The sequence below is a fragment of the Macadamia integrifolia genome, chromosome 5 (genome assembly GCF_013358625.1).
Source record: "Macadamia integrifolia cultivar HAES 741 chromosome 5, SCU_Mint_v3, whole genome shotgun sequence".
In the NCBI taxonomy this organism is placed as follows: Eukaryota; Viridiplantae; Streptophyta; class Magnoliopsida; order Proteales; family Proteaceae; genus Macadamia; species Macadamia integrifolia.
In genome coordinates this window covers 16,398,161-16,459,354 of record NC_056561.1, presented here as the reverse complement: position 1 = coordinate 16,459,354, position 61,194 = coordinate 16,398,161, and the positions used below count along the sequence as shown (strand labels likewise).

The following is a 61,194-nucleotide window of genomic DNA, read 5'->3' as shown; positions in this document are numbered from 1 at the left end:
GGATTGAGTCAGAAAAATACGAACAGCTTAAGAAAGGCTTAAAGGCAACAAAGGAAACTTCTCTTAAGAAAAATAAGAAAAACTATTTTGTCTGTGGCAAACCCGGGCATTACAAGAAAAATTACTGAAAAAGGAAGGCAAGACCAAGGTTAACTTAACTGAAACCGATATTTTCGCTGCTATGGTGATAGAGGTAAACTTGCTTGAAAAACCAAAAGAATGGATCATTGACACAGGTGCTACTAAGCACATCTATGGGGATCAGAATGTCTTTTTCTACTATTCAATGGTTAGAATAGGTGAACAAGTTTTTATGAAAATTTTTCAATCATCTATGATCTTTCCTAAGGAGCAAGTTCAACTGAAATTAAAGGCAGAGTTTAAATTGTCATTTAAGTCAAACAAGGCTATTGTTACCAAAAAGAATATATTTATTGGAAAATGGTATAACTCAGGTGGGTTTTTTGTTCTAGATGTTGCTAATATTATCAATGAAAAGCCTAATAGTTCTATGTATTTGGTTGATTCTTATAATGTTTGGCGTGGTAGATTAGGACATTGCAATGCATCATACATAAAGAAATCATGCAGACTATGTTTGATATATGGCAACCATGAACCCCCTTAGTCAAATGTCCCATTTGTATTGAGGCTAAATTTACTAAAAGAAACCTCATATTTCAATGGAAATGAAGTCCGAGTTATTGAAATTAGTTCACAGTGACTTAGGTGATTTAAATCACATGAGTCAAGAGGTGGCACAAGATAATTCATTAACTTTATGGATGATTGTTCTATGTATACAAAGTTATAACTTTTTAGAACTAAGAATGAAGTAGAATAAACTTTCTTGTCCTACAAGGCTGAAAAATCAATTAGGAAAGATTTGATGTGAAAGATAGTACTCACCACAAAGAACAGGAGAATGAGTTATAAGACTCTTAATCAGCCAAGGCCCATGTAATATGAGGTTATGTTCGTTGCGGTGCATACTATGGGCTGACCTAAGTGAAAGTAGGCGGTGAAGCCATTTCCGATGAGAATTATGTGCGAATTCTCTAAACATTCATGAGTCCAAGAAAATGACAAAGCCAAAAATGTCCACAATACAAAAGGATGACTACAACGTCAGATTCAAATTATCTTTTGATTTCTTGTGTCTTTTTATTCAATGTATCCATCTTTCTATCTTTTTGTTTGATCTCCAGTATGTCTATCGCTTTGTATTCTCAAAGACCTTTAATGTATTTACAAAGGACACTTGATTTAGTCTCTTCATATTTAGGTCTTTGGGACTTTTTTACTCCCGTTTATAAGTCTTTTTCTCTTCAATTTGAGAGATTTTATATCTTCCTCTTCTTATGAGAAACTTGAGCTTTTCATTCCTTGGTTCCATGAACTTGTTGTTTCCCAAGACCTAAATTAGGTTGAACGATGCCAGGATGCGTAGCATACACTAGCACCTTTCGGTGTCTATCTCTCTCCTCCCTCTTATGAAGTGACCTATTTACCCCTTAATATAACAATAATCATAACATTATCCCAACTAAAAGGGGTTGACAACCCAAATCCAAAATGAAAAAAGATAAACATAAGAAAACGTTAGATTTAGAACAATTCTGTAAGAGATCAATCCCCTCAAGCGTTCTACCAAAAAACATAAAAAATCCCCTCAGTGGATTGGTCTTCTAATGAGTGGTCCTAGTTATGCATTCATAGACAGTAGATCGCAGTCTGGAGATATTTGGTGCATCCATTGCATACTAAAGATCAATTGTGTAAAGATCTATTAAGGTAGACCCCTATTTGGTTGTGAGCTTCCTTTCAGTTAGGGCGATCCTACCCACGTTTTGTTGCTCATTCTCTTTGCTTTGGGCCTCTGTTTGATTCGTTGGGTCATGCCTTTGAGGCTGAAGTGAGAATCCCTTATTTCTTTGTTTATATATTTTTCTTTCTTCGCATAAAAGGATTCATCTATTATAATAATAATAATAATAATAATAATAATAATAATAATAATAATAATCACCGTCTCCAATGGTAATAAATTAGCAATAGCAATATATCAAAAAACTGAGAGAGCGGATCAAGTCCTCATACGAGAACCATTCTTGTACGGGGTTGATCCGTACAAATGGAATCCATCCAACAACCAACTCTATGGTGGATTCTATCTGTGCAGATCAACTCGTACAAGAATGATTCTCCTACGAGAACTTGATCCACACTCGAAAAATGATCTAGGATTCATAGTAAATGTCATGCCTCTAAAAGCACTCGTCTTTTCTTCAAAATCCTTACTAACCAAATGAGTTACACCACTATCACTAGGGGTGTTAGTTTGGCCATAACAGCCTGAACCCGCCCAGCCCAGCCCAACCCTGACCAGGACTGGGTTGGGCCTGGGTTGAGACTTAGGCCCAGCCCGGCCCAACCCGGCTCGATTAAAACCCCGATCTATTATTGTGTTTAGTAGTAATGTTTCCTTCTCCTAGGCCCACATCATGTGTTACACAAGCGTTACACAAACTATCTATGACTTCAACCTACATCATCACAAGTCATATACTCTTACCTATTGAGCCAAGAAAACAAATGGCCAAACTATCTCCCCTGCTTTTTTTGTTTTTTTTTATTTTTTTTTTATTTTTTTTTTTTTTGCTATCATGTATTGATATGAACTGTAGATACAGTAGCAATTATGAAGTTTGGCCTATCCAATTTCTGAAAGATGTGGTGATGTCAGGCGATTAAAATGTCTATCTTATAACCACATTCACAACCTTGCTTGCTACAAATTTATGGGTTAGGGGTGAAAAATGGCTGGTTATAATCCTAACATCTCCCCACCCCCCACCCCTTTGGTAAGTATTGGCTTAACATTTATGACCCTTCGTGGGAAAAAAAAAATACATGACCAGCTAGGGTCAACCAGGCCCAATCCAACTCAACCCTAAGCCCTGTAGGTTTCAGCCTGAGCATGAACCCAGTAGGGTTGGGTTGGGCCTAGGTTGAGTTTTGGGGAACTAGGGTTGGATTGGGGTATTAAGGAGCCCAGCCCAACCCAACATGTAAATATCACTATTCAGATTCTCTAACCACGTGGGGTGCCTCCCCTCATGGATAGTTACCAATTAATTAAATGAAATCTCCATCTTTTCTGACACACAGTTATAAATAAGAGATTCCATTCCATTGATCACCGTTGGGTGCCTCCCCATCACCAAGGCACTCAACGTGGGCAGAGAATCCAGACCCGTATAAGTAACCCCCTTTTCCCATGCTTGTAACCATTGAACCGAATTTCAATCCTTGGAAATATAATCTCTTGAGCTCTTGTTGCTGTGGAATCTAAAACTAAAAGGCATTCAATAGGCTAGTGTGCAGTGTTCACAGGTGCAGCATTTTGTTGGTATTTTGACAGAGACGCAATTGGGACAATGGGATTATATTTCCACTGGTTCATCATGTTAGAGTCCGGTTTGGTGTTGCACGTATGCTCCTTCCCAAACACGTCCCATCCTACTACCATTTAGAGCACAAAAACGAAATATTATCACAACCCTACTTGTATATAATGACATATCAACATTTTGAAATCTTTTTATCATTTCCTTTAATTAGTACTGTCATGGTCACTCCATTTTGTTTACCGGTTCATCCCTGCTTGTACTGTTGGTGGCGTTGCAACTCCTCGATTCTGTCTTTCCACATTCCCATGCCACCCTACACGTTCACAAGTAACATGTTGAGCACCTCCTAACCACACTGTGAGTGTTAAGGCTTCTATCTTAAAACCAATTGGTTTCGTGGGATGGTCTCTAATAGTTGAATTTTATCCACACCCGATGTGAGCTTATCTCAATACTGTGTGTGCGTGAGTGAGAGAAAGAGAGAGGAAGGGTATATACCAATTGACAAGTCAAAGCCACGGTTCTTAAGCTCTGTGTACTCTTGACATAAAGCACATTCCTCGCAACAACAGTGAATGCAGAAATCTGTGCAGGGACTCTCCTCTAAGAAATATTGTCCTCTAAGTTTTGATCGGTAGAAGCAGGAATAAATACATGAACAACCAGTCATGCACAGTATCAACATATAAATTGCTCCACTTACTCCACATGCTGCACAAAAATTACCCACAAGTTAAGAACCAATCTCCCACTTAGTCCTGTGTGTATATATATATATATATATATATATATAGAGAGAGAGAGAGAGAGAGAGAGAGAGAGAGAGAGAGAGAGAGACTTACAAGTTGATCCTCTATCCACGATTTCTGCAATCCGGCCAAATGTAACACAAGGGCACCAGAAAGTTAAACAGCCTGAGAGGGGGAACCCTAATTAGGAAGAGACATATATATAGGTGACCAGTGAGGATTGAATTGTATATGTGACGACTACTTACAGGTGCTAATGTCGCTGAAGCAATTGCAGAGGCCGGTGGACCATGGGACTGGAGATTGGGATGGAATGTGAATAGTGGGTTGGGGAACTGGGTGATGATCAAATTGGTGTATTGAATTCACCGGAATTCCTGTGGCCGCCGGAGGAGGATATTCGAATTGAGGTGGTTGTGGTGGTGCCGAGGGCACCGGAGAAGATGATGGCTCCTTCTCCTTGTGTGCGTCATTTGTGTTCGTAAAATACATGGTTACAGTGAAAGGAAAAGAGAGAGAGAGAGAGAGAGAGAGAGTCTACATTTCTGCATTTTATGGGGAAGGAAATGGTTTTGAAAAGAAACGGGAAGGGGTGCAACGGTCTGTGCCCTCCGGCTTTAAAGTTGTGGGCGGTTAAGGAACTGATCATGGTTTTAGTACACAGTATGGGATTGGATATGGGTCATCTCAATTGATACAGTATCAACATGGATCAGTATTGAATCATTGGACAGAAATATCCATGATTTTCTTAAAGAAAATAGGTTTAATACTCATGATTTTCTTAAAGAAAATAGGTTTTTCTGATATTTTACCCCTGATTTGTATATAATATAGGTATTGAGAACCGGTAACATGCAAAACCAATGTGGATCAGCCGCTAAGGGCGATCTGGTGTCCATGAACCTACCAGGGCTGCTACGTTGGTGTAAAGGTTACACAATCAGGCAATGATATGTTGCCCTAATATGTATTTGGATTAACCTCAACCACGTTGTACGCCCTTCCTTTCATTTTTATTTATGGGAAAAGGTTGGGTATGCCGCCAATATCAAGTATGCTAGCACCCCTTGTGTCTATCTCTCTCTTCCTTTTTTCTGAAATGACCCTCATATCCTTATTGAATGATACTCCATCATATGTTCCTATTGGTGCTATCCGCTAGCATACTTGATATCGGCGGCATACCTATCCCTCTTCCTTTATTTATTTATCAAACTAGCATCTCATTTGCCAAAAAAAAAGGGTCATCATCGAGTGAGAAGTCACAAGATTACCCCTGTTTTTGGGTATAATTTCATTATAATGGGATCTTTGTTTCTAAGTAAAAAAGGCAGAGAAGGATTGTTTTCCTGTAAATTAATATTTTCAGTTGCTTAATTTGATCTAAATGCATAAATAATAATAATAATAATAATAATAATAATAATAATAATAATAATAATAATAACAACATTAGAAAATAAAGAAATATATATCATTTGTAAGGAAGTTACATAACAAATAAAAAATAGTTGGAAAAAAAATTTTACCAGACAATCCAAATTTTACTTTTTTTTTTTTTTTCTTGTAAAATTTTTACTATTCCGTTGTAAATGTATAAAATTTTCTATTGTGAGACCACATGTTTTCCCTTTTTAGCTCTGGAAAACCATACGCATAATTTTAAAGGTAAAATCTTCCCCGCATATTTTTTTCAATTCTTTGAGGGCAATCTGTTGCCTTAATGGATCACATGTGGCCTATGTGTCTATAGGACCTACCATATATGGTTTTCACAATCACACGGTAGAGGTTGTATGATTCAAATTCAGTTATTATGGTATTTTACGTTAAGGGAGAAAGAATCCAGCCCCCTTGTGTGGCTCTACACCCAGACACATGGGTTGGGCTGCCAAGGGCAGGGATGTCTTTCACATCTTTCCCCATGTGTCTAGGGCCCTAGGCATGGATAACATAAGCAGACAAGGTTCTTTTTCCCTTTGTATTTTTATTTCAGATGATTTTATCATGTAACATAATGACAATCAAGCATAGAAAATTTTATAATGATAATTTACAACATATTTTACTTCCCACAAACAAATATTAAAAAAAAAAAATTAACATGTACCCAAAAAAATTATACAAATTAAAAATAGAAAAATAATTTTTGCCTAGGAGTGTGACCTTATCAGCACTTCCATGTGTATTTCCCCCTCTTTCCTATTAAAACGAATTTTTCTACCTTCTCTGTATCTGGGCACAAGGGTCACACTGCCTTTCAAGTTTTTTTTTCCTAAAATGTTATATAAAATATCGGTGTTAATTTGGCCTAACATGGTATATATTTTTTCTTTCTTGGTGAAGAAAAATACAATGGCTACACACATTAAGGGCACATCCACCATGCAAGGCCTTTTTGCATTAGACTCAGCCATGTAGGGCTTATGATAATAACATAAGACATAATGATATGTTTCTTTTACATTATTTATGGAAACATTTTTATATCCAATCTTAAACAACTTTTGAAATAAGATAAGTGACAAATAAAAGTGAAAATTTCTAAATATACCTTTGCCAAAAGAAAATAAAAAAAAGTTCTTAGTACAAAATAATTAAGAAGAGCTTGAATGCACAACCAAGCATTCAAAGAGGGGCGATGTGATCGTTTCGTACCCTCCATGTTTGGTGCTGGGGCCACACAACTAGGGTAGCATTCTCTTGAGCAATAATTTATCACCAGCCCATGTTACTCACCGCACATGAGCCGTACATATGGATCTACCAGGGCCAATTGGATTTGGGCCATGTCATGGACCCAATTTACACCCATATTTAATTATTTCACATCACATAATGCAAAAGAAGTCACGTTATAATATTATAAATTAGTAAATAATATTACTTGGTGACCTCAAACTTCCAATAAATACAATTCTGCTCTTGGAAGTTGGAAATTGGGATTTTTTTTTTTTTTTTTCCTTCGCTAGAAGAAGTTGAAAGTCAAATGCGAGAATGACTGCAAGCTCTAAAGAAGCCAAGGTAATTATTTATTTATTTATTTGCACAGAAAACCTTCTATACTTTAAAACGAGAAAAACTCGTAGTTGTTGCATTATAGCTACAATGTTAATCTTCCTGGATACATACATGGAAAATTACATTCAAGAAAATATGTGGCTAAGTGTATAATATCCTCATCAATCACTGTCCATTTCCACCTTCAATCACTCAACAATTTATGAAATTACTACCAACATTCTAAGTGTGCATTATGTGCCACCACTAATCATTATGACCTCAGAAGGTGATCACCATCGTTTATTGGAGAAGGCTAAGTCATTCCACCCTCCGTAGATATCATGTTATAAAGTCACAAAGGCCAGACTTTTCATCACGACTAATCTGCTTCCCCTGCCAATTGAAGTAATCCCAACCTTGAATCCATGCATGTATTGTGATCTCCCCTTAAACGTGCATTCAATGGGATAAAGAGCTGCCGAACCAAACTGCTTGAGAAAAAGAATAGTTTAACAAAATGTGATCAGCTAGATTCACCATGAAGAGAGCATTGATGAGATATGTTGTATTTATATAAGTATTTAATTTATATTATAAATTTCAAAATTGTGACATGTCCCCTTGTTTAAGTTTTACTTTTGGGAAAAGGCTGGATATGCTAGCGCATTACTTAGGAATAAGGCATGTTAGCATCTATAGGCCGTTAGATTAGATAGATCAAATCTATGCCATTGATTAAATATAATGTGTATGTACCTATCTATGCCGCTCTCTTGCAACTCATTTTCTTCCCCTTCTTCTTCCTCTCCGTCTTTGTCTCTAGCGTTACCTCCCTTACCCCGCAAGGCTTTGGCTCTGGCTCTGCTTCAGGTTCCGGTTCCCTCTCCCCCTCCCTCCTCTTTCCTTCCACCTACATCTTCCTGTGTCTCCCTCAGCCTCACCCCCCCTACGGCTCACTACCCTACCTCATCCCTGTTCTTTGCCGCCACTGCAACCTTCGCAATTTTACAAGAATCCAAGAGAAGATTGATAGACTTAAAACCAAGGTTGAGCAGGTGGCAAAAGGAAATTTATCGTTCCTCACAAGGTATCTGCAAAGTTACAAGAGAATGCTTATCAATTTAATTAGGAAAACAAAAATTGGAAACTATTTCCAAGTAAAGGGACCTCTCAATCGATTTAATGGACTTAAAGCATCGGATGATCCAAAAACATCCGAAACCCCATGAACGTTGCTTTTGGCGTGGCTTGAATCTTTAGACCATCATAGAACAATTGCTAAGGGGAGCATCGGATGATCCCAAAGACATCTGAAACCCTATGAACGTTGCTTCTGGTGTGGCTTGAATCATTAGACCTCATAGAACAATTGCAGAGGGGAGTAAGAGAGTGGAGATATCCGAAACCCTATGAACGCTGCTTCTGGCATGGCAGCGTTCCAGCGTGGCTTGAATCATTAGACCGAGGGTGGAGATAGAATTAGGGGAGAGATAAGGTGTAGCAGGGTTGGATTGAAGGTTTGGAGCTCTTCTCTAAATCTAACGGTTATATTTAAGATGATCAAATCTTAGGGTTAAAATCCTGCTAACTCATAAAATTCTAAAGTAACCCACTAGCATACCTATCCCCCTCCCCTTTACTTTTACTTTTACTTTTACTTTTACTTTTTGGTTTTGAGCTTAAAAGTGATGGAGGGAAGTTTTGAATGAAAAACATAAACAAAAATCAAAGATGTGTTTAGTCCTATATTGGTTTGAAAGGAGTGGAAATGTGGGCATAGACTTGTTATTTAAGGATGCAAGCCTTTTGGAGAGGAACTCTCCCACTTCTCATATGTGTTGGGGTTCTTAGGATTCTTTTGAGTTGCACTATACGTTGTTTTATGTTGGGCGTACTTAAATAAAAAAAAAAACCATGAGTCATATCGAACACCTGAGGAAAATATCTTCTAAGGTTAGGGTATGGTGACTTCCCCATGGTAGGAGCTTCCAACATAGACTATTGTACATGTTTTCCGTTTCACCATGCTTGAGAAACTATACAAATTGAGACGCTCCTTCCAAAAGCCACCACATGGCCCTGTTTTTTGCTGGATCAGAATCACCCATGCCAAAATCTCCCTTTGCCTCCTCCGATCCTTCTGGCCTTTTCTTTTACGCCCCTCCGATAATAGCAACCGACAGCCCTTCACCTTAAATTGCATGCCCTTGTTGAGTCTAACTTCTAATATTCACAAAATAAATCCCTGTCGCAACCTTTTGGATATGTTTGATAGCCAAGAGAAGAAAAGAAAAGAAAAAAGAATCTAGAAAATAAAATAAAAGAGAATAAAATAAATGAAACGATGAAAATATAAAAAATATATATATTTGGTTACTATTAGAACAGAAGAAAAGAAAATAAAAGTTTTTGTATTTTCTCATGTTTTCTTATGTTTTTGGCATTTTTTTTTTTTTAGGGTGAGCAAAAGAAAACTTCACAATTCCCAATGGAAATTTTGAAATTAAAAAACTGAATCTTCTCTTGGGTCAGAACATGCCAAGCATAAAGAGAAATTCTTAAACCAAGAAAAAAAAAATTTTTTTGTACTTTTTTTTCTTTTCTTTTCTTTTCATCTTTTGGCTACCAAACACATCCTTAGTTAGAGTGAGCTCGGATTTTCAAGTCTCTTAAGAGGCATTTTGTCAACCAGATTCTTATACTTAGTCGGTTAAGCATCCAAACCTCCTCCTTCAGTAAAAGCATAGTGGTGGTGTCTCAAAATTCAACGTATTTTGGAAGGAGAAACTCTAGCAATCCATAGGAGAATTTTAGTGGTCCTTTCCCTTGGATTGGAGGCTATCTTGTTCCCACAGAAAAGAGGCAATCTACCATATACAGAGACCTGACTCTTCAACTCTTTTATCAGTTCAGCCGCTAATCTCAGATATTATGCACCTCTCCTCCTATTTTAGTGATTGTAGATTTACTTTAATTGCTAAATCCTTCTATTTTATTGATTGTAGATTTACTTTTATTGCTAAGGAGTCCAACCATATTATGGATTCCTTGATCAGGAAGGTTGTGTTAGGTCGTGTATGACAGTCTAACCAAATTTCACTCCGTGACTCTTGAAAAATCGTAACTCCCCAACCCCACGTATTCTACACGTGAAAAAAAAAAAAAACTCATGAGCTTGGCTCCCATGCGCAAAGCCTCTACCTGTATGCCGCCACACGTGCTGGGGCCTTGCCCTTACATGTTCTGCCCACACAGGCCCACAGGTATGCGCTCATGGACTGCACCGGTGGGCTGCATTACTTGCCTGCGTTGTGCCAAGTGTTGTGGCTGTGCACGTGGGTTTTCATATGCGTGCCGTCGGCCTTGCTGTCTACCACCACATTTCCATTATGCCACATGGCACTCAGCCAAATCACCAAAGTACAGAATTCACAATGACACTGGACAAAGCCCCACTTGACATCGAAACACACGCGACACCTTATTTAAACATCCCACCAACATATTGACTAATTTGGAGCAACCATACGAAAGTGGGCATAAGACAATTTCAATTGTGTTGGATTCAGTTTCAATTGTATTGGATTCATGACTCAAAGCTTAAGCTTTATTACTTTTTAGAACAATCCATATAAGGAATCTTTCATTAAAAATACAAAAACATCTACAAATATAAACTTTGCTGAAACTACAGTAACAAACATTTAACCACTACCTATGCACAGCCACTGCCACATCAGCTATGTGATTCTAAACACTACACTAGAGCATCATCAAAACTAGCCACCTAATTACTAATGCATCAGCTATGTTGCCAATAATGACAATATACTCTAGCCCTAAAATGACAAAAATAAAGGTTGCCACAGTTGATCAATCAAGGCCGACTCAACCAACCCGATCCAATCAAGTTCAATCATTGTTGGGGCTGGGTTGGGCTACAATATCCCAGGCAGAGCTGGGCTGGGCCGGGCCTGGTTTAAGCTAAGGGGACATAGGGTTTTAAAGAATAGGCCCACTTATCTAGTTATACCCCTAGATAAAAAGAGATTGTCAACCTTCTCTTTTGGTTTTTTGGTAGAAGAAAATAACCTTCTCAATTCTCACCATTGTTGACTTTAGCGTCTTCCATTGAAAGGAAGAAATAGTTTTTTTCCATTTTTTTTTTTTTTTAATTCTATTCCAATGGTAAGTTAAACAGGGTTACAACGGTTCCGCAGAACCAGGAAAACCCGACCCACAGGCCAAATACATCGGGATCGAGCCTTCATAGAACTGTCAACGGTCAATCTCACACCCTAAATTAAACGATAACTCTCCACGTTCCCTCCATGAAACACAAACAAACACACACTCACCACCCTTCAACGTGCTTCCCTCTCTCTCTCTCTCTCTCTCTCTCTCTCTCTCTGTGTGCCTACATGCATACAGACACCGACGACCGTTTCAATCTCTCTCAATGTAATAAATTAGAAAAAATAAATAAATAATCGAATAACTGTCCTTCATTCGCGCTCGCGCCTTCCCAGTTCCCCATCTCTCTCTGTCTCTTCTTCATAGTTCAAACCCTCCAGTCCTTGAGGAAACTAAAAGAGAAAAAAACGAACAAAAACGAAGCATTAGAACACATTACACATACCTCTAAAACTAATGGAGAAAATCCCTCCTGAGAAATCCGACAGTTTTGCCAGCCGAGATGACGACAACAACAACAACAACAAGAAGCAGTCCGACCCTGACCTTCCTTCTTCCCCTCCTTCTTCGTTACCGGAGCTCTTAGCCGGTGATTCCCAATCTGATTCTCACGATACCTCTACAGAGCCCACCATCGAGGAAGCAGCAGCACCAGCAGAAGCAGAGAATCCTGAAACAACCACCGAAGACCCTTCCATTTCTGATCTCGATTCCAGTCTTCCAAAGATTTCCGAAGACATTGATCGCTTCCTCTCCCTCTTCGAATCAAACACAACCCCGGTAGAAATCCCCAATTCTGTTGATGAATTCGCGAAGCTTGTTGAAGCCCAGATCGCGAAATATAATTCAGATGAAGATCCAATCAAATGGCGTCAAGATTCCGATGCAGATGCTACCCTCCTTGAAGCTGTCGATAGATTATCAAAACTGACGACAGCTCTATCTAAGCTCCCGTCGGATGCGAAATACGTTTCCTCAATCAATCGTATCGGCAGTGTTCTGCAAAGCGCAATGTCGTATCTTGAAGAAGAGTTCCGGTCGATCCTTGAGAATGGTGAGTCGGAACCGACCAATCTCAAGGGGAGACAACAATCATTTAACTCTAATAGTGATTGCTGTGTCATATCTGAACCTGATTCGGCGAAGGCAACCAATTTTCCTGGTTACTCACCGGAGACGGTGTCGAATCTGAACAGGATTGCAGCGGCAATGATCGCCGCCGGGTATGAGACGGAGTGTTGCCAGGTTTACAGCATCTCGAGGAGGAATTCCTTTGAGGAGGCATTGAAAAATATTGGATTCGACAAGATCGGTATTGACGATGTGCTGAGGATGCAATGGGAATCGCTAGAGGGAGAGATCAGCAATTGGATCAAAGTCTTCAAGCGCAGCGTCACCGTCTACTTCGCCGGAGAACATAAATTCTGTGATGCGGTGTTTCAGGAAAATCCATCGGTCTCCGGCTCCCTCTTTGGAAACCTAGCTTGTGGAGTCGTCGCTCAGCTTCTCAATTTTGTGGAAGCCGTTGCAATGACGAAGCGATCGGCAGAGAAGCTATTCAAATTTCTGGACATGTACGAAGCAATGCGGGACATGATCCCTGAATTTGATAACATTTTCTCCGGGCAATCCTCGGAGGATATCAAAACAGAGATCTTCTCTGCCCAATGCCGGCTAGGCGAGGCTGCCGTCGGCATCTTCTACGATCTTGAGAACTCAATCAAGAGCGACACCAGTAAAACTCCCGTCCCTGGAGGTGCTGTTCATCCCTTAACACGTTACACAATGAATTACCTAAAATATGCATGCGAGTACAAAGACACATTGGAGCAGATCTTCCAAGAACACCAGAAGATCGATCATTCCGATGTGGTGGTCGGCGGCGGATCAGAAAAAGAGAGCAGCTTACCGACAAACCAGGCGGATAAGCTTTCGCCATTCTCAGTCCAATTGATGACGGTAATGGATATGTTAGGATCAAATCTAGAAGCGAAATCCAAGATCTACAGAGACCTCTCATTAAACCACATTTTCTTGATGAACAACGGAAGATACATAATGCAGAAGATCAAGGGTTCCAAGGAAATCTACGAATTAATTGGGGATCCATGGTGTCGGAAGAGATCATCTGATCTCAGGCAATACCATAAGAACTATCAGAGAGAGACATGGAATAAAGTATTGGGATGTCTCAAAGATGAAGGATTGCAGGTGCATGGGAAAGTATCAAAGCCAGTACTGAAAGAGAGGTTCAAAGCCTTCAACGCCATGTTTGAGGAGATTCATAAGACGCAATCCGCATGGATTGTGAGTGATGAACAGCTTCAATCTGAGCTTAGGGTTTCTATATCTGCAGTGGTGATACCGGCATACCGGTCATTCTTAGGGAGGTTCAGGCAGTACTTGGATTCAGGCCGGCAATCGGAGAAGTACATAAAGTATGGGCCGGAGGATATTGAGACTTCCATTGATGATCTGTTTGAAGGGAACCCAACATCCATGGCAAGGAGGAGAACATGATTTGCAGAAGAAGGAGAAGAAGAAGATGACACTGTTGAAGGAAAGACAGCCAGAGGAGAAATAGCGGCGGTGAGGTTTTGCTTTTGTTGTTAGTTACTCTTTTCATATCACTTCGTAACTCTTTTGCATCTAATTTTTTTTTTTTTTGGGTGTCCTTTTGTTGTTGAACTTTGTATGTTCTGCTTTTAACGCAGAGATGTAATCTAATGTAACCTTCATTTTGTTTACTCAAGTTATATATATAATATCACAGGTCATTTTTCCATATATCCATTTCATCATCTTATATGAGACATGTATGTATAAAATGGCGAGTCCGGATCAAGTCCTCGGATGAGATCATTTGTGTTCGATACTTGATCCGCATTTGAAATTCACTCAATCTCTCACTTCTTACAATAGACTAAAAGATTAAGTGGATTTCAAGCATGGATCAGACATTGTACGAGAATGGTTCTCATATGAGGACCTAATCCAAACTCTAAAATGGTCCACCCCATTAAGACTTCAATTGGTCTAAACCAATTATCATTTAGGATAAATTCCTTCTGATCGAGCCCAGACAAAGCTTGGGCTAAGTTTTTTAGCTCGCAAAGTGGACCTGGGTTGGAATTTTCATATTTATGACCAGGCCAAGCCTCGTTAAAGGCCTTGGGATAAACCTAGCTTGACCTAATTGGACCCTATATATTAATACTACTAAGTCTATGTGTATAAAAAAATCCAAATATATACCACCATCGACACATATATTTTTTAATGAACAGAATTATAATTTACATTACACATTCTATTTTTAAATCACCATTACACACCACTTCATATAAAACCCTAGCTAGTAAAGAAAAGAAGAAACTTTGTGCTCAAACTTAGGGGCGACAGGATTGATCAACGTCTGACAAAAAACAGATAGAATCACTCAAGGCCAACCTGGCCTAGCCCAGCCTAATCAAGGTCAATCAGAGCCTGATTGAACCTAATAGGGTTGGGCTAAGCTGAGATGACCATACTACCCTAGGGCTGGGCTGAGTTTGTTAAGAGACCTTATGATTGGCATGGGGTTTTAAAAAATCAGGCCCAACCTGGCCCATTGATACCCTTAGTTTAAGGATGCTTCTTCATTGGATTGGGCTCCTGAGGCTATTTTTAAGGACAATAGATCTCTTCCCCTTTGTTTTTCTGTCCAGAAATTTTGTTTCTTTAACGCTTAGCCACAGTGAGATGCATTTCATTTCTAAGGTAGTCTTTGTTTTGGGGATCTCCCAAGTTTGGTGGTTGCAACCACAACTAGTTCTTGTAAAATTTGTTTTACTAAGGTTGTGTTTGGTACGATTTTTAGAATAATGCATTCTAGATCATGAACACATTGTTAAGCTGTGTTTACCATCATCATGAACACATTCTACAATGAGAGAAATGTACTTGATATGGTTCTTGTTCTTGGATCACGGAATGCATTAGAGAATGCGGCCTAATCTAGAATGGGCTCTCACAAAACCTGATTTCTTAAACCAGTTTTCATCAAACCAAAGCCTATATTTAGTTTTTTTTTTTTTTTCCCTTTATTTTTTTTTAATCGAACTATAAGTATGAATTTAAAATTAATAAATTTGATGTGAAAACAGCCTTTCTCCATGATGAATTTGTGAAAATAAATTATATGAAGTAGCTAGATATCTCATAGTCGAGAGTAATGTATACATTATTTTCGCAAAAAGCATGAAAGATTTTGCATTAGTTAAAATATGTTGTATGGAAACAAGGCACAAAAATTTGATTCATTTACGATGGATTATGGGCACAAAAGAATGGTGCCCATCATTAAGAATTTATTAATTAATTATATTTTTATTTTTTTATTTTTCCAAAAAACGAAATATAAAGGTTGCAACATTTTCTAAAAAAATAAAAGAAATTGCCTAGATGTATATACGAACAAGATCCACAAATTCTTACATGACAAATTAAATCTCAAAAAACCCTACGATTCAGTTCAAAGATTCAACATGAAATTGAAGCTGGGTAGATTCTTCAATTGGAAGCCACTTTAAACTAAGCAATGAAATTCCCTCAAATAAGCAGAGAAGAATAGATATGAATATTCCATATGCATTGGCAGTACGAAATTTTAAGCTTTCAACATTCTCTAAAAGATCTAATACTAATTGCAAAATGAGTTGTTATTAGAACTTCTTGTTAGTCTTTGCAAAAAAAATTAGGAAATAGTTAATTAAACGGATTATGAGATATCTCAGAGGCTCATCCAATGCGTCTTAATTTTTAGAAGTGGTAAGCCTTTTAATTAAAAGATACACAGATACGCATAATTAATGTATAGCTAGTTTAGGTATGGTGGACCCTTTGTCCTAAGAGTGGGGGAATTTATTTGATTAGTCTTACATAGATGAAACTCCATTGTACTACGCTTAAAAGCTAAAACCATATTCAATTTGGTCACTCTCTCTCCCCACCCCACATCAATTACATATAATTATATAAAATCGAACCAATTTTGTGTAAAGATGATAAAGAAGAGTAAAATTATAAATAAATGTCTCATGTTCTCTTTGTCTCTCTCTATGATTTAACTCTTGCGTATTGGATTGGTATGGAAACTCAGTTCATATCAGTCTGATATCGATTCAGATCAGCATGTATTAGTTTGGATCCATCAATTTTACCTTTATTTTTTATTAAAGTTTTTTTTTTTTTTTACCACTTATCTGATACAGATACCTGATCTAAGATCGACTAGGTCTTGGTCAATATCGATGCAATCCGATCGATCACTTAGAGTCTATCTCTCTACCATATTTAGGTTGCAACATGATGTTTCTCTCTCTCTCTATCAAGGGAAAGAGGAAAGGTCAATTCTACGTCTTAGTCCAATCGGTTCGGGAGGTGAGGGCACTTTTTTTTTTTCTTGACCTTGGCTTTATCTACATTGGATTATAGTCCTACTACTTACACATTGAAATTTTTACTGAGACAAATTCTCAATGCCTTGAAGGGGTTTTTCCTGTTGAGTTTTATTAATTTGGGAAAGGGTTCCTTACACGTGAGCCGTTCCCTATGCCTTGAAATATGAGTTTTTTTTTTTTTTTTTTCTAAAGAGAGAAAATTTATAAACAATACTCATGTATGAAAGAGTATGTAACATCTCATGTTCAAAGAAATTTTTTTTTATTAATTTTGAGCAAGAGTTTCTTATGGCGGAGTGTAGTCCCTGTGCACGTGCAAGGACCAATAAGAACATATGAAAAAGTATCAATAGGAATGTTATGTTATTTCATGAGGCATAAGATGGTCATGTGACATGTCGACTCCCTATATGTTTTGACATAGGGGTTGCACTCTCCCCATAAAAACTATTTTCCCTTCATCTTTACACTTTTTTATGCTTTTTCTTATTTACATATTTTTTTTATTTTGATTATTGCATCGACTCACCCAAATACTATCTGAATTAGCCTCTGAAGGTTTGAAAACCCATTTTGATTGACTAACATGACAAACAATGAATTCAAAACATTGAGAAATATTTTCTCTCTACAGGCATTATTCAGCATTTTTTGTAAAATTGATATCCGTTTCTTCTTTTCAATATATATGATCCCCTCCCTTCCAAAAAAAAAAAAATTCTTTTAAGTTTTTTTTTTTTTTTTTGGCTAACGACGAGTATCCATACCTTTGGCCTGACTAGTCCCATGAGCCCATACTGACCCTACAACCGCATGAACCGAGTTATACCGGGTTTGAATGAGAACCGTTCAACTTTAACTGAAAACAGTGAAGAGCACTAAACACCCTTGTGTGAGTGGCCCAAGGTATACTTAGTGAGAGTGAAACTTAGGACGTCCAAGTTTACAACTCATACATGCACAGGGGCTACCAGTAGTTTCCTTATGGGCACTTGCGTTTGTTACCGCGTGTAGTCATGTTGGCATAGCAAGAACAGAACTCTTCGTTACCATATGTGCCTAGAGGAATACAGTTGCACCTACCACAGTACATCCCACATGAACCCTCTCGCAAAGCCGTGGCCTCAACGAAAGCTCAAGCTGCCTCACAATCTGAAATATTAGAAGAAGGAAGTTCTTTTTTTTTTGTAAATAAAAAGGATGCTGCATGCATGCTAGTGATTATAGCCTTTAAATTCAAGCTGTTGTACGGCAAATAATATTTTCATAAGACTAACGAATGATAGTGGGATATATCAATTCGAATACACAATCAATAGATTTGTGCGATGATAACAAAAGCTTTCTTCCACTAGACTACCAACCCTATCTACAAGACAAATTTTAATAGACATCAATGAAAAAGGTTAAAGAAAATATTTAGTGATGTTTGTTTGTGTGACCTATTTTAGTTGCGTCAGTGCTGCCCAACTGCAATTTATTAAGACCATGCATGGCACATATTAGTAAAAGAACACGAGTGAAAAAAGAAATAAACATCTTAAAAGCCAAAGCTTTGGTGAGATATATATACCAATGGGGTTGGTAGCCTAGTGGTGAAAATGCCCTCAATCTATCAACGCTCGAGTCGGCTGGTTGTGGGTTTGAGTCTTGGCATACCCACTATCGTCCATTGGTCTTGCGGAAGCTTTGCTTCTCGTAAGGGACTTGTCCTGAGAGCTATGATTACTACCATGGAACACCCTTTTTGGATTACCAAAAAAAATAAAAGGTTTTTGTTGAGCTTCAACCACTTGAGAACAATGATAGATAAGAGAAGCAAAGCAATTAGAGCCTTAGAGACAGCCATAATGGAGAGAGAGAGAGCTATGATCACTACCATGGAACACCTTTTTTCGATTACCAAAAAAAAAAAAAAGAAGGGTTTTGTTCAGTTGAACAATGATAGATAAGAGAAGCAAAGCAATTAGAGCCATAGAGACAGCCATAATGGAGAGAGAGAGAGAGAGAGAGAGAGAGAGAGAGAGAGAGAACTGAACATTCGAAATTGTTTTTCCTCATGACTTATCAAGATTGCAACTGACCGTGACTCGTCAAGATTGCATCTGATCTCCTTGCTATGTTTGGCTCACACAGTTACATACAAGATTGGCATGGCTGGACCTTTTGTGCACCAAGTTACATATCAGATTCCTTTTATATATTCCAACCTTAACAATAAATTAAAGCATTGTATGTCTTAGGCTATACAAACAACAAAGGAATAATAGGTGATTAGCTTAAATAATAAAGAAAATGGCTCATGACCACCAAGGTTACAAGATGTGAGTGTGGATCAGGTTCTTGAAAGAGAATCATTTTCATTCAGTCTGATTCACACATATGAAATCCACCACAGGGGTTTTCCATGTATGGATTCCATCTTTGTGAATCAATTCCATCCAAGAATGATTCTCATACGAGGACCTGATCTGCTTTCAGAAGATGTGGCCAATTGTAAATGATATAACTTAAAGTAATATGTTAACTATGATGATATTTTCCCTCTAATAATAAAATTTCCATCCACTTAGTTTGTTTTGGGTCGAACTACACATATGAATTTAGAAATTAAGAGTTTTTATTTTAAAATAGTCTTTCTCCATGGTGAATTTGTGGAAGTAGACTATATGGAGTAGCTAGATGGCAAATTGAGCAAATTTCTGATCTTTAACGGAAAAAAGATGGCGAATTGAGCAAAAGAAGTGGCCACCTTGAGTATAACGAGCCCCGCAATCTCGGCACACCCACACCCCCACGACCACGGTTGAAGTTACAATTTGAGGAAGACCTATATATAAGAAAAAGAATAATGCAGATGCGATTACAAAGACTTTACCATGAGGTAAAGCATGACTTAATGCATAAGCAATGTTTAGTAAGTTTAGGTAGAGTGGACCCTCTTGTCCTAAGTGGGTGAATTTATTTGGATTACTCCTACATGGATAGAACTCACATTGATAAGTTGAGTATCAATTACATATATGCATAAGGAAGAGGTTGAGTATCCCGCTAGCTCTTTTGAAGTTAGTTGCAATCAATGAAACGTAGGACACTCAAGTCTTTTCTTTTCGGTGGGGGTGGGGGAGAGAGCTACTTGGCAACCTGGCGTCTCTCTCTCTCTGGGTTGAAATCGTCTGCAATTCCGATCTCGTACAATTCCGTGAAATATCACCTTCCGGCGGTGACACGTGTATTGATACCAATACAATGGTCCAGATCTGGTACAACTAATAAAACATTAAATCAGTGAAGAGGCATTTAAATCAGATCTGGACCATTGCATTGGTATCAATATACGTGTCACCCCCTGAAGGTGATATTTCACGAAATTGTACGAGATCGAAATTGCAGACGATTTTTTTCCTCTCTCTCTAGGTTGTGAGATGGTGTTTCAATCAAGGGAATTAATTCAAAACATTGAAATATTATATTATCTATTTTATAATTCTTACATAGATTATAGAACAGTGATTAAACCATTGAACCACCAATGGTTTTACATAAAGAGGAAACACATTATTATATTATTCCATGCCAGCCTTCCCCTATGTACTACGTACCACTATTCTCCTTAATTTATGGGCACTTGCGTTTGTTGCCATGTGTGGTCATATTGGCATAGCAAGGACAGACTTCCTCGTTACCAGATGTGCCTGGAGGAACACAGTTGCACCTAGCACAGCAAGTCCCACAAGCCCTCTGGCAAAGCCTTGGCCTCGACGAAAGCCGGCACCTCGCTGAACAAGCTGCCCCACAATCTGAATTGAAAGACAGGAATTGAAGGAAGTAAGCATCAATGAAAAGGTTAATTAATTATGATATCACAAAGAAGAAAATGTTTAGAGATGTTTGTTTGTGTTACCTAATTTAGTTGCGTCAGAGCTGCCCAGCTGCAATTTATTAAGACCATGTATGGGCACGTATTAGTAGACTAGTAAAGGAACAAAATTAGAAAAGAGAAATAGAAAATCTTAAGCTAAAGCTTTGGTGAGATATATTAATTACCGTTTGTTCAGCTTCAACCATTTGGAGAACAAGGACAGAGAAGAGAAGGAAAGCAATTAGAGCCTTAGAGAGAGCCATAATGGAATGAAGGACCTGAAAAAAGAAGATTGATGAAACTTGAAAGCGCTCACGATTGCTTACGAGTTGTTGTGTGGAAACTTGGAGGACGAATGCTAATGTATATATACATATATATATATATATATATATATAGAGAGAGAGAGAGAGAGAGAGAGAGAGAGAGAGAGAGAGAGAGAGAGATGGAATGTTCTATCTAAATGTCTGGCACGCGTTAGGAAGGTTGCGTTGCGAGAAAGGAAAGTAAAAACATGAAAGTTAGCAAAGGCAAAAGGAATGTGTTGCCACTTTTCAGCCACGGCGGCCTTTACCAACCAAACACCCACCATTACGAAGCTTCGGCTTCAGCCGACTCGACGGGCAATTAAAGAACCGGCCAAGCATTTGGCCCAGTACTTTCTATTTAAAGAACCGGCAATATTTATGTTTTCAAATTTATATTTTAATTAAAAATATTTTTAGAGAGAGATTTTATGCACGATCATGTATAATGCATAATCATGCATATAGCCATCAGATGAGGGTGAGGGGCCGGGGGTGCACTGTAAACCTTCATCCCCCATTCAACGGTTGTATACATACATAGTTGCATGTCTATGCACAAAGCCTTTTGCTAAGATTTTTTGAGTTTATTTTTTTATAAAAGATACTTGTAAAATTAATCTGGTAAAAGAAGAATTGAAAGTATCATTTCTTTCTCTCTCATTTTCTCTTTCCCATTCACGTCACACTCACAATATCCCTCTCCCCCTTTTTTCTCATCTTTGGAATTTGAAAAAGATGGAGAAAAGAAATTTAGAGTTGAACTTGATGCACCATGAACTGAATTGCTCGCCATCACCACCAAGCCCAACACATAATTCAAAACCAATCTTCTCTTGATCTCTTAAGATCGACAAAGAGATCAACAAATAAGACAGTTTGCCTACATGATATGTACAAATAAGGTTGAATTTAGTTTCTCTTCACCGACAGTAAAGAGAGAATCCTTTTACTACAAGGGATCGATCTGATCCTTTAATAAACATTGAAAAAAATATATTTTTGACATATTCTTAAGATATGATAATTAAATATTACAAAGAAATCAAATCACAAGCTCACATCAACGGTGGTTAAAGAATCTCTAAACTTTCTCCCTAAAGTCTATCTCTACAAGCATTCTATTATTTTTCCTCTTAATGCATTTCATTTTATTAATTTTTAATCTCTTATCTGTTGTTTTGGGGAGGGCCTTGCTTAGAGCTCAATAAACAAAAGGGTAAAGTGTATGGGGAGCCATGCCATGCCAAATTGCCAAGCAAATGCAACATTACAACCAAACGCGAGGAGGGTCTTGTAGTATTGCCTGAGGAAGGCGAAACTTAGCATTTGGCTAACAAATGCCAAAGTTGGTTCTCGAAGCCCACAATTATTGTCCTCCACAGCTGTATTGGGAAAAGATGTCTTTCTGTAGTTAGTGCAGCACAGCTGTGCTTTACGAGTAGCTTAGGTTGACCATATAATAGGACTGAGGGAAAGGACCCCACAATCCTTTCCTCCTCAGAAGAGAACCAAAAGTGCGAGACAACTGGACTCTGATTGAAGGGCCAACAAGAAGAATAGCCACCGCGTAGGCATTGTGGACTTTTAACTGTTGAGTTAGAATAAATTAGAAAGAAAAACGAGAAAATTTTAAATTACCTAAAACGGAAGCTTGTCAGGGTAGTCTAACTTTTTGGACATTGTAGATTAGATGATGGGGTCATTAGTTTTGTGGATAAGTAGATTTTAAATCACTAATTTATGTAATTTTATATTAAAATTAGAGTTTATTAAGTGATAAAATAATTTAAAAATCTAAAGATTATAAAAGGAGCATCTATATTAATGCATGAGAGTATTTAATCAAAATAAATCTTAAAATTTGACATGTGATTAATCTAATTTTGGATCTATTCATTCAATGATCAAAATTATCACATCAACCCATATTATGATTAAAATTGTTAGTTATCGTGAATATATTAACACTCCATAGTTAAGGCACTCTAGGTCTATCCATCAATAAAATTTGGGTCTTGTTGCATCTATTACGTGATTAATATTTGAATTATTCAATTTAACTTATTGATAAGATTGTCCAAAAAACTTCTCATTTTCTTTATAAAAGAGACAAATTTTTTATGAAATAAAAGAGACAAATTTAGAGGCAATTGACTGTTAAAAATAAAGGATTTAGAGTTTAATCACCATATGTGGAAAGAAAGTCTCTTCACCCATGATTTGATGTTTGGGTGTCAAAGCAATAGAGATCGATCGGTTAAATCCCTACAATGGATCAATAACAATATGTGTTCATAGTCTAATGAGTACCTGGTTGGCACTTTTAACGGCTATTAATTTATCATCTAATTTTCTCATTTAAGTTACATGTTGATGGGAATATACTAATTCTATTTCTCTCCTCTTTCCCTTGAAAATTTTCTTTATACTCTTCATATTCCAGTTTTTCCATTAATTGGGCAGCTAACCCTAGAAGAGCTAATGGTATACCTCACTTCCTCCCCACTATTTTTTATAAAAGATGGGATAGGAAATGTAATTCCCTCCCGGCCATCATGTAAATGGCTTTACCCAAAAAACAATAATAAAACTGTTAAATTTGGAACATCAAATTACAAAAGAAAAGGAAGAGAGAGAGAGAGAGAGAGACCATCTCTTAGAATTGCCCAAAAGTACCGAGTAGCGTCCAGAAAGAACAGCTGTAACGCACCCTCAAAAGTATTAATGCATAGAGAGAGACGCCTACTGTCTTCTAATAACTTGCCCTTATCTAATGGCAACGCATTTTGTTTCACAAAACAGGGACCCCACCTGATCCCACCTGCCCAAATCCTAAACCCTTCCAGGCTTCCACCATCACAGAATTTCACGCACCTGTAATCAAAATTTTTTCTTTGTTTCGATTTCATTTCATGTCTATCTACTGCCAACCACTTCGTGCCATAGACTAGAATGTTCATGTTGAGATCTTCATGCCCTCGCATGTTACCTCCCTCTCTCTCTCTCTATAAAAATAGATTCTTTTCTTCCCATCTTCTGCTCTTCGATAAGAAGAAATAGATAGTCTTCTGTTTGGAAATTTTCGTTTCCCTCATGGCTGTTTCTAAAGTCTTTGTTGCTTCACTTGTCCTCTTTCTCCTTGTTCTCCATCTGGCTGAAGCTAACCAAATGGTAAACGATTAAGCAATCTCTCTCTCTCTCTCTCTCTCTCTAACATTTTCTTTGTTTTATCAAAACTGCAGTTGAGCAACAGTAAAGCTACTACAAATACCATAGGTAAGACAAATATAGGTAAGGCCAGGAGATTTTAAGGTTGTTTTTGGAAGTCTACTTATGAGTTGTTCTTGATTTGGTTGTTTGTGGGAGTTTCAGATTGCGCAGCAGCATGCACTGCTAGATGCCGGTTAGCTTCGAGGCAGCGGCTCTGCCATAGGGCTTGTGGGACATGCTGTGCTAGATGCAACTGTGTCCCTCCAGGCACGTCAGGCAATGAAGATGTGTGTCCCTGCTATGCCACCATGACAACCCATGGTGGCAGACACAAGTGTCCTTAATTATCATAACAAGTGTCCATATATTGAAGGGTTTCCATAAGGGAGGGTTATCTCGTTTGTATATATTGAATAAGAGAGGGTGGGTTCTCTAGCTGGTTTGTAAAATGATAGCTGACTTTGTTCTTAGCTACTGTTATTTACGTACGTGTGTATGATATTGGTGGTAAGTTAAATAGTAGGAGAATCTTCTAAGTACCTTTGAATCCCTATTGGTAGTCAAAGAAATAGAGTAATTTACTTTTCTTTTTTGATCCATAAATATCAATTTATCACATTCTTCTTCGAATTCACAAATATTTCTTTTATGTTTTAATATTTTCAAAAGTATTTTTCTTGATTCTAGATCTCTGCTACCAGTAGCAGCAGGGGTAGGTCTGTAGAATTATACACATCCTTTACTGTACGAGTAAAAAATGACACTGCTCAGATAAGTCACAGCCTTATATGTACAAAGAGCTAATCATTACTTCTACGTATGTAGAGGTATATTTATATTCTTGGAAGGGTATGAATATATATATATATATCTGTAAGTGTCAGAGACATGTTCAGTAGACACTGCATTTGACATATCTGGGGACTGATAAAGGCTCAAAACAGAGAACGATAGATGAAAAGGTAAATAAAGATGAAAAAAAGGAGGGGGAGGGGGAGGGGAGGGTGGAAATAGGGAAAAGTGTTAGTTTTAGCGACCAAGCTTGAGATTTGGCTTGTAGAGGAAAATTTACTTCCAACTCAAAGAGTTTTAATTGGATTCAGACACTTTCTTTATATTATCTTTTGGTATTTAAAGAAATATAATTAGTTAAAATAATTTATCTATTTAACATGTTTAACATAATTAAGGTTCTGTTTGGTTACAATAGAAATTTAGATGGAAGGAAAATAAAATTTTTATACTTTAAAAAGAAATATTTATAATCATTATTCCATGTGATTGTATAAATATTTAATTTTTTTAATCATGTATAGTAACGATATATTGTACATGGTGAAATAATTATTCATTATTTTTGTTAATTAATTTTCATATGAAGATAATTAGGAGGTAACTCCTAAGCTCACCTATCTAATGCTGTCAAGTGGCACATAACAGACATCTTCTCCAATAATGATTAGGGTTTCGTTAAACCCTTGTGGTGATCATGTGACGAAATGATTATTTTACCCTTTGGTATGATCTTAACATTCAAACCTTCTCAAAAAAACCAAAACTCTATGCCCTTATCATATGTAAAGTTTCTTTCAAATCCACTGCCAGTTGGCCGCATTTAATATGAAAATGACTGTTTTTCCTCTAATATTATTTCAGTATCCAAACCCATTGCCATTTGGCCACCTTTAATTTGAAGAGAATTTCATAAAAATATAAGACAGGACAAAATCGGTCTTGTAGATAAAAATATTAATATATTAAATTTAGACTCTCCAAAAGGAAAATAAAAAGACATGGGTAAAAGAATATGTCTGCATGGGCATTAGTTTTTATTTTTCAAAAACAATGCATTTTATGTGGAGTAAATTATATATTAACATGAAAAACTGGTGAGGCGGAGGCGGTAAGGTTATCCTAGCAGGGATGACAATGGTAAGGAACAATAGATGGACAATTGATGCAGTTTGGAGTGATGCGGTCTACCTAAAGATATTTTTTGATAAAAATTTGGGAAAACTTTTAACCCTAAGGTCTAGAACCTTAATTATCCTAACCGATGAGATGAATAACTAACCCATTTTTCCTAGGTTTTGTCTGTTAATTACTAATAGATTATTAGAAGTACTAAAATATATGGCCTATGAGGCTTTAGTTGGCAGGAAGGCCATATTTAAAAAGCACCTGGCATGTTATATAAGTTTTGCTATCCAATGGTATTTCTTTTGGCTGATCACCCCCCCCCCCATGGGTGAAAGTTTGCTGCGGTACCCAACCCCATCTAAAAAAAATTGGCCCAGATGTTGGCATAGAGCCCACAGAAATAGGTACTGATATCTGACCCAAAAATATATATAATTTGATGGTCCAAGGGTTAGCACGCATGCACGAGCACTTGCATATGACAGCACCCGTGCCTTGCCCCCAACCCACTAGATCAACTAACCCGTCCTGTGTTGAAACAGTCCCATCCACCCCACTTACCCCTGTACAACCCCAACCCATGCCCTAGCGTGCTCGAGGGCCTAGCAGGCTTTCTTACTCGTCGAGTTTACCCTGGTACATGCCAGCCCACGCCCATGTCCCTCAAGCAACCAAACAACTTTTTTACCTTTAAATTTTGCAATGAAATGGATCTAAATTGTAATATTGAATTAGCAATTGAAGTTGAAACTTTTTCGGGCAATAGCTCTCACTCCTTTCTTTCATTGATGTGTTTTTCATCATCAAATCCATACCCAATAGTTTTAAGGGTGTTAATTGATTCGGTTCTAGTGTAAATGGTTCGATTCGTTTTGATATAAGATTTTGTACGTGAAACCAAAATCGAACCATTTAGTAAATAGTTTCATAGATTAAAATCGAAACCATTTATAAACAGTTTCGATTTAAACGGTTTTCTTATATTTTTTTATTTTTTATCCAAACAGCTTATTTGCCTTTAAAATTTGTAGTAAAATGGATGTCAATTGCAACATTGAATTGAATTGTTTTTTGTTATATGCTTTTATTAATAGTTATTTGAAGTAAACATTTTTTTTATTATTAAAATGTATGTAAATTTAACATTGATTGACTTAAACTTACTATGTATATGTTAATCGGTTTAATGGTTTATTTAAACAGTTTATCAATGGTTTAAACTTTAAAACCAAAATTGAATTACGTTTCAATTTTAAAACTAAAACTGAACCGTTTAATAAACGGTTTTACGATTTCAGTATAAATTGTACGGTTTGATCTTGATAAATGATTTCGGTTTCAAATTCCTTAAATTGCTTAGGAAAATTCACTGAATAACCCTACTAGGCCATTTTTGTCACTCAGAGCATCTTCATTAAAAAAATGTTTCAATCGGCCTTCGCAGCAGAATCTTGCAAGCCGGAGGCGTATTTGCTGAGATGGAACCCCCCACTCATCTAGGGTAATTTTTCTATTCTCATGATTTATTCCTATATTTATGTTGTATTTTCTTCTTAGCATGTGTTAACATAGGTTTTTGCCTTAAATCCTTCAAAACAAAATCTATTTAGCTTTCTTTTAATAATATTAAAATAGGAGAATATGTATCACTGTGTTTATGAAGTGTTATGGAATCTGTGGAGTCTAAATATTCGTTTAGGACACTTTTTCCCGTAGGGGTAGTTTGGTAATTTGGATCTTAAACCCAAAAAATGTGAAATAAATTAGGGTTTTTGTGTTAATGTGAAAAAAGCATGTTTTTAACCACAATTTAGTGCTTTTTGTTAAAAAAAAAATTGGTTTTCAAAATCGGGCAAATGATTTTTTACCATTTTGACCCTTTTAGGGCATTTCCATCTTTTATGTTTGAAATACGTTCTTCCTTGTTTGCATGTCTATGTGAATTATTCTCACACTTTTATCCCTTAGGAGCATTTTAGTTATTTTACACTTTAAGTCCAAAAATGCATAAAAAATCTAAATAAATAAATAATGATAATAATAAGACATGCTCTATTTTCTGTTCACATCCATGTATTAAATTATTACTCACAGTTTTATGTATTAACATTTATTTAAATGGCAATATGTGATTTTTTTTTATTATTCAACGTAACTTCCCCTTTTTTCCATTTTAGGGTACATCTACTTCAAGGATAATCTATTTGTAACCAAGGTGGTTAGGACTTCTTGTTGTCACTATATTTGTATTCCTTTTTTCTTTTATTTTATTAATCTCTCTCACTACAAGTATAAACCTTTTGTAATTTACGCCTCCCTCTCCCTACGTCTCTGGCTCCCCCTCCCTAGCTGGCTCTGGCTCCGGCTCCGGCTCCATCTTCTCCTCTCCTCTTCCCTCTTCCTCTTCCTCTCCCTCCTCAGACGACTCCCCGAAGCTTAATAGCAGTGACATAAGAGTAGCAAAGGGAGTTAGACTACACAAATACTTAGCAAGTTTAATTTGCCATATTAGATGGATGTGAAGGTGATCAGTATTGTGTGCATGGTCAGCATAGCCACAAGGTTTAGCACCCAAAGCCTTAGTGACTACACCTTGTTGAAGCACGCAGGCTAAGCAGCAAGCCAAGTCCAGTCTACCAAAAATCTCAGTATTGGCCTTACCAATATGTTATATTTTGAACTTTTTGTTCAAAGGTGTCTAGGATGTTCTAAGGTGAGAATTACCTTACATGAATGCATAAGTACAAGTATAAGTTACAACACCAAATTCTAGCTAAACACATATGAAATTTCATGTATTAATTATTGGATGATAAAAGAAATTTCAAAAAAAAAATTAATAAAACTATATTAATAAATAATATTAGTTTTCAAAACAATTTGTAAACCGTTTACAAAAATGTTACCATATCCCAATTCTCTTTCTCGATATTCTCGATAGTGTAATAGATTTCATGTTGAGTGACTCTCGTTCACAATCAAACACAATGTATCTTGTACAACGATATATAGTAAAAGAAAAAGCAACAATTGGTGCACCATAAATCTCATTCACAATCAAACACAATATATCTTGTACAATGATATACAGTCAGAGAAAAAGCAACCATTGGTGCGCCAAAATCCATGGTGTTTAACCGTAATAACAAGAATGTCTAGGTCAAAAGACCAATCGAACAATTGAATTCCACTAACGAGAATCTTGTTCATCATCAACTAGTAGTAACCAATGCAAGATTCCCATATGATCATGTAATATGCACGTATTTTATGTGCAATCACACTTATGTCTTGGAATTATTATTCTAATTAAAGAATACATAATATGATGATCATATAAATAAAATGTCAAATCATATCCCTTGCTTAATACGATTTTAAGTAAAAAAAAAAAAACTAAGGACAACTATAGCCCATCAATTATCATGCATAATAAATAAATTTAAATATTAAAAAAAAAATCCGTCCGGGTTTGAAGAACACGTTTCCAAGAGACTTAAGTCCCCAACACACCTATCAAGTTTAATCCCAACTGGAGTTGGTCAAGTGATAAAAATCTTTGAAAATTCTGACTACAAGAAAACTATGGGAGGCGGATGCCAATATAAGAACGGCCAAAACATGGACATAGATTGGAGGTATTTTATTGCATTTGATTTTAGACTTCCTTGTCTGACCAGGAAAGCCTCCATGTCATATAATAAACTAGGAAGGCCATCCCACATGGTCGTACTTTCTGCCTTGTTTTGGTTTGGATTGAACGAAAGTTTGTAGATATAAATAGCTGAAGATCTCTTACTCTCATGTTAATTTTCAATTTGAATAAAATTGAAAAAATGGTAAAATATGATTTTTAAAATATACTTAAAAATTTGAACTTTTGAAATTTAAATAGCGAAAAACATCCAAATGGCTGGGAATACAAAGAAAAATGCTTTTAGTTAGGGAATGCATGTCATTGGATTTAGCTCCGAAATTTGACATGTCGTAAATCCAGACCATGCTCTATCTGTCCAATGGTAGGATCTATCACACCATCCTTCCACATGGCACAATTAGATGCACCCATATAAAAAACCTTTCGCCGTAATAAATATTAAACCTTTAATTAACTTCGAATCATGGTATTATCCAAGAATTTTCAAGAACAGAGACTTAGGGCTCGTTTGATTTTGTTTCTGTTGTTTCTGTGTCTAGAAACAACAGAATCAGAAAAAACTTGTTTCTGTGCTAAGAAATGATTTTGGAATTGCAAAAAAGTGTTCAATTTTTCTGTTTTCAAAACATTTTCAATAGTGTGGTAGGGGGTGTTCTGAGGTTCAAGACACGAGTGAATGCACGACGTTGTAGGTATGCAACTCACAAGTGAAGGCATGACGTTGGAGTTGCAAGTATGCTTCGTGGAAATGAGCTTCAAAAGGGTGAAGGTAGTCCGAAACTCTGAGCTTTGCACAACCAAGTTGAAGTCGTCACTTTTGGGTAGCGAGAAGTTTCAACAATGGGTTGTGGTTCGAGTAAGTCGAGTGAAGTATCGGGTTTTTCACAATTTTTGTCCCTCGCATTTGTTTCTAGAAACAGAAAAACAAGTCTGACATGTTTCTCCATTCTTGTTTCTAGACACAAAAATAGCATAAATTTTTATTTCTATTTCGAAAAACAAGTGAAATGAAACAGAAAAATCAAACGGTTTTTGGGGTGTTTTTTCTTTTCTGAACATAAAAAAATGGAAAAACACGTTTCTGGAAACAAAATCAAATGGACCCTTAGTCTTCCTGAAACTAAAATATAAGTAATTAACGATTAAAACATGATCTTCCCTTTAATCAACATATAGAAAGAAACCCTAATCTGCAAAGGAAGAACAAAGACAGAAAAGTAGTCCCAAGAAACAAGGAATGTAATAGTAAACCACAAATTAAAATTAATCACTCGTCCAACTAAATCAACTTTATGATCATCATCATCCCATCATGGTTTGATTCATTGGAGCAACCATAGGAATCTGCTGTTGTTGCTGCAAGTTTTGATTCCTAGACAGGTTTCCAATCCATCCTACAAATTTGAGACAGAAGGGGAGAAAGAAAGGAACATCAGATATGAGTTAAGTTTTAAATTGTATCCCATAGGTTGCTTAGATGAGATTTTAGGGTTTTACGTACCTAATGCAGGGTCAAACCCTCGGTTGCGAAGCTCCCTGTATTCTTGACTTAAAGCACAACATTCACAGAGGAAGTGGGTGAGCCAATCCGGTGCCGGAGCCTCCACCAGGTCATACTTGCTCCTCAGCTTCGTCCGGTACGAGCACGACATCAGGCACGGGATTCCGATCAGGAACCCGATTGCACCATAGAAAATACCACTCGTCCCACACGCTGTGCATTTAGTTCATAAGAATAGGAGAATTGTTTGATTCGTATCAGAATCAGCCAAGCCTGATCATAATTCCAGTTGATTTCTACAATTTTTTTTTTTTTAATTCATCTTATTAGTTTCGTGGTTTATTTTCATTTCTTGACATTGTTTCTTTCTTTTATTTGGAATAATATAAGTGAAACTTATCTACTGCTAGTAAGATACTTAAGTTTATTGAATCAAAAACTCCAAAACATTATAGGTTTTGGGATATTTTTGTTTCTTTCCATTCTAATTTTTCTGAATTTTAACATGGAATCTGACCAATCAAAGAGAACCTATTCCATCCTGATTCCATAGTATTGAGAGATAATACTCCCATGATTCTAATGTAGAGATTTTATGGATTGGGTTTTTTAAGCCCAACCCAACCCTAAGGTCTCTTAACTTAGCCCTACAGCCTTAGGTCTGACTGAGATATATCAGCTCAAGCCTAAGCCTTTCATGGCTGACCTCTCTACCCCCAAAGTTAAAATCTAAAATAAAACTTTAATTTTATACATTGTCTAAAATTTTTTAAAGCATTTGAAAAAAAAAAATGAGGTTATGTTCCATAATCAATGTAATAATTATAAATTTTTCTTTAAATCATATTAATAGTAAATATCTTTCTTATTGTTTTAACAATATTAACAGTAAATATCAAAGAAAGCATCCAGGCATATCAAGACAATCACAACAAATATAAAGAAATAGAAAGGACTTTAATTATGAACAGATTAATAAATTAACGGTTTCATTGATTTCAAAATATATATATAACACATGGATTGAAAAGGAAAGTATTGACTTAATGTAAGAGGTGGTTGGAAGTGGATGGTAGTGAATGAAAAATAGTGTATGTAATATAGTTGTGATTTTGTATATTAAATACGTGCTGGTGGTGGTATATATATATATATAGAGAGAGAGAGAGAGAGAGAGAGAGAGAGAGAGAGAGAGAGAGAGAGAGAGAGAGAGATGGTAATATGGTAAATGGTCAGGCCGAGCTGGGTTGAGGCCTTGGGCTTAAAAATCCCAACCCAAGGCTGCCCTGCGGGCTGAAAAGATCAGTCCAAGCCTATGACCTATGTAGATGGTAGGTTCAGGATAGACTCGGGCTGGCCGGGCTTTAATGAGTCAACCTCCAATTTGAATAGCTTAGTAATCGGTAAGACTCAGTCAGGCTTGGAAGCAGTCTTTGATGAAGTTTAATCTGAAATGAACTCAATTCGGTTAAGTCGCCCGAGTTAATTAAAACCTGTTTCTCCAAGAAAATCAAATCAAAGATAGAACATGAGAACTTACTGGTGTGGCCATTGTCAATGATTTCAGCAATCTGCCCGAATGTGACGCATGGGAAGAAAATTGTTATAAGAGCTGCATCAACCCGTCAAAATTTTAACTATCAGCGTTCGTTCTTTCCTAATTCAAGGAAACGTAGATCACAGAGAGAGAGAGAGAGAGAGAGAGAGAGTCTTTAGTTGGTCACCGTTTTGGGGATCTTCCATTAAGTCGAAGAGGCCGGTTGTCCAACCCTCGGTGCCGGCATTGGTACCGTAAGTCCCCACTGTCATTGCAGGTTGATTGTATGTCTGTGCTACTGGAATCCCCGGTGCCGCCGAAACGTTCTGCTGAAGCCCTGGATTGTTATTGGACGGGAACGTCTGAGGATAGGCCTGCGGCATTGCCTGCTGTGGGTAAACAGTAGCATTAGGATTAGATTGCTGCGGTGGAAACTGCACTGGCTGCTGCTGCTGCTGCTGCTGATGATGATGAGTAGTTTGATAACTGTTCTGATACATTTGTGGGTATTGTTGTGGAGGATAGTTTGCTGGCGCTGTCGGACTATGAGGTGGGTAGTTTGCTGCTTGGGGTGGTTGACTATGAGGAGGATAGTTTGCCACATGGGGTGTCTCACTCTGAGGAGGATAGTTTGCCGCCGGTGCCTTGGGAGGATAGCAGGCTTCTTGGGGTGGCTGTGGGTGTGCCGGTGCATCCCGTGGTTGGTACGAAGCCTGATTAGAAGGAGATGGTGATGCTTGTTGGTGCAACGGGAACTGGAATTGTTGTTGGTGGTGGTTTATTGGGTTATCCTGAGGTTGGGAAGATGGGCGAGGGCTATTTCTGGGCATTTTAGTTGGGTGAGGCTGGTTGCTCTCTTGTTGCAATTCTTGGCCATGTTGAGAGTTGTAGGTGGCCGGAGATATCTCTATGGTGGGGCCGATGATGTCTGGATTGACTTTGTGGTTCGATTGTGGGTCAGATTCCGGCACCATTTCGTATGTTGATGGTGGAGTATCTGCTGCATCGGCCGGCCGCCCCATTGGCCTCCTCTCTATAGATATATAAGGGTTGGGCCTTCGGTAGATTTGTTATGAACTCTGGTTTGATTTGACGATAGATTTATAGAGAAGGAATAATGTGACAATGGATCATTCTCCACTCTGGAGTCTAGAGCAATCAATTAAGTTGATCATAAGAAAAGGTTGACATGTTGACTTTTCATTTTGAACTGCCTGGCCTACGCCGTAGCTTTCTGTAACGTGCAAAGGCGTTGATGGAAAATTATTTTTAAAGGGATTCGCAGTCTTTTTTTTTTTTTTTAACCAAGGGTGTCAACGGTTAAGGGTCGAGTTCTAGTTGTTGGATTTACATTTTGATAATGAGAAAATCAAAATCCAAACAGAATCATTTTGTATTTGATTCAATTTTATTGGTTTGTATTTGGTTTACATGCATTTTGTAGTGTCGATTTTGGAAAACAGTTTGCAATTTCAGTTTACATGTAGTTTGTAGTGATGAATCACATTCGGTTACCTTTGTACCCTTTAATTTGATTCCTTTTACACCTAAATTGATAGCATGAATATAAGAATTTAAAATAACTAAAGTTTATCATGTCCATATATATTGCGAGCTTTTTTATTCTACATTCGAACATCGATCATAAAAAGCGATTTTAGAAATACAGAACTAGTCTTTGCTTGAAAATAAGGCAACACAAAAATTGAGTTTATTCGATCTGATTTTATCAGTTCTTATTTGTTTATGACTATCAGTTTTCTAGTGTAAAACAAAAATGAAAGGGGAAGAGGACCTATGAAATCAGAATCAAGTCAATTCTCTAAGGTTCGGTTCAATTCGACCTTAAATAGTCAGTTCTGATTCCTAATTCCAGGATTCGATTCTGGTTCCATTTTGACACACTTATGTATATCTTTTAGTATGTAGTTGTAGAACCCTTTCTTCATAGATAAGTTTCAGAATATTTTTAAGCATCAAGCATCATAATGGTTTTAATATTCAACAAAAAAAAAATATGATCCTATATGGTTTGGAAATCTTATCGAAGTTTGCTATATGAATATAATATAAAGGTCGTATGTAAGCATCTAAATAAATTAATGAATAAATAAACAATGTATGTGTACTATTAGGAATGTGTGCATCATTTTCCATAAATAATTAATGTACAATTTTTTGGGAGAAAAAAAAAATTGACAATTATTAAATAACCCAAAAATGGTGGTTATTAGGGTTACAGGGAATACTTTGTTAACATAGAGAGGCATGACAAAGAAAGACTGCAAACCCTTCTTTATTTCTAGTGAAACTACTCTCGTCACTATGTAGACGTAGGTACCTTGTTGAACCACATATATCCTTACATTGTGGTTGTGTAATTATTTCATCTTTTCGTTTCTTCTTCTTTCTTCTTTTGGCATCATGTATAGGTTTTCATTCTACATGAAAGAGCTTGCTCATGTCAAAACACTAGAGCTTTTATTTTTTATTTTCAAAGATTTGGTCCCTCTAAAGAATTTATCCTCTAGCATTTCACGTTAATTATCAAGTCCTAGCCAGCATTGGCAAGTTCAATTTCAAGCTCCGGTTGAGTCTAATATCTTTGCTTCTTTTATCCCTTCAAGGGAAAATGCCTCCCCCGCCAACTTTATTGACAAATCAATTGATCGGGAATAGATCTCTTCCTCTGGACAAAGGGGTATATAAATGAATAAACCAAGTATCTTTCCATCAACCTTCCCCTCTCCCTCCCTTCCTTGAGCTTTTCCTTTAGTGGTTAAAGGAAGCATTCCCTTATTTGAATTTGGGTGGCATTCTTTCAGAAGAAGTACTTGGAAAGAAACATTGCTCCCATTTCAAGCGCTAGTAAGTGGTATTGTTCCCATTCATTTAGAACACCAACTTGAGCTTGCAAATTTCTTCCATCATGACTCTGTTTCTATCCGGATTTTGAGGATGAGTCAATTGATCCTAACTTCATTTATGAAGAACCGAACGACAAAGCCTCCTTCTCAGATAACAATGACTCCGGCAAAAAAGACTTAAAAAATAAGATATGTTATTCCTACATTTAGATTTAAAACTTGTCATCCACTTCCAGGAAATGTTGGGAACAAAACAGCACTGGCTCTTAGAAGAAAATATGGTTAAAGAAACATCATTTTTTTATTTAAAAAAAAAAAAAATGTCTTCCTGACCTAACCGCTCGAGTTCAAGAGAATGACTTGCCAGAACTTGAAGATGGTGACACTTTCGTCATCTCGTATACTAATGAAAGGTGAAGCCATACAGATTGGTCGAATACAAAAGAACCAACATAGAACCTCTATCGCTCTAACTGAGAGTTTGGAGGATCCTTTGATCAGCGAAAGCATTTTGGTTCAAGAATATAATTTTCATTCTCAAGAAGATGAATCATCAAGGGCTGTCCAATTAGAAGTAGAAAACAAAACACTAAATAAGGAGTCCGAGAAATATGTGATTGGTATGAAACAAACTTCTTAATGGATACTTGTCTAAATGCCCAGAGAGCATATAACCATTTTGATCCCTATGAATGTTGCCTCATCCTTCTCTATTGGAAAGGCAGGTTGCATCTTCGGCCAGGACCCGGGTTGTGGAGAAGCAAGACCAGCTTGCTCTCATCTAGAAGTATTGTAAATCCCGAAAAAGAAACAACTCTCTAAAAGTCACCTTTGCCATCAGTCCCCGCAATCACAAAATGTGTTTTTTTTTTTTTTTTTTACCTACGCCTTGTCAATAGATAATCCAGAAAGGACTTCCATTTTATTAAAGACATGCAAGTGAAGGGACTCCTTGGAGGAACAGGCCCAAGCGAGTAGGAACAAGAGATTTAGAAGATTCATTAATATGAAATTTGGTTTTTATTTGGGTCAATTACCAATTAGAAGATTTAGTTTGTATGAATTGTCATTGGCTTGATACCAAAATGGTAATCGTTTCAATATGTCAAAGATAAATATATATATATATATATATTTTATTGGAAATTAGTTGATGGTACATTTCCCTATATATCTCATGGAGCCAACAAAGTTCATTTGAACAGTGTTAACGAATCTGATAGAAATCCAAGTCTTAGTTTTTCTAACCTTGAAGACCATGATGTCTTTATTCACATTAAGTGAAAGAGAATGATAGACACAACAAGTCGAAGAGAGGAAAAAAGAACTATAAAACCGATTTGATGCATATGATTAACAGTTACTTTCAGCAAAAACATACTTGGATGAGGATTTGTAAGTAGAACAAGCACTATTTATGGTTATGTAATAACACACATCTTTATTTTTGGATAATTTGATTAACCATAAAATTAAATGAATAATTTAATAAAAATGCATTCTTTTTTAGATAATCTAATAATTTTCTTTAAAAAAAAAAAAACATAAAACTATTAAGCAGTTTTTATTGACCTCGGGGAGAATATATAGTTGACTTCTAACCATTGGAGTTTGGAGGTGTGAACTCAAGCAAGCATATAATAAAAAAGATAAAAATAAAAGGAGAAGAAGAAGAAGAAGAAGAGAGAACTCAAGCAATCAAGTGGCCAAGTGGCATTGAGAAACAGTTGGCTGCCTATATAATTCAGATTGAAAAGAAGGGAAACCGTGTGCCTCCCCATTGTCTGCTCACCTTCAAGGCCACAACCAGAATAATAATATATAGTGGATCGAATATTATTTAAAATATTAAAAAAAAAAAACAACAGAAAAAAAACAAAAACAAAAACAAAAACAAAACAAAAATATCTTTGGGATGACAGCCCAAAAAACATAAAACAATTTATATAATTGTTGTTGTTCTTGTTGTGTAATCATCAAAATGATGTAATGTCTTATAAACTGTCATGCCAAGATTTGCGGTACTAACTCGGAGTTGGGAATCAAATCGCCCACTAAAAAGTCAACTCAGAATTAATTTGATAATTGCAGGTTTTAATTTATCCATTCTCTCTGGTCAGGTAGAGAAAATGATCTAATAACCTAAACTCATCCCAAGAATGCTTGAGGTCGGAGGATTATTCTTAGTCATTTCTTAATATTACCTGGGAAGATTCATATGATTTTGCCTCTCAAGGAGGGCCTTGATAGAAACATTTCATTTGAGCTAAGGTTGCATTTGGTAGTCATTCAGTTCCAAAAACGACATTTCGTGTCAAAAACAGAATTTTCAGTTTCTGTTTCAAAATATCATTTTAAAACAAAAAAAATTGTGTTTGGTGAATCTGTTTCAGGGACAATTACCTTAGTTTTTACATTTTTGTATTTGGAACGAAATGGAATTGACGGAACAAGATTTTTTCGTTTCATCATTTTGCGTTTCTAGGTTCTTCTTTTTTTTCTAGAAAATGAAAAAACACCAAATTGACACCAAACGTTTTTTTTTTTTTTTTTTTTTTTTTTTTTTTTTTTTTATTCCCATAAAACGAAAAAACGCCAGAAACATTTTTCTAGATGACTACCAAATGCAGCCTAAGTAGAATGGAAGACTAATGTGGCCATTGCAAACATTTGATGGATTGAGACTTGATAGGGCAGCACCCTATGGATTGGTAACCCATTAATATGTTGTATTTGGAATACATTCTATGTCGATAATATATTTTAAGAAATTATATTAAACGCAATCTTAATTTTAATAAGTTTACTATATAATTTCAATCGTTTTCATTTTTTTTTTTTTTTGGATAATCACTTTGTTAGAAAGAAAAAGGAAAAATCAATTAGACATCACACTAATTCCAGGGAAATGATCCAAAACTTAAAGCAGAGAGCATCACTAAGGGCCCGTTTGGTATTGTTCTAAAAAAACGTTTCTAGAGTTTTTTCGTTCTATTGGAACGAAAAAACAAAATCTTCTGTTTGGTGCACTTATGGTCCGTTTTTGTTTTTTTTGGAACAAAAAGTGAAAAAAGAGCTGAAAAAACGAGATTGGACTGGAGTTCCGTCTTCCCAGTTTCGTTCCGTTTTACAAAAAAAAAAAAAAAAAAATCCCGATAAAAATCTGAAATTTTGAAACACTATTTTTTCGTTTAAAAACTATGTTTTGACACAGAAGCTGAAATTTTCGTTTTTGACACGAAACGGCGTTTTTGGAACAGAAACGATACCAAACGGGCCCTAAGTCCATAAGTGTTCCAAGGAGATTTTTCCACTCAATAGTCATGCATCGATGTTGATCATCATCCTCTAATCAGATATTTCTAACAATGACGGGCCGCGTATTTATCACGAAATGTACATAAATTCCTCTACCTCCAAATATGATCAATGCTGCAACAGAACGTCAGCTTGACAATGCATCTTATAATGTCACCTTCAAGGTTTTACTGATCCACAAAGTCTCCGGGATGACTCTTTTTCCTGGTCTCCTTGATAGAGTACACAATCTAAGAATTTCCCCTCGACCATGGATCGTGAAAAAGCACTCGAAGAAAAGGTATAACTGTATAATTCATTCTCATTAACCATGATTTAGAATTGCGATCTTCGGGAGGTGGCCCAGAACCCATAAATTTTAATGCGGAGATTTTCCTATGGTAAAGATCACAAACTCACATCAATTATATTCCAGTTGTAATGAAGGAAGCACACCCATCCACTTGGATATTAAATATAGAGGGCATGCTTAATTAAGTTTGGAAAGTATTTAGTGTCCATCCAGCACTTTAGTGTAGAAACACAACCCTAAAACGATACAGAAGATAATGGAAAAACAAAACAAACAATACACACAGATTTTATAAGGTTCGGCAAAGTTGCCCACGTCCCCGGTGAGATGAGATCCTGCTTCACTATCAATGGAGAATAGGGTTATAGCGTTCGTCCTCACACCTCTCAGTATTGCTTGCATTACAGAGAAAGAAACCCTCGCTACAAATATATAGCGAAAAAAACCCTAATCAGGATTAAACTACAATTGCCCTCAAATAAAAAATTCGAGTGGGGGGCTGCGACCCCCTACACCCCCTGCTATGTAGGGGGGCCTCCTACCCCCCTTGCAACCTCCACGGCCCACTAACCGGCTAGCGAGACCGCCGTCCTGTCTGTCTAGGTGCTGCACCAGTGCTCCCTGGATTAAACTGCGATGGAATACAAGACATCATACACCAACAATCTCCACCTTGGCTTGAATTCTGTCGAGCCTCCTATAAAGATCACTTGTAGACGTCTTCATCATTGCACCTTATTAGAGGTACAAACCCGCACCTGTTTGGTGCGTCCCTCATCTTCAACAATGAGTAATATTAATCAAATCCAAACAGGACTCGAACTTCTCTGTAGTAACTGGTTTTGTAAACATATCTGCAGGATTGAGATCTGTATGAATTTTTCTCAAGTGAATACTGTCTTCTGACACAAGCTCCCTGATCTTGTGAAATCTAACATCAATATGCTTTGTTCTTGCATGAAACACCTGATTCTTTGCAAGATGTATGGCACTCTGACTGTCACAATGTAACACTGTACCTCCTTGCTCCAACCCCAACTCACGAACCAGTCTAGCCAACCAGACTCCTTCCTTGGCAGCCTCAACTGCTGCCATGTACTCTACCTCTGTAGTGGACAATGCAATTGTAGACTGAAGCATCGCCCTCCATGATATAGGTCCACCAGCTAATGTAAACACATACCCTGTAGTAGACCTCCTCTTGTCTAAATCACCAGCATAGTCAGAATCAACATAACCTGCCAATTCTGTAGAACTTCCCTTACCATTGAACATAACACCTATATCTTTAGTTTTGCTCAAATATCTAAAGATCCACTTAATTGCATTCCAATGCTCCTTCCCTGGATTACTCATGTATCTGCTAACATTGACTGCGTGAGACAAATCCGGCCTGCTACAAACCATAGTATACATGAGACTCCCAATTGTGCTAGTATAAGGGACTTGAGACATCTGCTCCACCTCCTCATGTGTTGTAAGGCATTCTCTTTCAGATAACTTGAAGTGGTCAGCTAACGGAGTGCTAACCGGCTTAGCCTTTTCCATATTGAAACGCTCTAGCACCTTTTCAATATACCTCTTCTGAGTTACCCAAATTTTACCTGCATTTCTATCTCTAAGGATTTCCATGCCAAGAATCTTCTTAGCGGCTCCAAGATCCTTCATCTCAAATTCAGCACTCAATAAAGACTTCAAAGAGACTATCTCATGTTTGTTCTTTGCAACAATGAGCATGTCATCAACATAAAGCATCAACAAAATAATAGAATTATCACTTGACACTTTATAATAAACACAACTATCATACTCACTTCTTGTGTAGCCAATCTTCATCATGTGAGAATCAAAGCGTTTGTACCACTGCCTAGGAGATTTCTTAAGGCCATAAAGCGACCTCTTAAGCAAACAAACATGGTCTTCCTTTCCCTGCACCTTGAAACCTTCAGGTTGCTCCATGTAAATCTGTTCTTCCAAGTCACCATGAAGAAATGCAATTTTTACATCAAGTTGTTCAAGCTCTAAATCATACATGGCCACCAAAGCAAGTAATATCCTGATCGAAGTGTGTTTCACCACCGGAGAGAATATTTCATTGTAGTTTATCCCCTCCTTCTGTGCATAGCTCTTGGCTACAAGTCTGGCCTTATACCTTTTACGCTCCTTCTCAGATGCTGCCTCTTTCTTACGAAAGACCCATTTACACCCAATGATTTTTCTTCCCCTGGGTTTTTCCACAATCTCCCAAGTCTTGTTCTTCTGTAGAGATTCTATTTCCTCCATCATAGCTGTCATCCATTTATCATGCTGTGCATCACTCAAAGCATCATGGTAGGAAGATGGATCACCTGTACCTACAGTGAGGGCATAGACAACCATGTCCTCAAACCCGTATCTCATAGGTGCTTTATGAGTACGCTTCCTTTTACCCTTTGCCACAGTCTAGGGAACTTCTACTGCTTTCTGTTGTCCTGGTAAGTCACTTGATGACTCATTCTCTCTTGTTGTTTCTAACTCACCTAACTCCACCTGCACAGTGGAACCTTCTTTATTTTCATCAACTACTTGTGAATTGTAATTTGACTTCACTATATGAGACTCATCAAACACAACGTCTCTGCTAACCACAACTTTCTGTGAACTTGGATCTCACAACTTGAATCCCTTTACACCTTTCTTAAAACCAAGAAAGATACATTGCTTAGACTTTGAGTCTAACTTGGAACGCTGCTCACTCTCAACATGTGCATAGGCTGGACAACTAAATATTTTTATAATAGAATAATCTACTGGTTTTCCTATCCATACCTCTTCAGGAATTTTACAATCAATCGCCTTTGATGGAGACCTATTGATGAGGAAACATGCCATGTTCACTACTTCTGCCCAAAATCTCTTGCTCAACCCTGCATTCAGCCTCATACTTCGAGCTCTTTCTAGAAGTGTTCTGTTCATCCTTTCAGCTACACCATTTTGTTGTGGTGTCTTTGGAACCGTGAAGTGACGTGTAATCCCTTCAGCTTTGCACAATTCTAGAAACGGCTTGTATGTGTACTCTCCTCCATTATCTGTTCTCAAGTATTTAATTTTCTTTCCTGTCTTCCTTTCTACCTCAGCCTTCCATTCCTTAACTTTAGTGAACACCTCACTTTTATGCTTCATGAATTAGATCCAGACTTTCCTTGAGTATTCTGCCCCACTTTTAGATTTTGTTGTTGAAGGACCCCATATATCGCCGTGTACATAATCAAACACCGCTTTACTCTTATGTTTTGCAGTTTTGAAACTAACCTTGCACTGTTTTCCAAACACACAATACTTGAAGAAGTTCAGTTTACAAGTTTTTACTCCCTTCAACATTTTCCTTTTATGAAGCTCCATCAATCCTCTTTCTCCCATATGCCCTAACCGCATATGCCACATATAGGTATCATCTGTATCAAATACTGCATCTGTAGTCACAGATGCTCCACCTATAACTGTACTCCCTATGAGTCTGTATAGGTTTCCTACTAGCTATCCCTTCATAACAACCATTACACCCTTAATAACTTTGAGAACTCCACCTTCTGCTATGTACTTGCAGTCATTTGAGTCAAGTGCCCCCAAAGATATTAAGTTTTTTCTTAATTCTGGTACATGTCTCACATCTGCTAAGATTCTTACTATCCCATCAAACATCTTGATTTTGGTAGTGCCTATCCCAATGGTCTTGTATACGGCATCATTCCCCATTAGGACAAACCCACCATTATATGGTTGATGTATCAAACCAATCCTTATGTGGACACATGTGATATGAACATCCAGAATCTAAAATCCAAGAATCAGAAGGTTGATTCTTACCTGATGATATAGAGAGTACATCTTCATCATCTCCATCTGAACTGTCAGCCATGCTAGCTTCCTCAGATGCCTTATATACACCTTTCTTCTTTAAGTCCACCTTCCTTTTCAAGCACTCTCTCTTCAGATGACCTTCTTCTTGCAATAGTAACAAGAGACCTTTGTCTTTTCCCCTTTTGATTTTGATCGACTCTTCCCAGATCCCTTCTGATTTGATCTCTCTCTTTCCTGCTCCTTATCACCTCCGAAAAAATCTTCTCCTTGAGATTTCGTACTACTAGCCTTCTTCCTTGTATCATTGGACATGAGGGTAGCTGCAACTTCATCCATCTCAAGGGTCTCCTTCCCGTATAAGAGAGTCGTTACTAGGTGATCATATGATTCTAGAAGCGACAACAGCAATAGTAACACCATGTCTTCATCTTCGATCTTAACCTCTAGGTTTGCAAGTTTACTTACAATCTGATTGAACATGTTAAGATGCTCTAATAGATCCGTACCTTCCTCCATCTGTAGAGAATACAATTGCTTCTTCACGAACAACTTGTTCGTTAAGGACTTCGTCATATAGATGCTTTCAAGTTTCGCCCATAACTGCGGTGCAGATTCGATACCCACAACATATTGTAGGGCATCGTCAGAAAAATTTAATCGAATAGCACTTACCGCATTTTCCTCCATCTCTTCCCAATCTTCGTCGATAATTTTTACAGGTTTCTTCGACTTCTCCAACAACGTTTTCGCCAAACCCTATTGTATCAGAAGATCCTTCATCCTTTGACGCCAGAGGATGAAATTGTTCTTCTCATTAAACCTCTCGATGTCGTGCTTGACATTCGATCCCTTCCCTGTCATCGTGATAGTAAACCCTAGAAAACGAAAACCTAGAGCCCTGATATCAATTTGTAGAAACACAACCCTAAAACGATGCAGAAAATAATGGAAAAACAAAACAAGCAATGCACATAGATTTTACGAGGTTCGGCAAGGTTGCCTACGTCCCCGGTGAGATGAGATCCTACTTCACTATCAATGGAGAATAGGGTTACAGCGCTCATCCTCACACCTCTCAGTATTGCTTGCATTATAGAGAAAGAAACCCTCGCTACAAATATATAGCGAAAAAAACCCTAATTAGGATTAAACTACAATTGCCCTCAAATAAAAAATTCGAGCGGGGGGCTGCGCCCCCCTACACCCCCTGCTATGCAGGGGGGCCTCCTACCCCCCTTGCAACCCCCACAGCCCGCTAACTGGCTAGTGGGACCGCCGTCCTGCCTGTCTAGGAGCTGCACCAGTACTCCCTGGATTAAACTGTGACGAAATACAAGACATTATACACCAACTTTTAGCACCAATCTTATAGAAGTAGAATAATAGGTTTTAGCCATTTCAAAATTGTTGGCAAATATTATGGATTTATCTTAATTAGTCTTAGTCTCTTAAGCTCAATTTCTAAATAGATATCTATTCTGATCACTTAAAAAATTGTTCACTGATACAGAGTTCTCCAGTAATGGTCAATGGTGGTACATAAAAGAAAACACATTAGTTTTGGCAGTATTAGTGCTAAAAGAATGTCAAGTAGTTAAAGCTCTCAAACCATTTTTTCCATACAATTTTAAAATGTCTCAAGTTCTAAACACATGAGAAGAATTATTTAGCATCTTTGTTGACCATTTGAATATGTTATGTACGTAATCTAGGGACGTGTAAATATATGTATATTGTAAAGGAGCTTAGTTAGGATGTCGGCTTCAATCTGTTTCTTAATTTTCAGAATAAAATTTGAAGGAAGTAGCTAACATGATGCCCATGATGTTGCATTATTAGCATGGTTCGAAATCTTGCGAGATCTCGGAAATTTTGATTTTTTTTTTTTTTTTGTCACAATGAAACGTATTTCGTATTAGTAGTTGTACAATATTTCGGCCGAAATTTCGATATCCAACAAGATATACACATTCCAAGCTTAGTAAAGGTAAAGTTCTTTCTCCAAAACCTTTTTTTTTTTTAAATAGTACATAAATATATGTTGTATGCTTCTAGATTTTTTATATGTTAGACACTAGTAGATACTAGATAGTCATTATAATTATTGTTGTATTGTTGTGTAACTAATATGTTAAGTGGATGACTTTAGTTGGGACTTGTAAATTAGGAAGTTGCATAGTATATTACTCTAGTACTCTTAATATTAATTAATTAATATTGGTGGTGGCTTTGATCATGACTTAGATGCAATATTTATATGTTTTACTATCATATTATATCTTGTTCTAGCAATGAAGCAGGTAAAATCTCCAGAACAGTTCGACAGTTACTGCCAAACAAGGTTGTAACTCTAAAACAATGTCATGTTCTAATATTTTTGCAAATTTATGTTCTAAGCATATTTATTAACCTTAAAACAGGCTACCCACCAAGTTTCAGGTCAAAATATGACTGTTTGACCACCGAAACAGTCAACTAAGTAAAAAAAAAAAAAATACACCAACTCACCGAGATCTTGCCGAGTTGGTGACTCTGAACCCACCGAAACACCGAAACGAAATGAGATATTGAACCTTCATTATTAGCATGTCCCTTAGAGAAATAAAAAAAGGTACCCAAAAGAGGAACAATATTTCCATTTAGGATAGCAGAATAAGACATCCCACTCCTCGATATATATTATGCGATGGGTGTAATATTATATAAATAATTAGAACAGAGTCGATGAAGTTGCACAAAGGATTAGTATAGGTGAATGGAATGAAGAGGTGCTCACCCTGTGACTTTCTCTTGTGGCGTAGTTTTGTTTTTCTTTTTCTTTTTCTTTGTTCCAATATATTATTCATTCATCTAAAAAAATAAGTGAAGAGGTACATCTAAAGTGTTATCTAATCTACAATTTTTATTAAAACTTGAAGAAAAATGTTATAAAGCAATTATGCAACCAGTAATAATATATGGAGATGAATATTCTGGCAGTGCAAAATAAATAGCATATAAACATTGAAATGAGTTAAGATGAATGAGTTGTACAACTTGAAAAGAAAAATTAAAGAATAGACAAATTAGAGCTAATTTAAGAATAGCTCTGACATATAATGAATTGAGAGAAGTACAAAGACTTCTATATGCTCCAATAATATGATTTTTAACCATTCTTTCATCTGCATCACTCCTAAGCTTGATGGGGCTTTCAAGGTTAGTGATTTCAGGCCCATATATATCAGTAATTGCTTAAGAAGTTCATTGCTAAAATTTTGGCCACTCAATTGGAATTGGTTGTTGGGGATCTTGCGAGTATGAACCAATCTGCCTTTATTATGGGAAAAAGCATTGTAGACAATATTTTTCTTTGTAATAAAATTCTTAGAGGTTTTGAAAGAGTGAACTCCCACCTTCAACCATGTTGAAGATTGATATCATTAAATTTTTTGATACTTTGAAGTGGGATTTTATTATGAAGATTTTGGACCATATGAATTTCCCTCTAGTTTTTATGCATTGGATTCATTTATGCATATCTACTATTCACATGTCTATTCTGGTTAATGGCTCCCCTATTTGATTCTTTGCTCTTAAACTGGGAATTAGACTGGGTTTCCCCCTTTTCCCTTCTTTTTTTCCCTGGTTATGAAAAGTCTTTCCAATTGCCTTAATTGGAAGTTAAAGCATAAGTTACTTGATACTGTCCCTAAATGCTAAGCTCTACGTTGACTAACGTTCCTATGCGGATGATATCTTCATATTTTCCAGAGCCTCTTCCATCTCCATTGTTGCTATTACGTATGCTTTTAAGTTCTTCTCTGACATGTCTGGCCAATCAACCACCACAAATCGCTGATCTTCATCACTGGGGTTTCTGATAATGTCAAAGTTCTAATTTCTGTATTTAGGGGATTGGATTATTTATGATGCAAGTTCGGACAGATGGATTTTTAAGTGTGATGTTATGTGGTTTAAATATCATATTCCAGGGTATAGTTTCATTACCTAGTGGGCCTTGTCTCTTATCATTCCCACCCAAGATTTCCTTGCTCATAGAAACATCAGTATATCAAACTAGTGTTTATGTTGGAATGTTGTGGAGGAAACAAACCATTTTTTTTTTTTCCCTCTTTTTCTTTTTCTTTTTGTTAATGAAAATAAAAAACTTCTTTACTGAATATAAGATAAGGCATCAATGTCATGGTTAATGTTGTTACTGTAAAAGCTATGTTATCTTTTCTCCATGCGTATCTGAAAATGGATTCTTCATAATTGTCATCCTTCTCACAATCCTCTCCCATCTTCTGAAGGGGAACAAAGATAGATCAAGGAATTCAAAGATAATTCCACTTGTGATTATTTAGGCACCGTTTGATAATGTTTCTGTTGTTTCTGTGTCTAAAAACAGCAGAAACGGTTTTTCACGTTTTCAGAAACAAAACCGGATTTTTTGGTGTTTGATAAACCTATTTGTCGAAATGTTTTTTGCAAACATAATGCCACAAAAAATCTCAATAGTATCATCAAATGTCCAAAAGGGAAAGAGAGTTCGGTTGCTTTTTTTTAGGTTTAAATAGTTGAGAGATTTACCTGGCACAACAGCCTTCTTTTTTTTTATCTCAAATTCGTTTCTAGTAACAACGAAAAATTTTCTCTAGAATTGTAAATAGGCCTAAAGTTTGATTTATGTTTCTAAAAACGGTTGAGACGGAACAACTTTATCAAATGCTTTTTAGTCTGTTTTTCCGTCTTAGGGAATAAAAAAAATGCAGAAACAGTAAAAACGAAACATTGTCAAATAGTGCCTTAATTGTCAAACTGATTTTTCAGGCCATTATCTGTTATCTATGGTGCAAAAGGAACAAGCGGATGTGGTCCAAGTTGTCACGTTCTTGGAGACAAATATGGAGTTCTACGAAGTTTGAAATCAAAACTAAAAGCAATCACTTTCAGTCCTTCAGCTCAAATTGTTCAAAGAATCGGTAAATTGTCTCTAGCTAAGGTCTCGAGATTAGGCTTATTTATGAAGCTTTTGTTCTCCCTTTCAGAGGTTTGTTTTCATCATTCTTTGCTTCTTTGAGGGTGTTCTTGTATGATCTCCTTGATGCAATTTTTATTCTCAAAAAAAATAAAAATAATATATATGTTCATTTACCTTTTATTTATATAAATATCCAGCTAGGGTCATGGTCATGGGGCTTGATTCTAATAATTGCGAACATCATGGACATCATGTATGCTAAATATATTCTCAATTTTAATCTCCACCATAGATAATGAGGCCTATACAGCTTACTTCCAACTAATCAAGTTTGAGTAATGCCACTGTAAGTATCGCCCACGTCCAACATAACATAACATTATATATATATATATATATATATATTAACATATTCAAATGGCCATCAAAAATGCTAGCTGGCGGTATATATAACGACCTCTTCTACTTTTACCATCAAAAAATATGATCTCTTCCCAAGTTAAGCATTTTTTAAAAATCATAATGGACCAAGATTAGTTTAGGGGGTGTTTGGTTCGGTAAATCAAATGATGTATGTATCGGATATGAATGTCAATCTTTTGATAGACATTCTTCTGAATTATGTTTCTTTCTAAAATATCATTTGGTTGCCTTAAGGCTAGTACATGTTTCTCGTGGGTTGAGATATTGGCTTCCGTAGAGAACACCTTTTCGCTTTCTCCTTTTATACTAAGTGGTAAAAAGGTTGCTCAAATCTGAATTTAAGTGTTGAGGTAAACTCAGATTTGGAACACATCCTTTGTAATATAGTCATTCATGGAAAGTAGGATGCTCACTTATGAGGGTCATCCTAGTGGAACCAAACAACTCCAAAAATTAAGAATTATCATTCTAAAAAAAGTCATCCCAAATATTTACTGAACCAAACACCCCCTTAGAATTTTAGGCTGTGTTTGGCATGTATTCTCATTATTCTCAGAATGTGCATTCCCATTCTCAAAATGCAGAATGCATTCTTAACTGAGAATGGAAATATTGTTTGGATACATATATGATGAAAATTTGTTCTTCACTTCAGAATACTTAGCATTTCATCTAAGCATTTCATCAAACACCTCCTAGATATTACCAAATACTGAAAACTAACAGCAAAACATAGAAGAAACATATTGTTCACATAAAAGAAGATGAACTGGTCTCAACTAGCAAACCAATAGGAAAATGCGTGGAAGCATATTCTAAAGAGACATATTATAGTCTTCAAATCATTAGTCTTTATTACTCCCCTCTGTTGACCCAAAATGTCCTCAAAATATAGTCGCTCACCATTCACCATCGTGCAAAGGAGTGATCCATCACTTAGCCAGTTGTCCTTTACTACATGCAGAGGAATATACCGAATACGTATTGTGATCTTGTCATACCATTACGTATCTTGGCCCAGCCGTCCACATAAGATCTGTTATATATGCATCATCATCTCTCTCTCTCTCTCTCTCTCTCTCTCTCTCTCTCTCTCTAAATAACTAAAGAATGAAGAATTAGCTGAATTGTGGCCGGGACCTTCTCAGAGGCTACATTTTGTGACATGGACTAACCTCCAAAGCATAATGCAAAGGACTTTCTCAGTTCCACATTTCTACTCTTTCTCATAAAAAATAAAAAAAATAAAAACCTTTAGTATTTTATACCCATTATGTGACTAAGAGATGCTATTTAAATACCAAGCACCACCACCCATTAACACTTGCGAAATCGCCTATAACCACTGCTCCCTGTCGCCCTCTCCCCCTCTCTCTGTTACCTGTTTCCTATAGCTTCATTCCCTGTGGTCACTTTCTTTCTCTTTCATTGTTTCTCTACATAGTTAAGATTTGTAGAGGCAACAATGTATCAACCAAACGGGGAAGCCCAACAGAAATCAGCACCTCAAGGAGCTGCTGCACCATATCCAAATGGGAACAACCACCAGAACCTTAATGGCAACAATAATGGTATTAACACTACTATAGAGCCATGGTCCACTGGTCTCTGCGATTGTTTCAAGGATCCTACAAATTGTAAGCTTCTCCCTTGTCTTACTCTACAAACTGCAAATCTCTCTCTCTCTCTCTCTCTCTCTCTCTCTTTCTCTCTCTCTCTCTCTCTCTCTCTGATCTTTTCTTTGTTTGTTTTGTGTTGTATCTTTTGTGATGTTGAAGGTCTCTTCACCTGGTGTTGCCCATGCGTTTCCTTTGGGCAGATTGCTGAGGTAGTAGACAAAGGAAACCCAAGTTGTGTGGTTGCAGGGCTGACCTGGTACGCGTTGGGAATATTTGGGTGTTCATGCCTCTATTCATGTACATATAGAACCAAGCTGAGGGCAATGTATTCGCTGCAGGAAGATCCATGCGCAGATTTTCTTGTTCATTGTTGCTGCATGAGTTGTGCCCTTTGTCAAGAGTACAGAGAGCTCAAGATCCGTGGTGTTGATCCTTCTATAGGTATACATATCTCTATCCTTCTGTCTCCTCTACTGTGTCCATTGCTTTACATTTTTTTATGGGAAGAGTTTTTATGTGTGTCACTGGCTTTCGTGGAGTTCATGATTCAACTAATAGGAGGGCTGAGAGGGGAGGAGGAGAGAGATAGACAGACATGGGTATACCGTTAGCATATAAATGTCCAACTGTATTAGTGGACTTGGATTGCATTCACTTGCCTAGCGGGTTCAAAACCCCAATCGGGTCTCTAGAACTGATCTAATAGGCCAATTGCGAGTGGAGAATAGATCAGGTTCTTCTCGTACGTCCCTAATCCATGGATTTAAAATCTATTAAATGAAGAGAGAGAAAATTGATTTTAAATTCATGGACCAGGGTGCTTCTCATATGTTCTCTTACATGAACCTGATCCGCTCTCCTGGAATTGGGTTCATCAGCCCTTGTAAAACTCTAACATAAACTCTAGCCCATTACATTTACAATCTGGGAAAAGGTTCTTTGAGCCACCAACCATAGAAGGAACAATAGCACCCCTCTCTCTCTCTCTCTCTCTCTCACACACACATGATGTGAACTTTTTGCCCTCTACATACAAAACTATCTCATCGCTCTTCATGGGTGCACTCCCTATGCCACTTGCTCGGAGAACTCTTTCCCCTAGAATTGTTTTTTTTATGTAATAGGGGGGCTAAGAATGCAGGATTATGTTATACCTTCATCTGAAACCATTTTTTAGTGTGCCTACTATAACTACCATATGCCAGGTCGATTAGTGATGCATATTTGATTTTGTCCACATCATCATCTAGCCATAGTCAAAATTTGATATCGACCACAAATCCCATGTCTTCTAACATAGTTTGTCAATCAAGATGAAAAATTCATATGATACAAATAATATAGTTGAGATAAGCCATCAAATTTGATAGGTGGCACATCAAACGGGCTCCAAATTAAAAAAATGTAATCCAAATCATCAATCCAGGCCAAAATTACTTTGAATGATGAAGAAGTTTCCCTAGTAACATGTGATAAATGTAATCCTAAATATACTAGTATGGTTTCCAGGAGGGTTGGAAACTTGATTACCCACTTCATTTTTATATGTGATAGTGTAATACCTTCTTTATGAACAAATTATCCCACAAATTGAATAATATTTTAAAGAATCAATTTTATTTTGATATTTAAAACAGTTACTTGTAATTAATTAAAGCTTTCTTTGGTATGATTTGTATTGTATTTATTAATTATTTTTGAAATTTTATTTATAATAATTAATTATAGACCACAGATAGTATTCATTTGATTACTATTTATATAATAGATAAAGTCTGCTTAATGTATTTTGCTTCTGGTGATTATGTATAGGTTGGCAAGCCAATGGTGACAGGTGGAACCGAGCTGCTGCTACAACTCCCCCAACTGCTAATCCAGGCATGACTCGTTAGGCTTCTAGGAACAAACTACTGCATCAGTCATGAACGTTAGGGCTTTGGGTTTTTTGTTAACATTCTTGTAACCTATTTCATCAATGTTGTATTTCTAGGTCTGTCTGGGTCTGAGTTGTAGTTTTATTTGAAGATTTTTTTTTATTTTTTTTTTTTTAATGAAAGAAAGCTTGTTACTTTTGTATAGGAGTTTCTTTTCCTTGCATATGGAGCTTTAATATCAAGTATCGACAATACTTATATACTTGAATTCCTACCAAAATAAATAAATAAACAAAGACAATACATACTTGATCAGAACTGTGAACGGATCAGGTTCACGTACAAACAAATTAGGTTCACGTACAATAATGCTCTCGTACGTTCCTAGTCCGTGGATTTAGAATCTATTAAATGAAGAGAGAGAAAATTGATTCTAAATCCATAGGCCAGGGACGTTCTTGTAGGTGAACCTGGTCCGCTCTCATTAGAACTTTCATTAGTTTACCAAAACAACTTCCATTATCTCGAGTTGGATGAGTTAATTAGTTCTTATAAGAACACCGTAGAGGGGAGTGAGGGGGGTCCAATCTAGACCATCCCAACATTCTGGCACCGGTAAAGGAAAACTTTGTCCTTGTAAATTTGTACAATATTAATTAGGTTGTGTTTGCTATGTATTCTAGGTCAAGAATACGTTCTAGAATGCCCAAAAAGCCATTTGGAATGGATTTCCATTCTTATAAACAGGAACATGCAAAAGAATGAGGCCCATTCTAGAATGGGCTTTTAACCTATACCACGTTAGCATTCGAAGGGCGAGATAGTCATAAGCTGATAGATTTATTTGATAGGATCAATATGACGGATCAATTAACACAACAATAATAATAATAATAAGATAATCGAATAGGAGCCATACCCGAATCCATATTGTTTGTATAAGAATTCTCCACCACCGCTTTGTTGTTCCTATATAATTTTCATGAATATAAATATGAATCCATATTATTTTTCTCCACAAACAATTTTCTCATTTATGCTCAACGTCTTTTGGAACACTTCTTGAGCGAACACATTTCTACGGAAAAAGAGCTCCCACTATTAATCTTATACACTCCTCTACAATTGCTAAGGTTAACAACTAATTGGTATTGCTAACACTACAATCGGGAAGCAAGGATCAACCTTGTGAAATAGAACGATTGATATATCTACCATAAGGGGCTCAATTGTTAATAAGCCCACAGATAATAAACTAATGTCTTACACTTTAGAGCAGGTTAATTAAAGCCACCACCCACTAAGGAGATCACCTCCCACATTGGGCTCCATCCATCCAACCAAGCATATCAGTCAACACTCATCCAGTAATCTACACTCTCATACAATGGCTAGATGTTAATCCATACATGATAAAAACATTGCATTCTCTCACTTGTGCAACTGGAAGTCATTAATCCAACAATGGAATAGAAAATTGAGCTCATATAGAAAGTGTCGAGAGCACATCCTAAACAATACATCTGAATCCAAGCAAGAAAAAAACATCCAATCATAAAAGTCATCACATCTTAAGTCAACATGAGACCCTACGCGTCAAGGTGCTTGCACTCTCACCCGCCATGGACTACACTAGTGTAAAGGTGCATTATGGAAATGCATTACACTGATCAAACATGTAAAATAAAAATTTGTCCCGACTTCTAAGTTCCAACTGTAATCAATAGCTCCCCCCATCACTAAGAGCTCCCTTATACATCCTATATGACCATTAACCACTTAAGACTACCAAAGACGACTCCCCCATCCATAACTTCACCATACTTATTTCATTAAATAAAGCCCACTAGGACAGGATTCATATTCCCAAAATGCACCAGCTTAAGAGACTATTAGCGTCCAAACGCATGTATCTTCCAAGCAACCTCTGGCACATGAGGAAGGTAGAACTACGAACTGCCTCTACTATCATTCAAGGAGAAACCGAGGAAGACGAGGAATCCTCAATAGTGAAAGGTAATTTGACATACAAACTGTAAATGCCAGTAATGGGGCTCTTTATAATTCTTATCAGAAATTGTAATGCCAATAATGGGACTCTTTAATATTCTTTCAGAAATACAGGTTGTAATGCCACTAATGGGCATAGTTGGAAAACCAGGTTTTGATCGGGAAGACTCGCCCAAGTCAAGTCAAAATTTGAGATTCCTGGTCAAGAGTCACCGATACTCGCCCTGTGTTAAAAAAAAATAAAAAAAAAATAAAATAAAATAATAAAAAACAAGACTCAAGATGAGTCGAAACAATTCTACATTGACTCATTTTTCTGGCTGAGTCTTGAAAAACCCACCGAATCTAGTCGTTATATCAAAAGGCACTTAAAAAAAGAATCAAATAAATTGAATCTCTTTACAATCCCAAACCCCAAGACTCTTAACTTAGTAACTTCTCCAACTCCTTTCCTTTTACGATTTTACCAAAAGGAGCTTGGGACCCAAGAAACTTCCTGTATTCCTAAATCCAAAGTTCTTATTTTATTGGAGGTTGGATTGTTGAATGATATAATTTATATTTTCTAATCCTTAACCCTAACCTAACGTTCTAACCAAGAGAAAGACTCTTGCTTGCAACCCTCAAATTATTGATATGTGATTTTCTTCTTCTTTTTTCCTGCATTTTTCATATTTTTCTGTATTATTATGATTTATTTACATATTTATTACATATATATATATATATATATATATAATAGAAAAAAACAAGACTTGGCCTGACTAGGTTTAACCAGGTCGACTCGCTAAGTTTTTGACCGGACAAGTCGAGTCGAAAAACCTGGTTTCCAACAATGCTAATGGGATTAAAAACGTGAATATATTATAGGATATATTCAATCGGCAATCAATACATATAATATATAAAAATATTATTGGAGAATCGAACAAATACAAATACTTTCCAAATATGAATACCCCTAGACAACTACAAATGCTAATCAAATTCAGATTTTCAACTATCCGTTGGTATCCCTAAACATACTTTAAATTAGTTGGTATCAAATATAGAATGATTTAGAGTCGGTGATGTAGTCACATGGGTAATGATTATAAAAGTTTCTTTTTAAGTTTTAAAATTTCACTTTCCTTTCCTCTAATCCCCTTGCAACCAAATAAAGCTATAAATATTTAATCAATTATTTTCCTTAATTGGAGAGAGAAAAGTAATTTTCATTATTCTATTCTAATACACAATCCAGTCATGGATCCAGTCTCTCATAAGTGAACAAGTTCGAAATATAATCAGCACTGGCCCAACGAGTAAAGAGCATCCTCCGGCAAGGAGGATGGACAAACCTTCCATTAATAGTGGCACTAATTTAAAGGACAAAGTCTACTGTCTGACGCAGGCCCCTACGCCACAAACACAGGGGCACCCAATGACCACAGACACAAGGGCACGTCCGTTCCCGTTCCCCAGACCCTCCCCCTGCCCCTGCCCCTGCCCCTGCCCCTGCCATTGCCCCGGAGAGTGTCCCCGCCCCTGAATTCAATGTTAGAACACATTTCACCAACTACTTTTCCGTTACCTACACCTCTAAAAATGACTCCAAACAATTCAAGTTTCCTTATGTTCTCTCCCCACTCCCCCTTATATTCTTCATCTCTTTTCCACCATATCAACCCACCATCTCATGGACATCCATGGGAGCCTCTCCCCCATGGAAACAAACTAGACAGACCCATAAACACATAGTTGTCGACAACCGTTACAGTGACGATGATGATGTCCTTTATGCTCATCTGAAGAAGCAGATGCTGCTTTTGATAACAGATGACAATGAAGCCAGGCTTACTACTGCATCCCTGAGTTCAACCACAGAAACACCATAAATAGAACTGGTGTCTTTCATCCCTCGAGTCAAAAATCCAATAACCAAATCAAAAACAAAATACCACAAATCTCACTGCACTGACCACGGTAACTACTCCTCGTTGTACCGAAATAGAGGTCTATTTTGAACGAACAGATACAGCATCACATTCAACACCTGAGGAAGGTACAGCCCAACTATAAGCTACATCAGCAGATGTTACAATAATATGTAGATGAGCTTTGGCAGGTAAAACCACTCTATTGTCCACTTCTAATAAATGTGACTGACCACTGGAGTCTTCATCCCTCGGGTTACAAACCCAGTACCCATATCAACACCAAAATACAAGGGTACTTCTAGCATCTGCATACCTACAGACACTAACCCAATTCCCATACCAACACCAAAACGCGACTCAGGTATTTACTCCTCGTTTTTTAAGAAGTATGAAGTTTTACTTTTGTCTGAACATAATGTGACTAGTGAATGCTACTTGATTTTCTTTTTGAAGGAAAACCAAAGGAGAAGCAAAACTCGAGGGAGCAAACAAGCAAAAGCAAAGCTAGCAAAGAACCGAGGTTAATAGATAACCCCCGAAAACTGAATGTCGCTTGTTAGGAGCTCTGCAGTCATGTTTGTACCACCCATCTCATACATCTCCAATAATAATAATGACTAATAACGAGATGGGACTTATAGGACATTGCCAAATTCATTGAGTACTGCCAACTTTCTTCACCCTTCCCCCTCCACAACACCCCCCCTCCAAAAAAATGTTGTCCAAAAAAAATGTTGTTTAGATGCAATACTCTGATGTAATGATTATCAAACTAAAAGAGCAGATAATTAACTAATGGCAACTTACACCTCCCCGATCAATGCAGTATCTACCAAATCCATAAAATGAAATAGACAAGCAGTCGAATTATTCCAATATCCAGATTACCTTAACAGAGATTCCAGGAATGTTGTAAGGCTACTGTATTTCACCCATGCAACCAAAATTATAAAGGTAGAGTTGCAAGCACCATGATGTTAAAACGTATGACTATCAATCCAATTGCTCAATACAATATGCCCAAGACGTCATAAGTAATGACTTTAGCTAGCTTATCAATACATTGGGTTACACTGTTTTACATAGAGGGGCCAATCAAATGAGCGGCTGGATAGACAGTAGTAAATTGCGACTGTCATAGGCTTGCAACGCTAGTCTAGTATTTCTTGTAAAGGTAAGGCCACTTCAAGTGATGTTGAAAATGATGCATCATACATTTCATGCAGTCAAAAAATTAACTCACTATAATGATCATGTCAATGTAAAGCATGACTAGTAACAATTATTGACATTATGGAATCACTTTTTTACCATGTCAATGTTAAGCATGAATATTAACAATCTGATAGACGGCTAACAAAAATAAGCAACGTTATTTTTAGCATCAATTTTATGGGTTTTTCTCCTTCTCTTCCCTTTCTTATTAGTAGTTCTGTAATTTTCTTTCCACACTCATCTCAGAAAAGGTTTAGAATCATAAAATCAGAAGATTGTTAATCAAACCTAAAAGATTGCCTGAATATTGGAAAAACTCAAGATACATACAAGCACCATCTATAATACTAGAAAATTGATAAGAATTATATCCTAAACTTAATGTGGCTGAAATGAGGATGTTCCAATATAGAGAAGTCGTCTGAGGTGGCACGGACATGTGCAATGGAGGCGTTTGAATGTTCCCGCATGGGGAAGTCATTTATTGCAAATCTAAGGAGCTAAAAATGCTATAGGTTGGCCTAAAATATATACCCCATAATATATAAAACCAACATTAAGCAACATCAAATCATCAAAAATCAACATAACCCCATCAAAATCACCCTGCATTTTACAAAAAAATCCACCACCTAGTGAATCAGGCGTGACCTGGCGTCCATGGCAATGCCATAGCAACGCCTATCAGCCAATGGCGACCGCCATTTGTGAGTCGCGTAAATCGTAGCACTGCCATGAACTTCTTTTTCCTCCAGGACGCCAAATCGCCGCCTTGGCGACGCCTAGGCCACGCCCTGACAACTATGTTGGAATCTTATATGGTTTTGAATAGAACTAATTGGAAAAATAGGATATATGTAGCCGACCCCATTTAATTGGGATAAAGCTGAGTTGTTGTGTCCTAAACAACCAATATCCAATGTGGTTGATATTGCAAACGAAGATTGTGACAATAACAGCTTACAACTATTAATGGATGTAGATGTGATGATTATATCATGAAGCAATGAAATTCTGTTCCATTAACAACGATTCAAATTTTATACGCGGCCCTATTAGCTAACAAATTTATAATTGAAAACATAATATTTTGTTTAGGGTAGATTGGAAAAATTAATCTTACATTTTATATTATGAAATCACATTGCAATTCAATAACTTTAGCATAACTCCTTTATGAAAAAGGTAATTTGACTTTGCAATCCTATCCCAATTACAACTCTAAGTAGCTAAACTAAAATTAGAAACATAATAGGATTCCTACTTATAGAAGATTAATAGCAATTCCTTTCCAAATATAACTCTTAATAGATAATGAATGAAATTTGGTGCTAGCTAAAGTGTAAAAAACTTAACTATTAAACACTCAATAGGACACTAACACGTGGTTTCCTAAAAAGAATATATCTCCATTAAAGTAGGTTGAAGTTTGCACAAGCTTGACCAAAAAAACTCTATATACACACACAGTAACGTATGGAACGTTTTTCAAGATCATACTCACTAACTCCTCCAAGAACAGGTATCGCCGTCCATTCACTGGATCATGTCTCTTTCCCCTGCAACATCACTAATTGTTGTAACTGGACCGGCATTGTTTGCAACGATGCCGGAAGTGTTTCTGAGATAAACCTGTCAAACTCAAATCTCACCGGGACACTCGACCTGCTCAACTTCACATCACTACCAAATCTGACCCTCTAGGATCTCATTTCCAACAATCTCCAGGGATCGATTTCCTCTGGAATTGGTAATTTATCCAAACTTATTTTATTGAACCTTGGGAACAATAATTTCACTGATTTCACCCCCTCGGAGATGGGGCAATTGTCAGCGCTATGTATTCTCTCAGTAGCAACAATTTGGTCGGTTCAATTCCTTATCAGCTCAGCAATCTTCATAATGTTTTGCACTTGGATCTTGGATCCAATTATTTGGAATCCCCTGACTCATCTAAGTTCATTGGCATGCCTCAACTGACATACCTAAGCTTATTTCTCAATTCACTTTCTGAATTCCCCTTCATTCTCCACTGCGAAAATCTGATTTACCTAGATCTCTCACAGAACAACCTGACGGGTCCTTTACCGATCTCACTCGTTACCAGTCTACCCAAGATTCAATATCTCAATCTTACTGAGAATTTCTTTGAAGGACCATTGCTTTCAAACCTGTCTGAGCTCACCGGTCACAAAGATCTATGTCTAGGGGTCAACAGATTTGTCAGAGGTATATCATCTGCTGAGATTGGTTTGCTTCGCAAGCTTCATGTTCTCACATTAAACAATAATTCATTGGGAGGTCAGATTCCTTCTTCTCTAGGCCAACTCAGTATGCTTCAGTTACTTGATCTCCATGCTTCTGGATTATATTGTATGATTCCTCCTGAGCTTGGCATTGCACTAACCTCACCTTCCTAGACCTTTCAATAAATTCACTCACTTGGGTCTTACCTTCTTCCCTATCAAATTTGGCAATGATATCTAATTTTGGAATGTGTAGTAACTCACTTTCAGGAGAGACTTTGCCTCACTTCATTAATAGTTGGCCACAATTAGTCTGCTTGGAACTTCAAAACAATTCCTTCTTTAAGCTGTGAGTGCAGTCCCACGCTTTCCTTCGACACTCAAGGAGAGGGGGAGAGAGAGAGAAGAAGAAGAATAAAAAGCCTGTATTTTAGGTTTCAAGAAGATATGGGACAGCGCCGCACGTTCTCGCACGCACTTTAAGAAGAAGAAGTGGTGGATCCCACAATTTAGGTTTTTTAAAGTGAAGGGTATAACGGTAAGATTATCCATACCCAAGGGTAGTTTGGCCATTTAGATAATAGTAAACTGCTGACATCAGCACTTAATGATTTCCTTCTAGCGGAATGGATTTATTAGAAATTTTCTTATGAAAGTGAGGGATATACGAGATCTTTTTTCAAATTCTGGGGGTTACAGGAAGTTATGAATATTTTCAAGGGTGGTACAAGAAAAAATCCCTAAAAGAAAATATTTTCACAAACACTTTAAAAAACAACTATTGAGCCCTGGATTTCGACCAGTTATAGTCCAATAACTCTCCTACTTGGATGTTCTCTCTAAACAGGAAGTAGAAACCTTGTTCTCAACCATTACCCTTTATACCATGTAGGCCGACCTACAAGTGTGTAGTCATTCTTGTCGATAGATATCAACCATTGACACACTATAGAGTCATAGACGCACAAAACACGAATGCACAGTAAGTGCCTCTCAGGTACGGGAAAAGGAAACAACCAAAATTCTTGTTGCCCCAAACAAAATAGGCGGTGAAACATTACGGAATTACTATGGATCAGTGATTAACACATATAAGTCCCAACATTTATATTTCTACGCCAATCCCTATTGGAAAATATACAATGTGGCAACCATAGAGACACAATGCCTAGTTATATCCATAGTTATGAACAGATAAACGGTACTTTTGTGCAGTTGCATATAATAGTACAATTATAATAAGTACATAATATAAAATTATAATTAATTAATTTAATCTCATTAAACTAGGTTTGATGGTGGCACATAAAATGTCAACATATCTGACATGTACATGTGAGAAGACAAGTACAATGTATACCGCGGTTGTGTGACTATCTTTTTCCCTTTACAAAAATATGCTTATAATTAACTAATTGCCAATCTCTACGAATGCTTAAAGATTATACCCAATCGAGAGAGGATGTTATTATAGTGCAAAAGAAGAGTTGTAGGTAATTAAGCTTGCTTTCTTTTTCCATTTTTCCTTTTTTTTTTTTTTTTTTTTTTTTTTCTTTTTTTGGGTTAGCATTAATTGTTTTTTAAATTAGAAAATATTTAGCAAATTATTTTACTTAGTTGGAGAGAGCTGTGTAATTTTCACTATTCTAGTACACAATTCAGTCGAGAGTCTCTCAGCAGTGAACAAGAACACTAGCCAGCTGTGTAGAGGAACTTTCCAAGACCACCAGCACTAGCCCCGTGTAACGAGTAATAATGACTAATGATTCACGAGGAGCCCACCTCGTCCCACTGTAAAGAGGGAGT

The 61,194-nt window shown here is 36.9% G+C and overlaps 6 protein-coding genes and 1 long non-coding RNA gene across 8 annotated transcripts in view; 4 read left to right on the top strand and 3 right to left on the bottom strand.

The window, feature by feature from the left end:
* Positions 1-3,553: 3,553 nt before the first annotated feature.
* Positions 3,554-4,654, bottom strand: LOC122077922 (protein PLANT CADMIUM RESISTANCE 2-like). The gene is made up of 4 exons (XM_042643810.1): positions 4,411-4,654; positions 4,256-4,327; positions 3,912-4,124; positions 3,554-3,726 (listed from the first exon to the last, which is right to left on the bottom strand). Exons 1-4 carry the CDS (start codon positions 4,652-4,654, stop codon positions 3,650-3,652), a joined length of 606 nt encoding a protein of 201 aa, XP_042499744.1. The 3' UTR covers positions 3,554-3,649.
* A 6,963-nt stretch (positions 4,655-11,617) lies between these two features.
* LOC122078746 (exocyst complex component EXO70B1-like) lies at positions 11,618-14,149 on the top strand. Its single transcript, XM_042644861.1, has one exon. It carries the CDS (start codon positions 11,819-11,821, stop codon positions 13,880-13,882), a length of 2,064 nt encoding a protein of 687 aa, XP_042500795.1. The 5' UTR covers positions 11,618-11,818; the 3' UTR covers positions 13,883-14,149.
* Positions 14,150-20,249: 6,100 nt separating this feature from the next.
* LOC122080100 (snakin-2-like) lies at positions 20,250-21,031 on the bottom strand. Its single transcript, XM_042646984.1, has 3 exons — positions 20,851-21,031; positions 20,708-20,735; positions 20,250-20,603 (listed from the first exon to the last, which is right to left on the bottom strand). The coding sequence occupies exons 1-3, from the start codon at positions 20,926-20,928 to the stop codon at positions 20,422-20,424; spliced, it is 288 nt and encodes a 95-aa protein (XP_042502918.1). The 5' UTR covers positions 20,929-21,031; the 3' UTR covers positions 20,250-20,421.
* A 2,777-nt stretch (positions 21,032-23,808) lies between these two features.
* Positions 23,809-24,722, top strand: LOC122080108 (gibberellin-regulated protein 1-like). Of its 2 annotated transcripts, none has more exons than XM_042646992.1 (3): positions 23,809-24,144; positions 24,216-24,264; positions 24,346-24,722. In XM_042646992.1, the coding sequence occupies exons 1-3, from the start codon at positions 24,067-24,069 to the stop codon at positions 24,525-24,527; spliced, it is 309 nt and encodes a 102-aa protein (XP_042502926.1). In that variant the 5' UTR covers positions 23,809-24,066; the 3' UTR covers positions 24,528-24,722. The 2 variants fall into 2 exon arrangements, with proteins under 2 accessions (XP_042502926.1, XP_042502927.1); XM_042646993.1 differs by having other exon boundaries at positions 23,838-24,144; positions 24,216-24,249.
* Positions 24,723-31,063: 6,341 nt separating this feature from the next.
* Positions 31,064-33,849, bottom strand: LOC122078491 (protein PLANT CADMIUM RESISTANCE 6-like). The gene is made up of 4 exons (XM_042644494.1): positions 32,987-33,849; positions 32,803-32,874; positions 31,263-31,475; positions 31,064-31,155 (listed from the first exon to the last, which is right to left on the bottom strand). The coding sequence occupies exons 1-4, from the start codon at positions 33,819-33,821 to the stop codon at positions 31,064-31,066; spliced, it is 1,212 nt and encodes a 403-aa protein (XP_042500428.1). The 5' UTR covers positions 33,822-33,849.
* A 15,965-nt stretch (positions 33,850-49,814) lies between these two features.
* Positions 49,815-52,200, top strand: LOC122078378 (protein PLANT CADMIUM RESISTANCE 3-like). Its single transcript, XM_042644344.1, has 3 exons — positions 49,815-50,142; positions 50,284-50,565; positions 51,937-52,200. Exons 1-3 carry the CDS (start codon positions 49,971-49,973, stop codon positions 52,014-52,016), a joined length of 534 nt encoding a protein of 177 aa, XP_042500278.1. The 5' UTR covers positions 49,815-49,970; the 3' UTR covers positions 52,017-52,200.
* A 7,183-nt stretch (positions 52,201-59,383) lies between these two features.
* LOC122080222 overlaps positions 59,384-61,194 on the top strand; it is a 2,879-nt gene continuing 1,068 nt past the window's right edge. Inside the window, exon 1 of the long non-coding RNA XR_006140647.1 lies at positions 59,384-61,194. This exon is cut by the window's right edge and continues 777 nt beyond it. This is a non-coding gene — a long non-coding RNA (uncharacterized LOC122080222).

What these genes read in the sequence shown, in the direction of transcription:
- LOC122078746 (XM_042644861.1), top strand. Translation starts at nt 11,819, where the DNA reads ATGGAGAAAATCCCTCCTGAGAAATCCGACAGTTTTGCCAGCCGAGAT.
- LOC122077922 (XM_042643810.1), bottom strand. Translation starts at nt 4,654, where the DNA reads ATGTATTTTACGAACACAAATGACGCACACAAGGAGAAGGAGCCATCA. An exon ending in CTTCAGCGACATTAGCACCT is followed by an intron (nt 4,328 to 4,410) that starts GTAAGTAGTCGT and finishes TCCCCCTCTCAG; the next exon opens with GCTGTTTAACTTTCTGGTGC. An exon ending in CGTGGATAGAGGATCAACTT is followed by an intron (nt 4,125 to 4,255) that starts GTAAGTCTCTCT and finishes ATTTTTGTGCAG; the next exon opens with CATGTGGAGTAAGTGGAGCA.
- LOC122078491 (XM_042644494.1), bottom strand. Translation starts at nt 33,821, where the DNA reads ATGGGGCGGCCGGCCGATGCAGCAGATACTCCACCATCAACATACGAA. An exon ending in CATTGACAATGGCCACACCA is followed by an intron (nt 31,476 to 32,802) that starts GTAAGTTCTCAT and finishes CTAAATGCACAG; the next exon opens with CGTGTGGGACGAGTGGTATT. An exon ending in AGGGTTTGACCCTGCATTAG is followed by an intron (nt 31,156 to 31,262) that starts GTACGTAAAACC and finishes TCAAATTTGTAG; the next exon opens with GATGGATTGGAAACCTGTCT.
- LOC122080100 (XM_042646984.1), bottom strand. Translation starts at nt 20,928, where the DNA reads ATGGCTCTCTCTAAGGCTCTAATTGCTTTCCTTCTCTTCTCTGTCCTT. An exon ending in TGGTTGAAGCTGAACAAACG is followed by an intron (nt 20,736 to 20,850) that starts GTAATTAATATA and finishes AATAAATTGCAG; the next exon opens with CTGGGCAGCTCTGACGCAAC. An exon ending in CTCTGACGCAACTAAATTAG is followed by an intron (nt 20,604 to 20,707) that starts GTAACACAAACA and finishes CTTTCAATTCAG; the next exon opens with ATTGTGGGGCAGCTTGTTCA.
- LOC122080108 (XM_042646992.1), top strand. Translation starts at nt 24,067, where the DNA reads ATGGCTGTTTCTAAAGTCTTTGTTGCTTCACTTGTCCTCTTTCTCCTT. An exon ending in TGGCTGAAGCTAACCAAATG is followed by an intron (nt 24,145 to 24,215) that starts GTAAACGATTAA and finishes TCAAAACTGCAG; the next exon opens with TTGAGCAACAGTAAAGCTAC. An exon ending in CATAGGTAAGACAAATATAG is followed by an intron (nt 24,265 to 24,345) that starts GTAAGGCCAGGA and finishes TGGGAGTTTCAG; the next exon opens with ATTGCGCAGCAGCATGCACT.
- LOC122078378 (XM_042644344.1), top strand. Translation starts at nt 49,971, where the DNA reads ATGTATCAACCAAACGGGGAAGCCCAACAGAAATCAGCACCTCAAGGA. An exon ending in TTTCAAGGATCCTACAAATT is followed by an intron (nt 50,143 to 50,283) that starts GTAAGCTTCTCC and finishes GTGATGTTGAAG; the next exon opens with GTCTCTTCACCTGGTGTTGC. An exon ending in TGGTGTTGATCCTTCTATAG is followed by an intron (nt 50,566 to 51,936) that starts GTATACATATCT and finishes GATTATGTATAG; the next exon opens with GTTGGCAAGCCAATGGTGAC.